At 41.7% G+C, this 72089-nt stretch overlaps 1 protein-coding gene across 1 annotated transcript; it reads right to left on the reverse strand.

Annotated features, from left to right (window-relative positions):
• Positions 1–1920: 1920 nt before the first annotated feature.
• panx2 (pannexin 2) lies at positions 1921–54253 on the reverse strand. The gene is made up of 3 exons (XM_059986874.1): positions 54028–54253; positions 18686–20122; positions 1921–2282 (listed from the first exon to the last, which is right to left on the reverse strand). The coding sequence occupies exons 1-3, from the start codon at positions 54251–54253 to the stop codon at positions 1921–1923; spliced, it is 2025 nt and encodes a 674-aa protein (XP_059842857.1).
• Positions 54254–72089: the final 17836 nt, after the last annotated feature.

The raw sequence follows: 72089 nt of genomic DNA on the forward strand, positions 1-72089 counted from the left end.
TGTGGAAAGCATCCAGCAGAGATTTACTAAAATTAATCTAGTGTCAGGGATTTTTAAAAAATATATTATATATTTTTTTCTGATATGAAAAGAGGCATTTTACCCAATATCTACCAATGTTCAGATTAGACCCACTGATTGTATTCCTCTATTTAATCCTCTGTAACCTATTCACCCATTGATTCCACCCTCCTTCTTTCCCCCACTTCTTACTTCTCTATCTGTCACCGTGTAGAGTCCTGTGGATCCCTGCAGCAGCAATGTCAGCCCTAATGAGGTAAGATAGTTCCTCAGCATTCCTCAGGATTTTACAATCCTGCACTTACATGTAGACCATAACACCATTAGACATAGGAGCAGAATTAGGGCACTCGGCCCATCGAGTCTGTACCACATTCCAACATGACTGATTTATTATCCCTCTCATCTCCGTTCTCCTGCTTTCTCCCCATAACCTTTGACACCCTGAGTAACCAAGAACCCCAACACCTCCTCTTTAAATATACTGAGTAACAAGGCATTCACAGCCATCTGTGGCAATGAATTCCACAGATTTGCCACTCTCTGGCTAAAGAAATTCCTCCTCATCTTTGTTCTAAATGGATGTTCCTCTGGTCCCAGACTCCCCCACTAAAGGAAACATTCTTTCCACATTCACTCTGTCTAGGCCTTTCAATATTCCTCCCCCCCCACCACCCATTCTTCTAAACTCCAGCGAGTACAGGCCCAGAGCCATTAAATGCTACTCACACATTAACCCGTTCATTCCCGGAATCTCCTCTGGACCATCTCTAGTGCCAGCACAGCTTTTCTTAGAGGAGGGGCCCAAATCTGCTCACAATGCTCTAAGTGCAGTACACTTAGCCAGTACACTGGGTCCAGAGCTGAAACCAATCTGCCCATCTAAGTAACTCTAAGCATTCTGTTAGAACGTTATAAAACTCTAGTTGGTAATGACATGCTAGTGCACTGTGTGTTAAATTCTGTTAAAGCTAGGCTGAATTAATTAATTGACATCAAGTGAGACTATCCTGCAACAACAATTAGACCAAAAGCACAGCTGAGATGTGGAACACTACTAGATCAATAAAGTGGAAGTACTGGCCGTGACTTGCTGGTTACATTCAGAATGGCGACTTTTGCATCCCATAGACAACATTTATTGCTATCCTTCACTTGTAGAGCAGATGTATTTGTGCTTCCTAAGAAATGGAATACAGAAATACAACACCACTCTACTGATTTGGATAAAACTTCCGTGAAATAAAAATGTAAGGCGTAAAAGTCCTTAAAAACTTAACTAAAAACTGGAGGTTTCAGCTGCTTTGTTTTGTGGTCGTCATCTCTGTTTATTGCATTTTTGTCCTATGAATTAGTTTTCTCCTCATGTAGTGATCTACTATTAAAAATGTGTAAAAATAAACTCTGTAAACATTTATTGGTTCTTTATTGGTATCTCGAACAAAGAACCAGTGAAGATTCCTTCATTCTAGTTGCTCTGACCGTCTCTTTCCAACAGCACTGGCATGTTCATGCACTCTGACAGAAAATCTCTGCCAATTATAGTTCATCAACCATTTGCCCTTCAACTCCAGTTTTTTGTCCATCACTTCTTTGTCACATCACATTGCTGACAGTTTTAGGATAGATTTTAAAACCCAAAATACAATTAATAAAGCTAAGCACCATAAAGTTTGTTGAGTCTTGAGAGCTTGTTGACTTAAATATATTTTTTCTGGGTTAGGAAGCATGCCTGTTGGTCATCTTGCATCTAATGAAACCACATTGACACATTGTGAGTACTATTTGCATTAAGCATTACCTAAACTGATGGAGAGATTATTACTTGTGCCAATGTCATCATTCAATGATGCATTATCAGCCTTATGAGAAGAATGACACTACAGCATACCTAATATGCTAATACTCTATTGTGCTAACCATTACTACAGGATCTTCAAAAGTAGTGAGTAATATCTTCTCTGGTGAACGTATGGGTAGATCCTCTGTGTTTGCGGAGGAAATTACTTTAGCGTTTAGCAAGCTGGGGGCAAATGCTTCATCTTCGTGGTCTTCATAGAGCGTCTGAATATTCTGGATGTCGATGAGTGGGAGAGTAGGGTTACGGTTGAATTGTGGTCTTGCTTCGCGGATAGCTTTTTCTGCCGTAGGCAAGTTGTTCGTGTAGTTGGTACAGTAAGGTCTACTGTCAGGTAGCGTTAGGCAGCTCTCTGATGAACATTTAATATTGCTTGTAGCACCTCCTTCAAACAGATTACTATCTATGAGAAATAACTTGTTAGAGTTCAAACAGCCATGAAAAAAACATTGAATTTTCTTTTTAATATTTGCATTTGATTCTTAACCATTATAATTACAATTAGATAAATCTGCAGATCAATATGTATAATTCAGCATATATGTCAATGTTAATTGTTACTTCAGGTTATGGGAATGTAACAATCGCTTCTGTTTTTGCACAAAAATTGAGATTATGGAAGTAACATTCTTCTTTAACATTCCTGCTCCAAGATTTAAGACCTTAAATTAAGATTTAAGATCTTAAATCTTGGTGCAGGATTACTAAAGTAAAATATAAATAGAACTCTGTAAAAATAAAGAAGAACCCTGAGTTAGACATAGAAAGTATAAAAGTACACATTTCATAAACATTAAAAACCTAATATACATTCTCTGTCATATGATGTCTCCTTAATCTTGCCATTTATGATGGACCTTCTAATTCCATCAATTTTCGTCCTTCATCAAAAACATTTCCTTATGCCTTCCAGCTCTATGTCATTATGAATTGAGATTGCAAAATAATCTCCCCCTCAGCTCACATGGAAAGCACATTGAAAATTCCTCCAGCGCAGAATTCAAATTTCTTTTTGTCAATTATATTCTTATCCATTTCTCAATATGCTTCCCAATTCCTCACCTCAACCTTTAACAACATATCCCAAGCCTAACACATTCTCTCTCCTTGGGGCCATTCCCCTTAGTATGGTCTCAGTAATAGCAGAGTGTAGATGATCCCAAACTGCTTAAACTGTAATTAGATTCATCTGTGGCCTGCAGTAAATGAATAACACAGCAGTAGATTGAACTGAAATGAGCTGAAAATGAATATCCCTGGAGTGTTTCATTGACTTTGTGGTTAGATCTTTTATCGTCTGTGTACTTTGCTCATTTTTTTTGCCATTTATGCAATTTGATTTTTCTTTACATGTGGGGGGGGTGTGATGTTTTTCTTTGAACGGGTTCCATGGTTTTCTTTGTTTCATGGCTGTAAATGGGAAGATGAATTGCAGGGTATGTGCTGCATATATTCTTTGATAATAAATGTAGTTTGAATCATTGAATCCAAATTATAAGTAGGACCATACTGTATAAACATAATTTAAGAAAATAAGGGTTTGTTTGTATCGACTGTTACAGAGCTTGCATTGTCTGAAGAAGATACATGAAGTAATTGACTTTCAGGTGATGTTGTTAACTTTGTCAATAAAGAGAATGTAATGCCCTGTTTAAGATTTCTACTGCTATGCTGTGAAGTATACTTTTATTTTAGCAATATCCTGCAAAAGCAGTGTGTAAGAGTGTTTTGGCTTCAGCCAAAGATACGGAGCCATTTTGTTGTGTCAGTCAATCAGGCTTGCCTTGGTATGTGTTGTAACTTTCTGCCCAGTGGGATGCAATGGAAGATTTGGGGGAGCTGGGCAGGATCAGATTTCTGAAGGACAGCAGCTGGTTTGGGGTCTTTTGGCAGGAGCTGTGGAGCACAAGGGAAGATGCCACAGAATGCCGCTCGAAGGAGAGACCTCATAGTAAGAAGTGCTTTGTGCAGATGAATGGTTCTAAGGAGGAAGTGCTAGTGCTCCTGAGTTAGTCAGTTCATTCAAGATGGTCTTCAAGGAATGTTCGAACTGTGGCTGGTGTCTTTCATGCGGAACGTGGGTTCAGCATGTGAGTAAAATGATACACCCGACTACTCCAGAAACGAGCTCCAATGTTTATGTGCACATTTGGAATGGCTTAACTGTAATAGGCCCTTATATTTTTCTTTTCTTTTTCTGCTAAACGTTTGTTAAAGTTGAAATATTGGTAAATATATTTCCTTTGTAATTTTATGCCGGTGTACAATCTGTTATTTTTCTGGAGAATGATAACTTTGCATGGGGCAGTATTCACACAGCATTCACTACAATTAATGTTCCTCCCTGGAACTTTCCAACTTCCCTGTTTGAATCCAAATCATACTGACTCTAGCTGTGCGTTGCTTATGGAAGGTGGCCTCCTCATTGCTGAGTCACCTGGCTGTTAGCAGAGTTAGCTAATGAGCCATGTTTATATACAAGCACTGGTGGGGGAGGGGGGGTTGCAAGAATCAAATACTATATATCTATATCTGTGGATGTCAATTCAATGAGACACCTGAATGGCAGAGCAAATCTGGGCTTGGAAAATGTAATGTGCTTCTTATTTCATCATTGATCCAATTACCCAACCAATCTGGGTTTTGCCGACATCCCAAGGGTGATTTTTTAAAAAATTTCTCCGACTTTCTAAAACGTGGGCCTTCCAGCTTAGGTAAAAGGAAAAAGGCATAAAAGACACAGAAAAGCATAAAAGACCAATGGTAGGCATGCAGTTCTGCGCTTGGTCACATTAGAAGTAGAAAGCAATATGGATATTACACCCACATAAATTCTACCATTCCACCATTGAATGAAATCATGGCTGAACTATCACATGATGACCATGTTTCTGCCTAATCCCATTTCTCCTGATAACTAGCAGACCATTCACCTTGCTCACCACAGCTGATCTGTTATTGCTGTGGTAACAGTTTCTGAATCCACAGCTCCACCTCATCGAAGGACCCTAAGATACTAGTTCCAGGGGCTTGAAATGAGCTCCCCAAAAGGTAACTGGACTTTGGCAACAAACCATCCTTGTAATGATTTCACATCCAAAATAATTTTTTAATGCGACTGCATTTCTTCTTCATTTGCTAGTTGTTGGACTGGTATGTCTGCATTTATTTAGCACCAGGAACTTAATTTTTCTTTGTCTTAGGACCTCTACTTCTGCAGTATCAGAAGGTATATTTCCCCTACAATATGGCTTGTTCTTCCATTTCACTTCCTGTAGTCATCAAAGCTTTCCTTTTGCCTTGAGTTCCTGTCTGCCCGGTAACAGATTACTTCGTCAGGTGTGCAAAAGTTCATGCTGAATAGACAGTTTTTTTTTACCTATTGCAAAAGACTAGTTTTGTTCAGAGATGGGATTCTCAAAGCAATACTTGTAGCTTTGCTTTAGGCTCTTGGTGTGCAAGCCTGTGATGAGGGTCAACAAAGTTATGTTGTTGTTTTATTGCCAAAGCAAAGTTGTGACATACGGTTTTCAGATATTTATTGATGTGCAGCGGGATCTGCTGCCAAGCTGATATACCTGAATGTCTACTGGTCCTGAGAGCGGAATTTCCCGGTGGCAAACCATTTTAATTCCTATCCTCATTCCCATTCCGACATCTCGGTCCATGGCCTCCTCTTTTGCCATGAGGTGACCATTCTCAGGTGGAGGAACAACACTTCATATTCCATTTGGGTAGCCTCCAACCTGATGGCGTGAACATCGATTTCTCCTTCTGTAAAAATTCCCCACCTTCCTCTTTCTTCTATTCCTCACTATGACTTCTTCTCTTCACCTGCCTATCACCCTCCCACACCCCAATGCCCCTCCTTCCCTTTCTTCCCTTTCTCCTTTCAGATTCCTTCTTCTCCAGCCCTTTACCTTTTCCACCCGCCTGGGTTCACCTATAACCTTCTAGCTATTCTCCTTCACCTCCCCACACCTTTTTTTATTCTGGCATCTTCCCCCTTCCTGTGCTGAAGATGCGGTAGCTGCTTTATAAACAGAGGCAATGTATTAGAGGTACTTAAAATTATGAGGGGGATAGATAGAGTTGACATGGATAGGCTTTTTCCATTGAGAGTAGGGGAAATTCAAACAATAGGACATGAGTTGAGACTTAGGGGGCAAAAGTTTAAGGGTAACATGGGGGGGGGAATTTCTTTACTCAGAGAGTGGTAGCTGTGTGGAATGAGCTTCCAGTAGAAGTGGTAGAGGCAGGTTCGGTATTGTCATTTAAAGCAAAATTGGATTGGTATACGGACAGGAAAGGAATGGAGGATTATGGGCTGAGTGCGGGTCAGTGGGATTAGGTGAGAGTAAGCATTTGGCACGGACTAGAAGGGCCGAGATGGCCTGTTTCCATGCTGTAATTGTTATATGGTTATATAATGTGTAGTGAGGATAAGCTGTTGATGGGGTAAAATTGCAGTCAATGGGATGAGTTGCAACATAAAAGGTGGACAAAATTGAGAAGGATGAATACAGGACTGAAAATGTTGTATTTGAATGCGTGCAGTATAATGAATAAGGTAGATGAACTTGCAGCACAGTTACAGATTTAGCATGTATCGTGATGTAGGCATCACTGAATCATGGCTGAAAGAAGATTATAGCTGGGAGCTTAATATCCAAAGATGCACATTGTATCAAAAGGACAGGCAGGAAGGCAGAGGTGGCAGCATTATTCTATTGGTAAAAAACGAAATCAAATCTTTAGAAAGTGGTGACATCGGGTGGGAAGATGTTGAATCATTGTGGATAGAGCTAAGGAAATGCAAGGGTAAAAAGACCCTGATGGGAGTTGTATATAAAGTTCTATGTAAGATCTACAAATTACAATGTGAGACAGAAAATGCATAGCAAAAGGTCAATGTTAAAATACGCAGCTTGATTGGGAAATCAGGTTGGTGTGGGACTCCAGGAAGAGGAATTCCTAGAATGCCTATGAGATGGCTTTTTAGAGCAGCTTGTGGTTGAGCCCACTAGAGGGTCAGATATTCTGAATTGGTTGTTGTGCAATGAACCAGAATTGATTAGAGAGTTTAAAGTAAAAGAACCCTCAGGGGAAAGTGATCATAATATGATTAAATTCACCCTGAAACTTGTGAAGGAGAAGCTAAAGTCAGATGTATCTGTATTACAGTGAAGTAAAGGGAATTACAGAGACAGGAGAGAGGAATTGGCTAGAACTGATTGGAAAAGAACATTGGCAGGGATGCCAGGAGAGCAGCAATGGCTGGAATTTCTGGAAGCAATTCGGAAAGCATAGGATATAGACATTCCAAAGAGGATGAAGTATTCTAAAGACACGATGACACAACCATAGCTAATAAGGGAAATCAAAGCCAAGGAGAGGGCATATAATAGACCAAAAATTAGTGGAAAGTTAGAGGATTGTGAAGCTTTCAAAAACCAAAGAAATCAACTAAAAAGTCACAAAGAAGGTAAAGATAGAATACAAAAATAAGCTAGCCAATAATATTAAAGAGGATACCAAAAGTTTCTTCAGATATATAAAGTGTAAAAGAGAGACAAGAGTGGATATTGGACTGCTGGATAATGATGCTGGAGAGGTAGTAATGGGGGACAATGAATCATGGATGAACTGAATAAGTATTTCAATAGATACATTTAATGTCAGAGAAATGTATACAATATACATCCTGAAATTCTTTTTCTTCACAAACATTTTGTATTATTCTTCACTGTAGAAGACACCAGCAGTATGCTGGAACTTCCAGGTGTCAGAGTGCATGAAGTGTGAGAAATTGCCTTTTTCTAGAGAGAAGGTTCTTGGGAAACTTAAAGGTGTTAAGTCACCTATACCAGTTGGTATATACCCTGGAGTTCTTGAAGAGGTGGCTGAAGAGATTGTGGAGCCATTAGTAATGATCTTTCAAGAATCACTGGATTCTGGAATGGTTCCAGAAGACAAGAGAATTGCAAATAGCACTCCAGTCTTCACGAAGTGTGAGAGGCAGAAGAAAGGAAACTGTAGGCCAGTTAATCTGAACTCAGTGGTTGAGAAGATGTCAGACTCGATTGTTAAGGATCTGGTTTCAGGGTAACTTGGAAGCACATGATAAAAGAGGTTGTAGTTGGCATGGTCTCCTCAAGGGAAAAAATTTGCCTGACAAATCTGTTGGACCTTTGCAGAAATAGCAAGCAGGATAGACAAAGGAGAATCAGTTGATGTTGTGTACTTGCATTTTCAGAAGGCCTTCGTCAAGGTGCCACAAAGAGACTGCTTAGCAAGTTATGAGCCCATGGTATTACAGGAAGGATTCTAGCATGGATAAAGCTGTGGCCGATTGACAGCTGGCAAAGAGTGGAAATAAAGGGAGTCTTTTCTGGTTGGCTGCCGGTGACTAGTGGTGTTCCACAGTGGTCTGTGTTGGGACCGATTCTTTTTACGTTATATGTCAATGATTTGGATGATGGAATTGTTGGCTTTATTGCAAAGTTTGCAGATGACATGAAGATAGGTGGAGGGACATGGAGTTTTGAGGAAGTAGAGACCCTGCAGAAGGACTTAGTCAGATTAGGAGAATGGGCAAAGAAATGGCAGATGTTTGGAAATGTATGGTCATGTGCTTTGGTAGAAGTAATGAAAGGGCTGACTATTTTCTAAATAGAGAGAAAATACAAAAAAAAAACTGAGGCACAAAGGGACTTGGGAGGATTCTCTAAATGTTAATTTGCAGGTTGAGTCAGTGGTGAGAAAAACAAATGCAATGTTCATTTCAAGAGGACCAGTATATAAAAGCAAGGATGTAATGTTGAAACTTTATAAGGCACTGGTGAGGCCTCACTTGGAGTATTGTGAGCAGCTTTGGGCCCCTTATCTGAAAACAATGTGCTGACAGAAAAGAGGGTTCAAAGAGGTACACAGAAATGATTCCAGGATTGAATGGCTTGTCATATGAAGAGTGTTTGATGGCTCTGGACCTGTATTCACCAGGATTCAGAAGAATGAGGGGTTACCTAATTGAAACCTATCAAATTGTGAAAGGCCTTGATAGAGTGGATGTGGAGAGGATGTTTCCTGTGGTGGAAGAATCGAAGATCAGAGGACACAGCCTTAGAGTAGATGGAACAGATATGAAGAGGAATTTCTTTAGTTAGAGAGTGGTGAATCTATGGAATTCTTTGCCACAGGCAGCTGTGGAGGTCAAGTCTTTGTGTATATTTAAGGCAGAGGTTGACAGATTCTTGATTGATCACTGCATGAAGAGATACGGGGAGAAGGTGGAGATTGAGTCTGAGAGGAAAGTTGGATTAGCCATGATGAAATGGTGGAGCAAACTTGAGATTCTTCTCCTATATCTTATGGTCTTCCTTTCTAGTCCTGAAGAAGGGACTGAACCCAAAATGTTGACTGTTTATTCATTTCCATAGATATTGCCTGATCTGTAGAGTCCCTCCAGCACTTTGTGTGTGTTGCTCTTAAACAGAACCATGTTTGTGCCTTCATTCACCACAATATATCCCCAACTCAAGAGCCTCCTCTCCTCAAGTATATGAGGTTACCTAGGGATGGGTAATACACATTCTGGAATGTAACCTATAACATCTTCATCATCATCATCATCATCGTCATTATTATGTGCCTGTTTTCAAATGACGTGTGCAATCATGGACTTTTCATGGCCATGATTATTCTTGGCAAATTTTTACAGCAGTGGTTTGCCATTATCTTCTTCTGAGCAGTGTCTTTACAAGATAGGGTGACCCCAGCCATTATCAACACGAGGTGTTATATCCACATAATACTTTTATTTCCTTTCTGTTCTTATCATCTGCTGAAATGAAACATGTTTCCTTTGGTGATTCCACAAACTACTTCCTCCACATCCCTATAGCTTCCTTCTTCATCCTTCTGTTTTCTGGAATACATGTTGCTGTTATGAAGTTCAAAAATCCCTCAGCTGTATTGGACTGAATCAGATTTAATATCACCGCATATGTTGTATAATTTATTGCCTTTTGGCAGGAGTACAATGCACACATAATAATAGAAAAAAGTTGAATTATAGTATATATATAAAATAGTTAAATTCAATAAGTAGTGTAAAAATGAAAATAAGAAAGTAGTGAAGTGGTGTTCCTGGATTTAAAGTCCATTCAGAAATCTGATGGCAGAGGGGAAGAAGCTGTTCCTGAATTGTTGAGTGTGTTTCTTCAGGCTCCTGTACCTTCTTCCTGGATGTTAGCAATGAGAACAAGGCATGCTCTGGGTGATGGGCATTCTTAGTGATGGATGCTGCCTTTTTGAGGATGTTCTGGATACTACAGAGCCCAGTGCCCGTGATGGAGCTGGCTAAGTTTACAACTCTGCAGCTTATTTCAATCCTGTGCAGTAGCCCCCCACCCCCACCCCCAACACCTCATACCAGACAGTGATACAGCCAGATAGAATGCTCTAAAATGTACATAGACAATAGACAATAGACAATAGGTGCAGAAGTAGACCATTCGGCCCCTCGAGTCTGCACCACTATTCTGAGATCATGGCTGATCATTCATCCGTAGAAATTTGCGAGCGTCTTTGGTGACATACCAGATCTCCTCAAACTCTTAATGAAATATAGCCGCATAGCTTCATTGATACGTTGGGTCTAGGATAGATCCTCAGAGATATTAACACTCAGAAACTTGAAATTTCTCACTCTTTCCATTTCTGATCCCCCTATGAGGACTGGCGTGTGTTCCCTCATCTTACTCTTTCTGAAGTCTACTATCAGTTAACAAATAACTGATTTAGCAGATCGTTTGGTTGGGTGGTTTCATCAACTCCTTCAGTAAAACACTTTGAACCTAAGTCTTAGATGATGGTCAACTCTCAAAATATGCCACTGTATCTTTCCATCTTCTCTTCTATTTTGGCTCTTTTGAAATGAAATCTTTTCCTTATTGTCTTCACTCTCATAATTTATTCTTTGTTCTTCTTACTGCTCTTCATTTTTGTCATCCTGTCTCATTTAAGTAAATTTCCAGACCAAAGAGGCCTGAATGTTTATTCGCACAAATGCTTGAAGGAAACACGATACATTGATAAGACTCTTTATAAATAAAGCAAACAGATTTTATAAATGAACGCATAGAGCACAGAAGTAGGGGTATGACTCATAGATTATTGCTGAATTAATTCAGAATATTGGGAAGCAAGTATTGGAAAGGATATCATGGAATTGGAGAGATTTCAATGGAGATTACTGAAATGGTATTGGGGATAAGGAACTTTAATTAGCAATCTAGGGTGTTCTATTAAGAGAGGATGAATATGTGATTTGTCAAGGGTTTTGATATTATTAAAGGGACCTCTTTTCACTCATAGCAGAGTTGGTAACAAGGGGATTTAATACAGTCAGGGCAACTGAAAAGTTTCTTTTTAACATACATGGTGATTGTCTATCATCTCCAATGATGACAGGAAACTGATGTGGGAGAGTTTTAAAATGCAAAAGCTTTTGCACTTGGACAGTTCCTCTGTCTTGACCTCGGAAGTCCAGCGATACAAACAAACATCACAAACTGGGGTCTTCCTTGGTTGCAGCAGCTGACTGTGCCTTCTGTGCCTTGTTGTGCCCTTCGTTCTCCACAGGGTGTTGCAGTACCACCTTCCTAGCACAGAGATTTGGAATATGCATATGAAATATTCATGAATGTCTCAAAAAAGGCTGGACATATCTAACAAAAACATTCCAGGACTCTCAAAAAAAAAAAGAAAATTGGAAATAGTTTCAAGATTCTTTTAAGGAACTACAACTGTACAAACTATTTTCCTTTTCAGGAGCATGGTTCTAAGATTCTTCTCAAGCCTCACATCATTTTTCTTAGTTCTTTCCATTCCACCTGTTCCATTTTCCGTATTCTGCTGCATTTCTTTCCTGTTTGTCACTGTGGCACTTGTTCCTTCCTCTGTAAAGAACCCCAATGTGGAAGTGAGTAGGTGTGTAGCAGAAGGTGGGAAAGACAGGGGAGATCTTCCCTGCACCACGAATGGAGCATTGGAAGGAAGCAAAGGCATCCTCTCACAGAGGAAGGTCTTCAAGAGTGAGGAGCATGAGACACTATGTCAAGAAATGTAGAGGAGGCTTGACTCAAAGGCAGAGCAATGGAAATGATATCTTTAATAATAAACAGCAAATAACAAGCCACCAAAGGCCACAAAACAAGAGAGAACTGATACACGACAAAACAACAAGGTAGCTGAAGGCCAGGGGGCAAGTAGTTGAGGCTGGCTAGTTCATATGAGTGAACAATGATTGTGGATGAGTGCTGGGTTTAAATAGGTTGCAGGTGATGAGTTAGAAACAAGCGGCAGGTGATTCCTGTTAGCTGGGTGGAGACTTGGGGGGTGCTTGCCTGTGCAGGCCTGACAGGACCACCTACACCCCACAGCCAGCACACGATGGTCCAGGACGATTCAGATGGGTCCAGTGGAACTCCTTGATGAGCAATGGATCCAAGATGAAACCTAAAACCAATGGCTCCCAAAACCTCTCCTCTGGGCTGTACCCTTCACAGTTGTCCAGCGGCTGCACACCCTATTCATGATGACATGAATCCATTAGCCAGCAAACCAAGCACATTAGATGTTCTTCCACCATTCTTGGTTCCGAAGGTGCAGGCCCAAGCGGTCATTGGAGAAAGAGCTTGAGGCAAGGCATGTGGAATGTAGGTATGATCTTGAAGGATAGTGGCACCTAAAGATGGTAAGTGACTGGATCAATGGGACAGATGACCTTGAAGGGAACGAAGAATGGGGGGAGAGCTTGCAAGGGCAGATTTCGGGTGGACAGCCAGGCAGGGTCCTCAGGCCGGAGCAGTCTGGCTGGACACTGCTGGCAGTTGGCCTGGTGACAGTAGGCATGGTTGACAGCTCCTTCTGACTGACCATTGGTCTGCAGATGATAGTCAGGGGACAAATGCATTGAGGTGCAGAGGAAGGAGTAAAGGTTTGCCAGAATCAGGAGATGAATTGTGGACCCTGGGCTGACACAATATCCTTGAGGAAGCTGTAGAGGTGAACTACATGGTGAAGAACCAGGTCCACTCTTTTAGTGGCAGATGGAAGTTTGGGGCATGGGCCACCTTAGAGAACTGCTCCACCACTGTCATGATCACCGTGGCTCCATTGGAAAGTGGTAAAGCTGTGATGATTCTATGGTGATTTGGGACCATTGACATTGAGGGACTAGTAGGGCTTGATGTTCCCCTTCAACCAATGACTCCATTTCTCCAAGGCCCATTTGATGGCAAGCAACTCCCTGTCTCCTACTCAATAAAAGTGTTTTATGGAGTTGTACTTGCATGAGAAGAAGGCACAAGCCTGTGTCTTCCCATCTGGTCCTTGTTGGTCGAGGATGGCCTTGGTGCCCACATCAGAAGCATCAACCTCTACCACAAAAGGACCGGAGGGGTTTGGATGGAAGAGAATAGGAGCGGTGGTGAAGTCGATGATGGCAAAGCAATTTCACTGGGTCCATGGTTATGCTTTCGGGTATAAGTTTGTAATCAGGAAGAAAATCACTGGGGTGTGAAACAGGCATTTTTCTAACTTGCAGTACAGTTGGTTTTTGAGGAGACACTAAAGGGCTGAATGGACGTGACAAATGTGGTCCTGGAGTCCTTGGAGAAGATAAAGATGTTTTCCAGGTAGACAAACACAAAACTGTGTAACATGTTTCAGGGGATCTCATGAATGGAGGCTTGGAAAACGGCTGGACTGTTAGAAAGTCTGAGAGGTATCACCAAGTACTTGCAGTGGCATCACCAGGTATTCGTAGTGGTGAATGGGTGTTATGAACGCCACCTTCCACTCATCCCTGGCAGATGCAGGTCGGATTGATGCACTCTATAGATGCAGTTTGGTGAAGATTTGGGCCCCGCAGAGTGTTTACAAATGCACTATCCACCAAAAGGAGAGAGTAGCAGCTCTGGATGGTGATTTTGTTGCGTTCACAGTAGTCAATTCAGGAGCAAAGACCCCCAACTTTCTTCTTGATGAAGAAGAATCATGTACCGGCTAGGGACTGAGATGGATGAATTAATCCATGTTGTCGCGCATCGGTGGTGTAGTCATTCATGGTTTGGGTCTCAGGAGGGGAGGGGGAGGGACAGATAACTTGGGGGATGGACAGTATCCAGGAGGAGGTGTATCTGTGTGGCTGCAGGGTGCTTACTTTCCTTTTACAGAAAGCAATGGCATGGTAGTGGTACTCCTGTGGGAGTTTGCTGAGGTCGAGGGTTTCCCCTGTCCCCACAGATTTACAGGGTGAAGTTATCTGGGGTTGCAGCCAGCTGGTCCAGCAGGTGGGTCCCCTGCAGTGAGCCAGGTGACCAGGCGGAGTGAGGGTTGTGGATGGAGAGCCAGAGGTAACCGAAGATGAGAGGAGTGTTGGGTGAGTCGGACTGGATGGATTCAGGGTGTTCTTCGATGTTCGTGCACATTGTGTGCGTGTTCTAACCAAAGGATGTCTGTCAATAACCGTGATGCAGAAAGGGTGTGAGATAGACTTGGTAGGGAGTCCAAGCTGCACAGATAGAGTCCGGTCCAGAAAGTTGTCTGCACTGGAAACCTCCAGGGCCTCTTGTGGGCATGGAGACATCAGGGTGAGGAGGAGGACAGAGAGAGTGAGACAAGCTATAATGCTGGAATAAGGGATAGGGTGGACATTACCAGATAGAAGGCTCCTTGTCTCTACTTGAAGGTGCCATCTTCCTGGATGCAGTGGGCATTTGATGTGCGGCTGATCAGTGGCTCTGCAGTAAGAACACAAGTTGCTTCTCCACCAATGCCCATGCTCTTGGGAGCTCTCCCCATCTACATGGGTTCTGGAGGATTTGCTGATGAGGGTCCTGCAGCCTGAAATGGTTCTGGGAATGAAAGTGGTGTTCTGGCTAATGAGCTGGAGGGTCATCCCATAATATGCTTGTCAACACAGAGGGCCAGAGTGATGAGGCTTTTGAGGTCAGTGGGCATCTCCTGGGCGGACAGCTTGTGTTTCAAGCTCTCTGAGAAGCTGTGATTTGTAATGAGCCAGCAGGTCTTCCACATTCCAACTGAACTCCACTGTGAGGGTCCTGAAATCCACGGTGTAATCCGGCACTGGGCGTGAGGCTTGATGCAGGTGAAGCATCTGATCCACTGCCTCCCATGCACTTATTGGATAGTTGAAAACCTGGTGCATCTCAGCGATGAATTCCTCATATTTATTCAAGATGGTGGTCTCATTGTCCCAATTAGCAGTGACTCAGGCCAGAGCTTGTGCAGTCAGGAGAGAGATAACGCAGGCAATCTTGGCTTGATCCATAGAATATGGAGACGGCTAGAGCCCGAAGTGCAAGATGCACTGGGACAGGACATTACAGCATCGTGTTGGAGATCTGTTGAATCCTTCAGCACTGGGGTGCCAAGGGAGGATGTTGGCTGGCATGGGGTTGCTGCAACGAGACGCAGAGTGGGTTGAGAGTGGTGAGTGGATGGTCAATGGTTTCTTCTGGCTTCTGGATGTGTGTGTTTGTTAAGGCGGACAACTTCCTTTCAGCAAGCAAACTCTGCTGGGTGACCCATTGTATCAGAAAATGTAAAGGAGGCTTGATCCAAACACACAGAGAGGTGGAGACGATATAGCAGTGAACAATCACTTTAATAATAAACTGCAAAGTAACAAGCCACAGGGCGCCACAAAACAGGAGAGAAAGATTTGTAACATGACAAGGCAACAAGGGAACTGGAGGCAAGGACAACTGTTTGAGGCTGGCTGTTTTAATGGGTGAACAAGGACTGTGGATGAGAACTGGGTTTAAATAGGCTGCAGGTGATGAGTTGGAAATGATTGCTAGGTGACTCCTATTAGCTGTTAGCTGGGTGAAGGCTGGGAGGTGCCTGTCTGTACAGGCCTGACATGCCAGGTGTGGCATTTGAAGCAGACTGTTTGTTTTGCAGTAAGGAGTGTGAAGAAATGTCACCAGTGATGAGAAACACCCAAATAATTACCAGAATTATGAAAATGATTCCATTCTATGCCAATTTGAGCCTTTATCACATGGTCAATAATAACACATAGAACATGAAACTGAACCGCACAGTACAGGCCTTTCAGCCCATGATGTCTTGATCTTTTAACCTTTCCTAAGGTCAATCTAACCCTTCCTTTCTACATAGCCATCTATTTCTTTCATCCATGTGGCTTAATCAGAATTTCTTAAATGTCCCTAATGTATCTGCATCTATCATCACCCCTGCACACCCTGTGTAAAAAAACCTACCTCTGGCAACCTCCTACACTTTCCTCCAAGCACCTAAAGTTAGGCCCCTCGTATCAGCCATTTTTACCCTGAGAGAAGGAGCTAGTTGTCCAGTCTATGTATGCCACTTGTCACTTTTATTTAGCAATGCAGTGCAGTGTAGGCCCTTCCAGTCCTTCCAGACACACCACCTCAGCAACCCCATAACCCCAAATAACCCTAACTTTAATCAAAGGACAATTTACAATGACCAATTAACCTACCCAGTAGGCCTTTGGAAAGTGGGTGTTAATCGGAGGACTCGGGGAAAACCCATGCTTTCCACGGGCTGGAAGGGGACTCCTTACAGAGCAGCACTGGAATTGAACTCTGAACTCTGGAACGCCCTGAGCTGAAATAGCATTGCGCTAACTGCTACAGTACCATGGCAACCAATCACCTTGTACACCTTTCTTGAAAGCACAATCCTTTACATCAGAAATTGTTCTGTGCACATTGACTTGACTTGTTTATATACAAGAAGGCTCCTAGAGATGGTGTCAGTTGATTGGATGGGGAGAGTGTAGGGAGATGTCCAGAAACTGTAAGAATGCATTAAGGCAACTTGAAGGAATGTGATGATATCTCCTGGGTTGTTAATGAAACTCCAGAATGAGTTGCCAATTATTTTATGAGCTGTGACAATGTTTATTGTCAGAAAGGTTTTTTCCTTCAGCACGTGTGGTGGGTTGGGTGTGCAACAAACTCATGAACTTATTTGAATTTAATTGAAATCATTTTCTTTTGTGAAATTTGACTGCATGTAACTGAAAAGAGATGAGATATTTCTTTGCAATGAAAACTGAACACTCTAGATCATCAATTGGAAGTTACAAGAAAAACATAGTGATGAGAATTAAATAAATTAGATTTCATCAATTATAAGACCATAGTACCGTACAATGTAGGAGCCCATTTGGCCCATCGAGTCTACTTCACCATTTCATCTTGCTGATCCATTTCCCTCTCAGCCTCGATCTCCTGCCTTCTCCCCGTCGCCCTTCATGCTCTGACTAATCAAGAATCTATCAACCTTTGCCTTACATATACCCAATGGCTTGGCCTCCACAGGCACTTGTGACAACGAAGTCTACAGATTCTCCACTCTCTAGCTAAAGAAGTACCTCCTCATCTCCATTCTAAATGGATGTCCCTCTGTTCTGAGGCTGTATCCCTTTCCAATCGGCTCCTCTCTCATGCCTCTGTAATACCCTTTACTCCACTGTAATACTGATACATCTGACTTTAGCTTCTCCCTCTCAGACTGCAGGGTGAACTCTATCATAGTATGATCGCTGATCCCCTAAGGGTTCTTTTACCTTAAACTCTCTAATCAATTCTGGTTCATTGCACAACACCCAGTCCAGAATATATAACCCCTTAGTGAGCTCAACCACAACCTGCTCTAAAAAGCCATCTTGTAGGCATTCTGCAAATTCAACATTTTGGGATCCAGCACCAACCTTATCATGAATTTATTTATTTAGCGATACTGCACCTTCTGGCTCTTCTAACTGTATCCTCCAGGAAAACCCGAGAACCCTAATTTAACCCTAACCTAGTTGGGGACAATTTACAATGACCAATTAACCTACCCAGTATGTCTCTGCACATAGGGAGGGCACCAGAGCTCCAGGAGAAAGCCCATGGGGAGGACATACAGAGACTCGTTACAGAGGGTGCCGGGATTGAACCCCAAACTCTGGGATGCCCCAAGCTATAATAGCATCGTGCTAACTGCTCCATTACTGCAGCACCCCAAAAAGTGATTTACACAGGACTCACAATTATGGTCAGAATATGAAGTATTATTATGAATAATTTGCTAGTTGAAAAAGAATTGTTCTTCTGAAAAAGTACAGGTTTCTTTGGTTAAGAACATAGGCTTTATATGTTTGGATAGTATTCTCACCAAAAAATTTGTGACAACCATTTGATGGCAGGCTCTTTGCACTGATAATGCAAAATACTCATATTACCTCTTTGGTAAGTTCTACTCCAAACTATGTCTAATTTGCAGATTTTGATTGTTTTCATCATGCAACAGAAAGGGTAATCCGATTTGGAGACTTTGTGTGGAAGAGGAGCACTCACAGTGGTCCCGGATTGAAATCCCAATGGGAATAACACCTAACCCATCACCTGAACCTCAGGCCCAGTAAACGCCATGTACCACAACCTCATAACCAGCTTCAGAGGTAAAGATCTATTTGATATGGATCTGTAATATCTAGATTATGCAATGGAAGTATATAAGGCAAGGAGTTCCCAACCTGGAGTCCACGGACCCCTCGGTTAATGATAGGGGTCCATGGCATAAAGAGGGTGAGGAACCCCTGATATAAGACATCCTGAAGAGATAGTCCAATGCATAGTTAGCAAGTAACCACAGTCAAAACATTACTCTCCAACTGCCCAAATCCTTTAAGACAATTTCTGCCATATAATATTCAGTAAACTCACACTTCACCTTTGATAGGAGATGCCACGTGTGACAGCATGTTCTCTTCTGAATGTAAGAAGTCTCCCTCTTGACTCTTAGATGTGCAACTTGCCTGATTTTCAGGCTTTGTCTTTTTGGTGTTAAGGATATAAGGATGAACATCCAAAGACAAGTGTCGACTGTGCTTCTTCTCACCATTAGCAGAGACGCTCCCTTCGCTTTTATTGGACGGTTGATCTTGGAAGTACTTTGGAGTGGAGTCCAGGAGAGGAGCTGCGAGACTGTCTGTCGCCATCTTGCGTCGCACTGGCTTGGGCTTTTCTCCTTTGTTGTTCTCAAACTTCAAGGCAGCCGAAGGCTCTTTGAAAGGCTGGTGCAGTGGGTTTGTGGTTGGAATCCATTTCATTTTCTTTCTGGGCCTCTTTATGACCAGTTGCTCGTTGCTGTCGATGTCGGCTGGGTCGACGCTGGGATCAATTGTCTGAATTCCTGCATCCCTCATTGTTGGAGTGACATCGTGGTTGGACTGGGCCAGAGCAGCCAGCAATTGCCGCACCACGTTGTCATACATTAGATCACTCTCATTTGTTATGAAGTCTAAGCGGTTCAGTGATTTGATATGGTCGCGGTTTTCATTGCAAAACATCGCTAAAATATTAATGTCGCAAAACTGTGACTTCAGCCACTGTTTTTTAGTCTTGATTCCAACCTTGTGTAGTTTATCAAAAATAAAGTTGGACTTCCGAACTATAAAAAGATGGATTAGGTTTATCAGAATGATGAGATTGATGAAGCAGAGCAGAACAATGTCTACAATGGCAATGATGCGCTGCATCTGCACTGAAGGAAGTTTGCAGTTGACACGGACGTGGAGCATCTCATTGCTGGACAAGTCTGGGGGCTCCCCCAAGGGGCAGGTGAATTCATTCTGCTTCTGATTCGCGTAGTAAGTACAGAGATACGTGATTGGGATGACACTCAAGAATACAACTGACAACTGCCTTGAGAGGTACAGTCTAGCCAAGAAATTGCTTTGCCCCCGCTGCTCCAAGTATTTCTCAAAAAGGTTTTGTTCCGGACTCTTCTCCTTCTCGGCGTTTTCAATGATCTCTCTCTTCTCTTTTTCCGTGATGCCCGCCCCTTTGGACTGGATCTGCTTCTCTATCTTCGGAGCCCGCCCCTCGGCAGCACGGTGATAGCAGTTGTCTATTTCCTGAAGCAGGAAGTTCAGTTCGGAAGTCAGCCTGGTAGACGCGAGGAATTCCCATCCCAGGACAGGGATGTACATGATCCCAGCAAAGGCGAGTAGTGCATAGGGAAGGAACTTGTGTTCAAACAAGGAAGGCCTCTGGCTGGCTTCAACCCCTGGCACAGCATCCTTCAGCTCAGTCCAACAGTAACCTCTAGCGTACAAAGCCTGGTCGCGGGTGAAATTGCTCGGCGTGTAACAGTATATTGACTCCTCTGTGTAGCAGAGAGAAAAGTCACAGTTGTACTTTAAAAAATAACTGTCAAAGGTGTTCTGTAAAAGAAATATTTTAAATAACACCATCAATTATATAACATTTTATTTCTTTATGTTGACATCTGCCCTTAGAGCCAATCGCAAATTATTATTTATTTATTGAGCTACAGTGCCAATAGACCCTTCCAGCCCTTTGAGTCCCACTGCCCAGGCCAATCACAGGATAATTTACAATGACCAATTAACCTACTAACCAGTACTGTGGGAGGAAACTGGAGCACCCAGAGGAAACCCATGCAGTCACGGGGAGAACGTACAAATTCCTCACAGCCAGTGGCAGGAATCGAACCTGAGTCGTCTGTACCATAAAGCGTTGTGCTAACCGCTACGCTACCATACTGCTCTCTATTTTATAGAGCTCTAATACTGTTATGCATGGAAGTTCATTCACTTAGGGTGCACGATAACATCTGATGTTGAAATTAGAAGAAGGATTCAGATTCTTAAGTTTGAGCACTTGAGCAAGATACTAAAGAATAACATAATCTCTATGGGTATCAAGCTCCGAGTGTTACAGTGCTTCATTCTTTTCACACTAACATATGGAAGCATAAATTGGGCAATATCAAAGCAAAATGAGGGAAGACTTGAAGCTGCAGAAATGGGATTTTTCAGAAGTAAGATGAAAATATTATGGAAGGACAAAGTAACAAATGAAGTGTTGTAAAAAGCTGGAATGAGAAGAAGGCTGATATCATTAATTAGGAAAAAGAAATAGGAATTTCTGGGACATCTAGTGAGGAAAGAGAAGCTCAAACATCTTGCAGTGATGGGGAAAACTGATGGAAGAAAAAGTTGTGGTTGACAGCACATGACGTTCATGAGTTACATCAAGGGATGGACAGGCAAAAGTTTTGAAGAGTTTATTGGAACTTCTCAGATTAAAGACAGATGGAAGAGCATGACCACCCACATCATATGACACGGCACATAATAATGATGACTGTTATGCACATTTTAAGCTACAGTCTGGCCTAAAATTACATCCTTTGGAATATGCGGCTTAATTGATTTAACAATGTAATTGCATTTAACCTTTCGTTGGGAAGGTTCCTGTTGCTAGGGATACAGATTTGTTTTATAACTTGATTGTTCTTTGATGTATGAACCTATGGAAGGAACGCTTTGTTGGGAGGGAGCTTCCATTTTTCAATTTCCATTCAATAGTTAACTTCCTCCAGAAAATCCAGAGAGTGTACGTGGATGGCATAGTGGTGGAGCTAATGGAGCTGATATCTCACACCTCTGATGAAATCTGAGCTCTGGCTTTGTCTCTGTGGGGACTACACTTTCTCCCCATGACCAGGTGCTCCAGTTTTTTCCCACATCCCAAAAACACGGGGATTGGTAGGATAATTGTCCACTGTAAATTGCCCCCCAATGTAGTGTTGAGGGTAATGAAGGAAGAATAGATTACGGGAGAATTAGTTTGGGAATGGGACTAATCTATGAGCTACCTTGGGTTCCATTGGAAAGCGACCTCCTTCTAGTTGTTGTGAAATATAGAAACCTTGGAATTGTGATGTGAAGATCAACAATAAGGAACCTACTGGAATCAATTATTAAGGAAGTGGTGACAGGGCTACTGAGAAAAGAAATCAATAGGATTGGGTAAATGAAGTGGATGTTATGTTTCTAAAATCTGTTAGAGTTTTTAGAGGTTATATTGAGCAGAAAAATCAGGGTTGGTGGGGCGGATCAATAGATGTGGGTTATTTGGATTCTCAGTGAGGCACCACAAGATTATTACACTAAGTTACAGCAGGCAGTGTTGTGGTTAACATATTGGTGTGGGTTCAGGGTAGAGGCAGATGTTCAAAGGGATCTGGATCACTGTAGATAAATCACTGAACACAGTTCATGCTGTTGGAAAGGCAAATGATATGTTGGCCTTTAAGAGGATTATTTAACAAGAGGAGTGACATCTGGCTCCAAATATTTAAAGACTTATTGTGACTGCATCTGAAATAAAGTGCACAGATCTTGTCCCCCTACCCAAGGAGGGATATAATTGCAAGAGAGGGAATGCAATGAAAGTTCACTGGATTTATTCCTGGGATGGAGGGCTTGTCATTTAAGGAGAGATTAAGCAGGCTGGGCTTATGTTTTCTTGAATGTAAAACACTGAGTGGTGTTCTCATTGAAACATACAAAATTCTTATTGGGGTTGATGGGGAAGATCTGGAGTTGATGTTTCTCATTGGTAGGCTGACCAGAACCAGAAACAAGACCCTAAGGCCGTAAGATACAAGAGCAGAATTAGGCCAATTGGCCCATTGAGTCTGCTCCACCATTTCATCATGGCTGATCCATTTTCCCTCTCAGCCCCAATATCTCCTGCCTTCTCCCCGTAACCCTTCAAGTCCTTATCAATCAAGGTTCTATCAACCTTTGCCTTAAATATATGTAAAGACTTGACCTCCACAATCACCTATGGCAATGAATTCCATAGATTCACCACTCTCTGGCTAAAGAAATTCCTCTTCACCTCCATTCTAAATGTATGCGCCTCTGTTCTGAGGCTGTGTCTTCTGGTCCTAGGCTCTCCCACCATAGGAAGAAGCCTTTCCACATCCACTCTATTGATGCCTTTCAACATTCAATAGGTTTCAATTAGGTCACCCCGCATTCTTCTGAATTCCAGTGAATACAGGCCCAGACTATCAAATGTTCTTCATATGACAAGCCATTTAATCCTGGAATTATTTTCGTGAACTTCCTTTGAATCCTTTTCAGTTTCTGCACATCATTTCTAAGATAAGGGACCCAAAGCTACTCCCAATACTCCACGTGAGGCCTCACCAGTGCTTTATATAGTCTCAACATTACTTCTTTCCTTTTATATTCTGGTCCTCTTGAAATGAATGCTAATGTTGCATTTCCCTTCCTCACCACAGATTCAACCTGCAAATTAACCTTTAGGGAATCCTGCACAAGGAGTCCCAAGTCCACTTGTGCCTCAGATTTTAGTATTTTTTCTCCATTTAGAAAATAATCAACCCTTTCATTTCTTCTACCAAAGTGCATGACCGTACACTTCCTGACATCGTATTCCATCTGCCGTGTCTTTGCGTATTCTCCTAATTTGTCTAAGTCTTGCTGTAGCTTCGCTATTTCCTCAAAACCTGCCCCTCCACCTATCATCGTAATGTCTGCAACAAAGCCATCAATTCCGTCATCCATATAACATAAAAAGAACTAGTCCCAACACAGACCCCTGTGGAACACCACTAGTCTCCGGCAGCCAACCAGAAAAGGCTCCCTTTATTGCCCACTCTTTGCCAGCTGTCAATCAGCCACTCTTTTATCCATACCAGAATCTTTCCTATAATACCATGGGCTCATAGCCTGTTAAGCAGCCTCATGTGTGGCACTTTGTCAAAGGCCTTCTGAAAATCCAAGTACACAACATCAAGCAATTCTCCTTTGTCTATCCTGCTTGTTATTTCTTCAAAGAATTCCAACAGATTTGTCAGGTAAGATTTGCCCCTGAGGAAACCATGCTGACTACGACCTATTTTATCACGTACCTCCAAATACCCCGAAACCACATCCTTAACAATTCACTCCACCATCTTCCCAACCACTGAGGTCAGACTAAGCGGCCTATAATTTCCTTTCTTCTGCCTCTCTCCCATCTTGAAGAGTGGAATGGGATATGCAGTTTTCCAGTTTTTCAGAGAATCTCATGATTCTTGAAAGATCATTACCAATGCCTCCATGATCTCTTCAGCCACCTCTTTCAGAACCCTGGGGTGTACACCATCTGGTCCAGGTGACTTATCTACCTTCAGACCTTTCAGTTTCCCAAGCACCTTCTCTCTAGTAATGGTAACTTCACACACTTCATGACCCCTGACACCTGGGCATATTTATGACAGAAATAGATAGATTTTTAGATACAGTGGGAATCAAGGGATGTGGAATTTGTGCACAAGAGTGGAACTGAGATAGAATATGACTAAGATCACGTTCTTATTGAATGACTGAATGGGTGTGAAGGGCCAAGTGGCAAATTCCCTTATTCATTTCAGACATTCTTATATTCTCAGGTTCTGAAAAATCCCAGAGAATTGCTGATATGATAAAGGAGTTATGTATAACTCCTCTGAACTTTGATAAAATGTGCAGGCTGTATTCCACATGAGGATAACAATCTTAAATGGTTTAAATTACTGTACGATGCATTATTCCCCCCCCCCCCCCAGCACTGGCTGGTGATCTAGTCTTGATATCTAAGAGGTATTGGAACTCATGACACGTCAGGCATGTGTGGCACAAATTCTTCAAAGTATATGTGTGAAGTCCAAAACATATATAAATGTGTAGTGGAAAATGTATTGACTGGCTGCATTATGGCCTGGTATGGGAACATGAATGTCTTTGAACTGAAAAGATAGTGGATTCGGCCCAGTAAGGTAAAGCTCTCCCAACCACTGACCACATCTATATGCTATGTTATTGTAGGAAAGCAGCATCCATCATCAAAAATCCTTACCACCCAGGCTGGGCTTTTTTCTCACTGCTGCCTCAGTTAGAAGGTACTGAGGAGCCTCAGGACTCACACCAGCAGGTTCAAGAACAGTTGCTACCCTTCAACCATCAGGCTCTTGACCAAAAGAGGATAAATACACTTATCCATTGAAATGTTCCCATAACCAAAGCTCTCACTTTAAGGACTCTTTGTCTTGCTATTTATCATTGCATTTCAACAGCTTGTTGTCTTCTACGCTCTTGCTCTTTCATTGGTCCTGTTTACAGTTACTATTCTATAGGTTTACAGAGTACGCCTGCAGTAGAAAGAAGCTGAGTTTTGTATATGGTGACGTGTATGCACTCTGATGGTAAGTTTTACTTTGTGAACTTTGTGACAGAAAGCCAAAGTGACTGACAGCTGTTTTCATATGGTAACATCTCCAGTATTAAAAGAATACCAGGAGTTTTCAATAATCAGGACCGTACTAACATCTACTGTATGTTAGCTGGGAAATGACAATCTTCTATCACCTTAGGCTGTGTACACAAGAATAATTTTGCAATCATAAATGGATTAATTGGCGTTAAGCCTTAAAATGTGGGAGTGTGGTGATTCATACAGGCTAACTAGGAAATCAGCTAATTATTATTGTCATCAGAAATTCTTTATTTAGGACCTTTCAATTTCTATTTAGAGATATAGTGTGGAGTAGGCTCTTCCAGACCTTTGACCCAGCAACCCACGACCAACACGATTAACCCTAACTTAACCACAGGGCTAACTAACCTACCCAGTATGTCTTTGGACTGTGGGAAGAAACCAGAGCACCTGGGAAAACCCATGCATTCCACAGGGGCAGGGGAGGGGGGACACCTATGGACTCCTGACAGAACTGTGCCAGAATTGAACTCCAAACACCGAATGATCCAAGCTGTAACACCGTTGTGCTAACCCCTACGCGACCATGGTGCTCATAAATCAAAGCTAATGCCTACGTTGGATTGTCAGCAAATATATCCACTTCGGAGACCATCTCCATGTAGGCCCTTGCAATGGTGGCAGTAAAGTCCAGTCTGTGGACATACAGTCCTTTACTACCGGGGCAGTCAGACTTGACCTCTCTCCAGACATGATAAAAAAAATCAGCCTAGTATGAATTTCTCTCCTACAAGTCCACATCTCCAAGCTAATCAACAGTCCTGATGAAAGTCGACTGTTTACTCTTTTCCATACATGCTGCCTGACCTGCTGAGCTCCTCCAGCATTTTGTGTGTGTGTTGCTTGGATTTCCAGCATCTGCAGACTTTCTCTTTTGTGGCTGGGCACCAACTTTAAGAGTTGTGAGCCTAGAACAGTCTGGAAAGGAGAGGCAAATGGATAATTTTCCAATATAATCCTGTATCTTCAATTGATCAAATAATTACAAATTATGAGAACTGAACTCCTTTGGAGCAGTTTTTGACAGCCACTTACAAAGCTTTTTTTGACGAATTACACCACAACACTTTACAGTACCAGAAACCCAGCTTCAATTCCCACCACTGCCTGTAAGGAGTTTGTACATTCTCCCTGTGACCGCGAGGGTTTCCTCTGTTTGCTCCAGTTTCCTCCCACAGTCCAAAGATATACGGGTTGGTAAATTAATTGATCATTGTGAATTGTTCCATGATTAGGCTAGGATTAAATTGGGGGTTTCTGGGTAGCATGGTTCAAATGGCTGCAGGGGTCTATTCCATGCTGTATCTCAATAAATAAGAAAATATCTCAAACTGTTTGCTATTTTGTAATTATATACAAAAATACAAATAATAATTCATCATGAAGAGCAGAATAAACTGATTTGCGTTACACAGGGTTATTTGCTATGATTTTTTTTTGAACCAGGCCATTTTGGGGATCAAATACTTCTCAACTCTCGGACAGTTTTCTCCAGCACAGGAAGAACCTTGCATGTAAAGTTCAGTTTTAAACCATTGCTTTATTTTAATAAAATAACAGGAAAGGATCTGAACCGTCTGTCTTTGTGGGTGCCACGGCAACGTAGTGGTTAGAGAGACACTATTACAGCTCAGGGTGATCCGCAGTTCAGAGTTCAATTCCGGCACTGTTCCCTAAGGATTCTATACGCCATCCCTGTGGAATGCATGGGTTTTCCCTGGGTACTCCGGTTTTATCCCACAGTCCCAAGGTGCACCGGGTAGGCAAATCGGTCATCGTAAATTGTCCCGTGATTAAGTTAGGGTTAAATTGGGGGTTACTGGGCCACCGTGGCTCATAGGACAGGAAGGGCCTACTCAGCGCGAGTTGCTAACTGGAATAAAAAGAAATAAAATAAAATAGTTACTTTGATTTGTACAAATAATTTTAACTGGAAGATACACTCCTTCCCATAGTCAATATGAATGCAATCCGTCAATAAAAATAAAAAGCAAACAGTAGAAGATGATTTGTGCATTACCATATAAATTGTCAATGTGGACCATGTTGATTGTGCAATTTGATATCTGTTTGAATTAGATCAAATCTAATCCAGTGTGTTGAAATTGGAAAGCTAATTCATGAAATGGATCATTGCTTCTGGCATATAAGTCATGATTTTTCAGTTGCAGGCAACCTTTGGAACAACGCAGTCAGATTAGATTTGGAAAAGAGGTTGGAAACTGTGGGCATCCATCTCTGACGCTGCAAGTTATTATGGGGCATAATGCAGTACGTGGCCAGACAGGGACTCATGAAGTAAGGTCTGGCATAAATGGTATCAAAAGGCAATCTTATTCTTTGGTTTAATGAATTGAATTGACTTTATTTATTACATCCTTCACATACATGAGGAGTAAAAATCTTTACGTTATGTCTCCTTCTAAATGTGCAATGATAGTAATTTGTAATAATTTATAACAAATAGAACAGTCAATGCAATATAGAAATACACTCAGATCAGCGTGAGTTAATCAGTCTGATGGCTTGGTGGAAGAAGCTGTCCCAGAGCCTGTTGGTCCTGGCTTTTATGCTGTGGATTTCCTGGATGGTAGAAGCTGGAATAGATTGTGGTTGGGGTGACTTGGGTCCCCAATGATTTCTCACACCGGTCTTTGTAAATGTCCTGAATCATGGGAAGTTCACGACTACAGATGCGCTGGGCTGTTGGCACCGCTCTCTGCAGAGTCCTGCGATTAAGAGAGGTACAGTTCCCATACCAGGCAGTGATACAGCCAGTCAGGATCAGAGAATAAATTAAAACAGAATGCAAATAAAATATAGGAGAAATGAAAGCATTAATTTCCAAAATAAGCTGCAGCAAGTTGTAAACTCAGTCAGCTCCATCATGGGCACTTGCCTCCCCAGCATCCAGGACATCTTCAAGGAGTGATACCTCAAAAAGGTGACATCCATCATTAAGGACCCCCATCACCCAGGACGTGCCCCATTCGCACATTGCTACCACCAGGAAGGAGGTACAGGAGCCTGAAGGCTCACCCTCAATGATTCAGGAACAGCTTCTTCCCCTCTGCCATCTGATTTCAGATTTCAGAATGGACATTGAGCCCATGAACACCCCCTCACTCATTTCCCCCCTTTTTTGTATTACTTATATATACTTCTTACTATAATTTACTTTTTTTTATCAGAACCAGGTTTAATATCATGACAGTGATATGTTGTGCAATTTGTTATCTTTGCGGCAGCAGTACAAAGTAATACCAAATAATAGAGAATAATTATATATATATATAATTAAATTAAATAAGTAGTGCAAAAATTATTCTGTGAAAGTAATTATTATATATTGCCTTTTGCTGCTGCTGCTGTTGCTGCATTACAACACATTTCACAAAATGTGCCGGTAATATTAAACCTGATTCTGTTCATTTACATTAAAATGAAACATTATTGACTTTGAAAGTTTATAGTTCAAAGATACGTAACTATATGACAGTAGATGTGATTAAGTAGGGATAAGAGACAAGGGTTTGCAGTATCTTCTTTCATACAAGTAACATTTTGCTTCTTTGTTTCAAAAGCCTTTGATAGTTAGCAATAAATAACATAGTGAAGCAGTTGGGGTTGTGCTTTATTGTCTAAGGAATTCTTGAACAATTATGGGATGTTGAGCAGCCTGCACGGCAATGCTCATTAATTATACAGTAGTCAACAAAAGCAAGTGAATTAGTTGTGAATTAATGTATACCAGGAGTGATATTACTGGAAGGCACATAAGTCTTCTGAGAGTTCCCAGCTACCTTCCTATTTTGTTTTAGACAAACAGCATAATTAATTCAAATAAGTGTCTGACTGCTAAACTATTGGTTTCCATTAGTTGATTTTGTAATTTGTTGTGGAGTATGGTGAAGTATATAGTACTGTGCAAAAGTTTCAGGCACAGATATATCTAGAGTGCCTAAGACTTTTGCACAGTACTGGAGTAATTTTATGTATTGCATTGTACTGCTGCCACAAAAGAACAAATTTCATGACATAAAACTGATGCCTTTGCTACTGCTCATGCATGGGGGGGAGGGTTCTGATGTTTCTGTCATTCAATCTTTGTTTCTTTTTCTGTTTCGTGGATGCCTGCGAAGAGTACGAATTTCAGGTTGTGTACTGTACACATCTCCGATATTAAATTGATTCTGATATGATCTCTATATCAGAATTGATAAGAATGGGAAGGGGGCAGGGAGAGGGGAGTCATGGTTGGGAATATATGTTGGATGTTAATGAATAAAATATAATTTAATGACTGAAAGTTATGGTTGATGTAACAATGGGAAAAAGATTTAATAGTTCCACCCTGAGTGATAACATGGTTATCTATCTACTTCTGTTTACTAATATAATTACTACAAACACCTCATTACTGACGGTAAATTCTTAAAAATATGCAAAGAAAGTATTTCCTTTGCCATTTGAGAAAGGCATTTGGAGTCATAGAAGAGTCACAGAAAAGTACAGCACAGAAAGCGGTCCTTCAGCCCATCTAGTCCATGCCAGACTATTTAAACTGGCTGGTCCCATTGATCTGCATCTGGACCAACGCCCTCCATACCCCTGCTTGGTGGCTCGTTTCAGACTCTCACAACCCTCTGAGTGAAGAAATTTCCTTCATGTTCCCCTTAAACTTTTCACCTTTCACCCTTAACCTATGACCTCTGGTTGTAGTCCCACCCAACCTCAGTGGAAAAGGCCTGCTTGCATTTATCTGATCTATATCCCTCAGAGTTTTGTATACCTCCATCAAATCTCCCCTCAATCTTCTACATTCCAAGGAATAAAGTCCTAACCCATTCAATCTTCCCAAAGACTGGCAGCCCTCTGAGATAATGAATTTTGTTTCATCTCTGTCTTAGATGGGCAGCTCCTTAGTTTTAAACAGCAACTCCTTTTTTTAGATCCTTTCGCATGGGAGCAGGTGATGGATGGTCGTATGAGCAGCTGGTGCAAATCGCAAGTCCTGGTTGTGCAACCATTGACGCCAAGCAGACTATCTCTGAGGAGTATGTATTAATAATGTCTGGTGTCACTTATCTAGTACAGGCACTGCCCAGAAGAAGGCAATGGCAAAATACTTCTGCAGAAATATTTGCCAAGAACAGTCATTGTCATAGACCATGATTGCCCTTGTCATATGACACGGCATATTACGATAATGACTGGCACCTAATTGGAAACACTTAAATATAATATACAATAATGTATTTGTCAACGTGGAGCAGAGAGCAAGTTTGTAAATCTGATGGGAGCAAAGGATGTTTGGGATTGTGAGGGTGTAGTGCCATGGGAGGGGTATCAGAGAAGGAGTGCTGGGGTGGGGTGTGGTGTGGGTACAGACACACTCAGCCCTGAGACACCAGGCAAGGTCTTTTGATTCCAAACAATTGGTTTATTGATCATTACAGAATATCTCTCTGGTGCTTCCCACTCCCTCCCCTCTCCCTTCCCCTTTTCCCAACCATGATTTCTTTTTCCCTGCCCCCTTCCCATTCACAGTCCATAATAGAGACCCAGATCAGAATCAGGCTTGTCATCACTCACTTATGTCATGAAATTTGATTTTTTTTTTGTGGTAGCAGTATAATGCAATACATAAAATTACTACAGGACCGTGCAAAAGTCTTAGGCATCCTGACCATGTATATGTGCATAAGACTTTGCACAGCACCATAAAAGGCCACTCTGGCCTGGTAGTCAGCTTTCTTCAAGGTTGAGCAAATCTCAGAAGGAGGAAGTTTGATATGCCTGGAAGTACATGTATAGTTGGTGGCAATACACATGCTCCATTATTACATCAGTATTGTACTTTGCTCTGAAATCCATTATATTGATTTCAATAGCACCAACTTTGGAAGCAGAGTACAATAGACTCATAAATATGTAGCCAATTTGGCATTACTGACCAGGCATGAAGTCTCCGCTACTCCTGTCTCCATATATGAAAAGCAGGCTCAGGGAACTGGTTAAGTATACAGGACAACAAAGATTTTGCTTCCTCAATACTTTTGGGTGTATCTTATGGATCTTGGGCTGCTGATCATGAAAACATGATGAAATTTCTCTGTCGTGCACCATTTTTTTGAAATCACCTCTATTTGTTATTTCAATTCATAGATCAAGTCCGAATAATTGATGCCAAGATTAAGGAAGGCATTTTTGTTGGTTCACAAATCAAACAGGTCATCAATGACAGGCAATTTGAAGACCAGTTAGTGGGACCGGAGAAAATCACACGGAAGGCATTCAAGCATGTTGTTGAAAATTTTCTTGGCAGTTATGGAGCACCAAACCTCATGCAGCTGGTTGACAACATGCTTCAAGCATGCAAAACCATGAAGTGCAACATATCACTAAAGTTTCATTTTTTGCTTTCCCAATCAGACTTCCCTGCAAATGTTGGCGCTATCAGTGACGAGCACAGTGACAGCTTTCACCAGGACATTGCGATCATGGAGAAACGGTATCAGGGCAACTGGAATCCATCAATGCTGGCTGATTATTGTTGGACACTTGAGCGAGAAGCCCCAGACACCGAGTACAAATGAAAATCATCAACAAAACGTTTTTAGCTTGGTTGAACTATTGCAAAGTGTTCGCACCGTTATGTAATTAATGCATATATATTCAAAAAAAGTTCATTTCTTTTTTCTCCAAATTCCTATTTGATACAACAGTCTGAAATTATATTTGTATTCAGCTTCAGGTGGTCTATCATAAAGGGTGAGGAAGGAACACTTTTGAAAAAAAATTGTTGTCCAGTGATAATTGCCTTAAGCATTCTTGAGGTGCAAACTGAACTTATTGTAAATGTTAAAATGCTCATAAAGCTTCAACCACAACTTCAGCTAAACCTTCAAGGTGCATATCTTTCAAAACATAAGCCAATGCTAGAAGAACTCTGCCAGAACATTCTCAAGCATCAGGATTACTACAGGCAACGGGAAGGCCTGGAGCAGCTCACTTTGGGTTTGGTGTCTTTTCTGAGGTTCAAGGCTGTTCTTTGAATCAGCTTGAACTTAGTAGCCAGTTTGTAAAAAATCAATTTGTCAAGTTTGTCATGGCATCCACTTGTGTTTGCTACATGAGATTACTCTGGCTGGTAAGAAAGGTCATCGTTACCAAATCTGCAAGCACGTCACATCCCAGAAAAGCCAGCAAACAAAGCCAGAGATCGCAATGAAATGCAGATGAATTCGTTTTCAGAGTATTCTCGGTTTTCAATGTGGCAAGCTGAGTTCACTTTGGGTGCAGCAGAGAAACAGAGTCAGCCAGTTGCTTTTCTCAGCCAGAGATTAAAAGAAGATGCCAATTTATTCTCACCCACTCCATAAGATGAATTTTCTCTCCTGCTACGCATGGTGGTTTGAAGAGAAGCAAATTTAATCCAGTTTACTCAGTTTAGCTGATTCAGTAAATATGTCAATGTAGGCAAAAGAAATGCAACGCTGCTGAAAAACTCCAACAAATTCTACACCCAATTTTTAACTCTGTTCCTATCTCCAAATTTGGTTAAAATTAAAAAGTAAAACATACCATTTTGCTCAGGGAAGACCAATTTTGAGAAACCTACAAACAGGTGGGGGGGGGGGGGTGGAGGTGATATAAAAAAATTAGCATTAAACTTTCGCCTAGGAGTGCAAGAAGAATTCACGGTTATTGAACAACGATAAATAAAATCAGACGCATTGAAGTCAATGGAATGTAAATTCAGGACGGTTGTAAAAAGGGGTTCAGACCAGGTATTTACCAGAGAGGTTAGCTTACAATTGACGATAATGATACTGATTTGTCACTGCCTTATTGAACGGTTTTCCAAGTGTCCTATGATTGCATTTTTATTTTAAAAGGCTATATTTGGAAAACAAAATAGCTTGAATGCTAAAGATCTGAAATAAAAATAGAAAATTTTTGGAACGCTCAGTAACATCTACAAAGAGAGACGCTGTTGAAACATTAACTTTATTCTCCCTTCACTGCTCCTGCCTCACCCTTCAGTATTTGCACTTGTTTCTACACCTTCTGCTCAAACCAATTTTAATCTTCAGATTTTGCTAAGAGCTGCATATTTTCTATTCACTTTTTGTTCTTAATAAGTGTTCCCTGTGGGGGGGGGGGCAGGTGAGAATGTTCAGGTACAAGCTAGCCAAAGGAGAATTAATTGTATTCAGTATTTAAGTACATAGTGTATACATGATTGTATAGAATAAAAATTGTTATAGCTAGGGGCTGTAGTGGAGATAAACTCCCACTTGTGATTAAATGCTTGCAATGGCGCGCGTCTCAAATAACCTCAGACAACCAAGTTCAGCTCCTGGCCTTCATGTGTGGCTTTGCTACTAAACCTCTTGAAACCATTTTTACTGACAGGAGAAGTGGCAAAGACAGGTTACTGGTGCCTTAAAACCTATCACTTTGGGCAGATGAGGCTTGTCAGCTGAACACTTTCGGCAAACTGCTTGTTGCTCTAGATTCCAGCATCTTCAGTGTCTTGTGTCTCCAGTGATATAATAACATCTTTATATTTGAGAACTAAACTTCTCTTTGATCCCATGGAAAAGAGAAGAGTCCTAGCTAGATATGGACATGTATATTCCGATAAACATCACCTGCATAGGCTTCAAGTGAAGCACAAGAATAGATAGCAATTCCTAACAGAAAAATTAAACTGACTGCTCTTAAGCATATTAATATCAGGTTGAATCATTGACCTCCAGATTATCTTTCTAACATGTACACTATTAGCTGTCACTTTTCATAGAAAGAATGTCGTCGACTGAATTGTTGTGGAAGATTGGAACATTGAGACAGCAGGCAGGGTACGCTGCTGTCAAAAGAAGGCCCATGCACTTGGGTGATCTCTCTTTCTCTCTCTCTCTCTTCCCCCTCTCCCCTTCTCCCTCCCTCTCCCTCTCCATCTCCCTCTTCATCTCTCTCCCCCTCTCTTTCCCTCTCTCCCTCTGTATCTCTTTCTCTCTTGATGGTGAATGAGATGCTGTTCCTAGCAAAATCTAAATCACAGGTAAATTCCTGAACTGTTCACCAGCCATGTGTATCCATGCAATTTGAAATTCTATCAACGTGCACTGCAGCAGTGGTATGCAACAATTACCCCTCATGAATCTAAAAGATTCATACTTACTGCAGTCATAAATCTATTCTGAAGATGAAAGAATGCTTCAAGTCCAATCGCACAGAGCAATGTAGTTGTATCATCCCGTTCAATAATTAAAACCATCTATAGTTTGTTTCTGCTGAGTGAATAGAGCTCCACAACTTAACTGGATCTAGGTCTACAAATATGCAGATTTTAACTTCCCCACCCAGTTACAATTTTCCACAGAGCACCATCCTAAGTAAAATTAATGAAAGCAAGACAAATGTAATAAAGTTGAAAAAATGCCCTGTGTTAGCACAAACAAGAGAAAATCTGCAGATACTGGAAATCCAGGCAACACACACAAGCTGGAGGAACTCAGCACTCCAGGCAGCATCAATGGAAAAGAGTACAGCTGAAGTTTTGGGCCATCAGGATCTTAGCCCGAAGTGTTGATTGCTTACTCTTTTCCGCAGGTGGTGCTGCCTGGCCTGCCGAGTTCCTCCAGCATTTTGTATGTTTTGCAAAGGAGACGTAAATTTTGTAGAAGAAGAGGATTGGGAAGTAATGTAAAACACTAGCCTAAGATCACATCTGTTAGACTTACAAATAATTGAAAGAATTGAATTATTCTCTTTATATATACACAGTAAATGACAGAAATGAGGAAAATTATAGCTAATTTACTGATTCTTTACTTCATTCTGCAACATTGATTTTGAGTAATAAAACTTCACTCGAAGCTAGGGGCTCCCAGCCTTTTTTATGCTATGGACCAATACTATTAACCAAGGGGAATGTGGACCCCAGGTTGGGAACCCCTGCTCTAGGGTTACTTTGTTTACTCTTGCTCAGTGTTTCATTTTTAAAACCTTAAGTTTCATATTTTTCTCCAGTTGTTGGTTTAAAGTGCCCAGTGCAGAAATCCAGAGCAAAAATAGTAAAACGCTGGACGCTGCTGCCCAAAATTGAAACTCATGTCGCCTTAGAAATGGAAGTTGAAACAGGACTCCAGCAAGTTGGGCACCATGGTAGCGTAGTGGTTAGCACGACGCTGTTACAGCTCAGGGCGTTCCGGAGTTCAGAGTTGGATTGCAGCGCTGCTCTGTCCCTTTCCTCCCACCCCCGTGGAATGTGCCAGTTTCCCTGGGGCGTTGCGGTTTCCGCCCACAGTCCAGAGACGTACTGAGGAGTATAATTAGTCACTGTAAGTTGTCCTATGATTAGGTTAGGGTTGATTGGGGGTGGGCATCATTATTCAAATGGCCAGAGCAGCCTAACTCCGTGCCACAGAGCTAAATAATATAAATACGTTCCCTTTGAAGATAAAGTTGCAACCACTGAGATACTGCATCTCTGAATGATGTCAATGTTTTGATCTTCTGTATTGTAGCAATTTATTGGATTCTATTTTTCTATTAAAATGCTTTTCATCTAATAGCTTTGTAAGTTCTTAAGGAAATCCAACAGACTTGTGAGGCTTGAACTATTTTTTAATGATCCGCTCTGTTCCATAATTTGAGATGAATACTAATAAAGCCCCATGGAATGTTCTGTAACTATTTAATAATGATATATGTTAGATTAAACAGTCTCAAATACTTCACTTAATGATGTGCCTTTCTTTGAAGACTGGAATCACACCATTTGTGCCAACATCGAGATACTATATTTAACCTGATCCAGGTGCTTTTTATTGACCCTTGGCTCTAAGTGTTTCTACGAAGAGAAAAAGAACATTTTTTTTTGATGTCCTTTTGAGGAATGGTTTTTGTATATAATGTTGCGAGTATAACAGAAGTTTCATTAAGGCTGCTCAAACAGCTGGAAGCTCCTTGGCTCTGGTAAATGAGCATGACTTTATGAATACTAATATTGGGAACAAAGGAGTCTTATCGAATAAAGAAACAGCCTGAATGAATTCATTGCATCACACAGAATGGGTAGTTGAGGCAGGTACTCTCACATTTAAAAAGTCTCCGGATAAATAGTAGTCTTGTGGCACATACATATGACTAGGGCACCCAGATCTTTTGCACAGTAGTGTATTTGTCACAGTAGAGTGGAGAATGAGTTTGTAAATCTGGCAGGAGCAAAAGGGTATTGGGAAAGGCAAGGGTGGAGCGACATGGGAGGGGTATGGGACAGATGGCAGAGAAAGAGTGCCAGTGCCAGTGGTGCGGGTGCAGACACACCTAGCCCTGAGATACCAGGACACCAGGCAAGGTGATCTGATTCCAAACAATTGGTTTATCGATCATTACAGAATGTCTCTCCTGTGCTTCCTGCTTCCTCTCCTCTCCCTTCCTCTTTTCCCAACCATGATTCCCCTTCTCCTTGCCCCCTTCTCACTCTCAGTCCACAATAGAGACCCATAACTGAATCAGGTTTATCATCACTTACGTATGTCATGAAATTTGTTTTTTTTTGTGGCTGCAGTACAGTGCGATGCATAAAGTTTCTACAGTAGTGTGCAAAAGTTTAAGGCACTGTAGTTATATACAGTGCCGATAAAAAGTATTCACTCCCCTTGAAAGTTTTCATGTTTTATTGTTTTACAACATTGAATCACATTGGATTTAATTTGGCTACTTTTGACACTGATCAAAAAGATTCTTCTGTCACAAAGTGAAAACAGATCTCTACAAAGTGATATAAATTAATTACAAATATAAAACACAAAATAATTGATTGCGTAAGTATTCATCCCCTTTAATGTGACACACCAAATCTTCACTGGTGCAGACAATTGGTTTTAGAAGTCACATAATTAGTTAAATTGACATTACCTGTGTGCAGTCAAGGTGTTTGAATTGTTTGTAGTAAAAATACACCTGTATCTGGATGGTCTAACTCTTGCTGAGTCAGTATCCTGGCAAAAAAGTCACCATGAAGACAAAAGAAAATTCTAAGAAACTTCGTGAAAAGGTTATTGAAAAGCGCAAGTGAGGAGCTGGATGAACAAAAAATTTCCAAGTCACTGACTATCCCTTGGAGTACAGTTAAGTTGATCGTCAAGAAATGGAAAGAATATGGCACAACTGTAAATCTGCCTGGAGCAGGTCGTCTTCAAAAACTAAATAACTGTGTGAGAAGGGGATAAGTGAGGGAGGCTATCGAGAGACCTATGACAATTCTGGAGGAGTTACAAGCCTCAGTGGCTGAGACGGGAGAGACTGCGCATACAACATTGCCGGGTGCTTCACCAGTCGCAGCTTTATGGGAGAGAGAAAGCCACTGTTGAAAAAACTCACATGAAGTCCTGACTAGAGTTTGCCAGAAGGAACGTGGGAGACTCTGAATTCAGCTGGAAGTCTGATGAAACCAAAATTGAGATTTTTGGCCATCAGACTAAATGCTACATTTGGCATAAGGCCAAATCAATCACAAACATATCATCAAAAACACACCATCCGTACCGTGAAGCATGGTGGTGGCTGTATCATGCTGTGGGGATGCTTCACTGCAGCAGGCCCTGGAAAGCTTTTGAAGGTAAGGGGGTAAAATGGATGCAACAAAATATAAGGAATTCCTGGTGGAAAACCTGATGCAAGAGAACTGCGACTTGGGAAAAGTTTTGTTTTCCATCAAGACAATGACACCAAGCATAAAGCCAAAGCTGTACGATGATGATGTTGACTCAGGCCTGAGAGCCAGAGTCGGGCATTTTCATGCCTTACAAGGCGCAGAATGCCTATGTGGCAGTACTTTTCTTTATCTTACGAGCTCAAAACTCAACCCAGCACGGATGGAAAGCGTACTCGGGAACGGCCTGACTGGATTCAAACCCGGGAACCTCTGTTCCGGAGTCCGGCGCTGATGTCACTGCGCCACCAGCTGGACAGGAATGGTTTAAAAACAACAAAGTTAATGTCCTGGAGTGGCCAGGTCAGAGTCCAGACTGCAATCCAATTCAGCATTTGTGGCTGGACTTGAAAAGGGCTGTTCACTCACGATCCCCAAGCTGATAGAGATTTCAGGCTGTAATTGCTGCCAAAGGTGCATCTACTAAGCACTGACCTGAAGGGGGTGAATACTTGTACAATCAATTATTTTGTGTTTAATAATTGTAATAAATTTAGACTAATTTGTAGAAATTGTTTTCACTTTGACATGAAAGAGTCTTTTCTGTTGATCAGTGTCAAAAAAGCCAAATTGAATCCTCTGTGATTCAATGTTGTAAAACAATAAAACCTGAAAACTTCCAAGCGGTGGTGAATACTTTTTATAAGCACTGCATATATTTGCCTAAGAATTTTGTATAGGACTGTATTTGGATCACCAGGTCAGGGAAGGCCACAGGGCAAGTATTTAGAAACAGGCTTGGAGCTTACAGTATGTGACCAAACATTGTAAAAATAAAATACTGAAGATGCTATAAATCTGAAGTAAATGGATACATTTCTGTAAATAAATGATTTCAGTAGGAGCAAACTAGAGGTCCATGAGCCAGTCTTCATCAGGGAAATCAGAGGTGGAGAGGGTCAGCAACTTTAAATTCCTCATTGCTATCATTTCAGAGGACTCGTCGTCTCGTGTTCTCGATATTTATTGCTTATTTATTTATTGTTATTTTGTTTCTTTTTCTTCTTGCGTTTGCATGGTTTGTTGTCGTTTGCACATTGGTTGTTGTCTGTCTTGTATGTGATTTTTTTCCGTTGATTCTATTGTGTTTCTTTTTGTATTTATATTGTACAGATAGAGTTGGTGGAAGGGGAAGAGTGGAGCAGTTACTTAAAGAAAAAGCAAAGGGCACTTTTCCATCCTGGTGTGGAATGGAGCATAGAAGGTCTGGACATTTATGATATGCGCTCTGTGTGGCAAAAAATGCATCAGAGGTGTCATGGATATTACTAGAAACACTCAACAAGAGGAGAGAGAACAGAGCAGAAGTAGAAAGGAGTAATTTCTGTAAACAAGAAAAGACTAAAATATTGGTTCTTTTGGGCTTGTGAATCTTGAGGATTTGGTAGAGGCAGGATTTTCATTATTGGTGAACAGTGAGACTGGAGGCCATGGAGGGATAACCTTCAGAAATGATGAGGTCTGCAATAGTTTTGGAGACAAAGGGATGATGTCCAGAGGTGGGGTCAACAGACGAAGGTTAGAGGGGGTGTCAGAGAACTTGGCAGTCAGCCTCTTTGAGGCAAAGGTCAGTTTGGCAACAACTCCTGTTCTTTGAATTCACAGATATGATCACACCCAGATCATCTCAGAGCTTAAGCTGTGACAAAAGGTTTGAAATGCAGATGTGAACATGCCCGTGGCATCAACAGTATCATCTTCAATGAGCCATTAATTGATACAATTACACTCAAAGGGATTTGGTGTGTTTATAAAAAAATCCACAGACAAAAGAACAAAGGGTGGCACAGCTTTAGAGTGCTCTCACAGTGCCTGAGGATCTGGGTTCAATCCTGTGTGATTCACACGGTCAGGTCTTGACTGTGTGAAATTTGCAATTACTCCATCTGAATTGTATGCGTTTCCTCTGGACACTTCAGTTCCCTCTCACATCCCCAAAAATGTGCAACAGTGCCAAGAATAAATTGGGCAAACAGATGAATAATAGAACTTGGCTGGGGGCTGGCAGGATGCAAGCTGATGACAAGATGGGAGTAAAGAGAGAGCTTTGGATGGGGGTGATCTAGACTTGACTCCGACACGATCCAAAGGCAAAATCACAAACAGAAGTGCTAGAAATGCAACTCTTATGACTGAGCACTGAGTGCTCAGCCCAAGGCCTTTTAAGAACAGTCTTTCTATGAAGGAATGTGGCAGTCTGAGTCTGAAAGGGACAGTGGCAGCTAACTGTACTCTGGGGATCTGGAGCGCCAAAACTTGTATGCCAGCCACTGTTCAGTTGGGATCATGACAATGGGAAGAATAAAAGCTAGGATTAGTATAAATGGGGGTTGGCTGTTGGCACACACCTGGTGAAGAGAAGGGCCAGTTTCTGTGCTGTATCCCTCCCAATGTCTCCAACCCCAGGCCTTCTCGCTATTTGTTCATCAATGCAGCATCCTCCATCGAAACAGCTTCAGCTGCTCCATTCAGTGACCTTCCCACTGACAGATTAGAGGCGGCAATGGTCACTCGCATTGTGCTCGGTTTCTGTTACAGCGACTGAGATGCTGCGCTGGTCTTGGACAGCATCTAACAAGACCTGTGGAACATTTTGGTTAAGCCTGATACTTGGTAGTTTACAGTTACACATGGCAGTAACCGGTCCATATAGACAGTGCCTTCCCTTGACATTCAATGCCGTTATCATCTTTGAATCCCTCATCATCAATATCCTGGAAACCACCATAGAACAGAATCTTAGTGGACTAGTTATACTGTGGCTTCTCGAGCCTGTTAGTTTCTGACTCCCAAGCTTTGCTACCATATGGAAGGCACAAGTCAGGGGCATGATGCAATACTCTCCACATTCCATAATGCAAAAAGTAATGGATGTGTCCCAGTTCATCACGGGTAAAGCCCTCCCCACTATTGAGCACATCTAATGCAACAGTTTTGCAGGAGAACAGCATCCATCATCAAGGATCCGCACTACTCCCACCGTGCTCTCTTCTCACTGCTGCCATCAGGAAGAAGGTACAGGAAACTCAGGTCTCACTCCACCATGTTCAGGAACAGTTATTGCCCTTAAACCATCAGCTCTTGAGCCAGAAGGGATAACTTTACTCAACTTCACTCGCCCCCTCACTGAACAGTTCCCACAACCTATGAACTCATTTTCAAGGGCTCTTCATTTTCTGTTCTTGATATTTATTGCTTACTTGTTGATGTTTTTAATTTTTTTTGTCTTTTTCACTTGCACAGTTTGTTATGTTTTGTACACAGGTAGATTCTCCATCCTCTCGCGTGAGGTCTTTCATTGATTCTATTATACTCTTGGATTTACTGAGTACGCCCACAAGAAAATGAATCTCTGGGTTGTATATATTGACATATAATACAGTGAAAAAGACTTGGGTATATGTATGTAATTAGGGTGCCTCAGACCTTTGAACTGTATTTGTCAATATGGACTGGAGACAGAGTTTGTAAATCTGGTGGGAGCAAAGGATCTTGGGAATTGCAAAGGATCTTGGGAATTGGAGTGCTGCAGGAGGGGTGTGGGACAGGTGGCACAGAAGGAGTGCCAGGGGTGGTGGGCGGGTGGCTCAGGTGCAGACACACTCAACTCTAAGACAGCAGGCAATGTAAATCGATTCCAAACAACCGGTTTATTGATCATTACAGAATGTCTCACTGGTGCCTCCCGCTCCCTCCCCTCTCCCTTCCCTTTTCTCTCTCCCTGCCCCCTTCCCACTCTCAGTCCACAAGAGAGACCCGTATCAGAATCAGGTTTATCATCACTCACATATGTCATGACATTTGTCTTTTTTTTCTTTTGCAGCAGCAGCACTACAGTGCAATACATAAAATTACTACAGTATTGTGCAAAAGTCTTTGATGCCCTAGCTATATATATATTATCTGTGCCTAAGACTTTTGCACATACTTTGATAAAAATTTAATTTGAACTTTGAACATTCCTGGATGAATTCCAGCAATACCAAAGAAGCCCAGCTTCATCCATTACTGACTGACAACCCATCCATCACATTAATTCTCCAGTGTCTGGAACATCAGTTCTGTTTAGCTCTGGTGTTTACCATTTACTGCCTTATAAATATATTAACTTTTCCTTACAGGAAGACAAGGACTGGAAGCAATGGGAGGAGCACCACTTCCAGGTCACCCAGTATCTTTATTTGGAAAGATTCTGCCATTCCTTCGTTTGCCTTGGGTGAAAACTCTGGAATATCCTGTAGCGTAGTGAGAGACCCTTCAATGTAGAGGTACCAGTTCATGGGCATCCTCAGGAATATGAGCTTGGCCCACTGCTCTGCTCTCTCTACATCCATGACTGTGTGGCTAGGCACAGCTCAAATGCAATCTATAAATTGGCTGATGACACAATAATTGTTGGCAGAATTTCAGATAGAGGTGAGAGGGCATACAGGAGGGGGATTTACCAGCTAGTTGAATGGTGTTGCAGCAACAACATTGCAAAAAAAAACAAAAAACTGATTGAGAAAGAGAAAAGATGAGGGAGGGAACATGAGCCAGTCCTTACAGAGTAATTAGAATTGGAAAGACTGACCCTGGGTTTCAATATCTCTGAGGATCTATCCTGGGCCCAACTTACGGATGCAACTACGAAGAAGGCACAACAGTGGCTATAGTTCATTAGGAGCTTGAGGAGATCAAGTTGAATAGAGCTGTAAACTTAGTCAGCTCCATCAAGAGTACCAGCTTCCGTAGTGACCAGGACATCCTCAAAAGGCAACACCTCAAAAAGGCAGCATCCATCTTTAAGGAGCCCCATCATGCAGGTCATGCCTTGTTCTCATTGCCACCATCCGGGAGGAGGCACAGAAGCATGACGATTCAGGAATAGTTTCTGCCCCTCTGCCATCTGATTTCTGAATGGACATTAAACCCATGAATACTATCTCACTACTTACTTAATAAATATGTACCGCTGCCACAAAGACTGCAGATTTCCCGACCTATGCCAGTGATATTCAACCTGATTCTGATTCCGAAAGACCAGTAATAAACCTAGAACTTCAAACTACAACCATATTTGCAAAAGAATGAATTAAAGAAAAGGAATACCAAACAGAAGGAATTCCATAATGATCTGAGCACTTTGACCCAGGCCATGCAGCTATTATGGTTACAAGAAAACCCGTTAAGCAGAACTACAGCTACTTCTGTCTCCTTTGGAAATGTTTATTGTCTGCAACAGTTTGGATCTACTTTTCCCGGCTCTTACATGCCACTTGGATTGTGTTTTTTTTACTCCTAACTTCCCATATTCATCTTTCAACCAGACAGCTTCATAAAGAGAATATCACCAGTGAAGGCAAGGCCTCACCCTATTAGTGATGTTCCCATTGTCCTTTGTATCCCTCCCACTCCATCTCTACAACTTAAAGCCACATCAGCACACAAAAAATACTGGAGGAACTCAGCAGGTCAGGCGGCATCTGTGGAAATAAATAAACTGTCAACGTTGCCTGGCCTGCTGAGTTCCTCCAGCATGTTGTGTGTGCTGCTTTGGATTTCCAACATCTGCAAAATTCCTCATGTTTGTAACTTAAAGCTAACATGGTTTCTCATTTTGGCAATTATGATGAAGGATCTTTGGCCTGAAATATTAATGGCTTCCTTTACCACCGGCCTGACCTGCTGAGGCTTCTGAGTAATTTCTATTTTCTGCATCTGTACATTTCTCTCTCCCTCATTACACATTCTTTGTTATTTATAAATGAGTCTTGAGCAGAATATTCAGGTCAGCAACAATATTGTTGTAAACGGGAGTGGGTGGTGACACCAACACAATAGGTTACTGTGGAGTTGAGAATACCATGATGTACAGTAGCCGGCCCTCTGTTGGTCATGGCTGACCATGGATGTTGCATCCCAGTTATCTATGCAAGCCAGTATATGAGCCAGGGCAGTACGATATGGAGAGCAAGCTGTTGCCCACGCAGCAGGCTCCCCTCTCCACGTGGCTGATGAATCTGGAGGCAGAGACAGTTTGGCACCAGCAGTGTCACAGGAGCTGCCATTCACTGTTCAAGTTCAACGTAGGACTGCCTTAGGGACTCCAGGTCTGGGTCTTCCCCTCGGGGTTCACTCCCGAAGCCTTCCCCATGAGTGGGTATAACCACAGAGCAGCGGAGGTTGAGATTGGAGTTTTCCTTCTGCTGGGTGAACTATCGGTCACGACTGACAAACCCATCTGCCCAAAGCGTCTGGTTTTAAGGCACCAGTAACCTGCCTTTCCCCCTCCTCCTGTCAACAGAAACTGCTTTGCTGGGCTTAGTAACAAATCCACACGTGAAGGCCAAGAGAGTTGTTGGAGGATTTCTGGGAGCTCATCCCCACTACTCCCCCGGCTATGACAACCTTAACGAACAACCGCGATCTAAGTGCTCAGAGCTTCTGCTCAAATGCATCAGAAAGGGAAAAGAAATCATGGCATAGTATGGTGTAGATCGCGGACTCACAGGGGAACCAGCAAGCAACACATTTACATCTCATCGCAAATGGAAAAAGCACACCAGCGTGTTCCATGCAGGTTATCCTTTACGCTCCCATAAGCAAGCACATGTCCCTTGTGATCAATTTAACCATCCTAACCAACATCTTGTTGACTCACTTCCTCCGTCACAAACCAGCTACACGTTCGGAGGGTGGCGACCCCTGCTGGTGAAGATGGCAGGGTTTTTCTACGGAGCACACAGGTCAATGTCGCTGCATATTGATGGATTTAGGATGGACATCGGACCATGGTCACTGGGGGCTTGCTATTACATGGTGGGGCTAATGCTGGAGTAAGAGGGGGCAAGTTGATGCTTTTGCTGTTGCTTGTGTGTGGGAGAGGGAGGGTGCTTTGGGGTTTGATTTTTTACTGTCTTTAATTCTTTGGGGTTCTTTTCCTCTGTTTCCTGTAAAGATTTTGGGTTGTATACTGGATACAGTGTCTGATATTAAACTGAACCATTGATAGCCTATGAACCACACCCCAAGCAGCAGCAACCTGCAGACTGACTTATTCTAGCGACAGCAGGCACAGCCCAGTTCAATCATAAGGTTGAGAAAATTCATGGGCCCAACTGCGGGCAGAGGCTATGTGAGCCCATTTCCTTGGTATTACCAGAATAACTCCAGCCTACCAAGAAAGCATCCTTTAGCAAGGACCCTCATCGACCAGGCCATGCTCTCTGCTCATTACTACCATCTGGCAGGAGGTACAGGTCTTCTCACACACCACCAGGTTCAGGAACAACTACTGGGTTCCTGAACTAGTGTGGATAACTTCACCCAGCTCAATGCTGAGCTGACTCCACAACCCATGGACTCACTTTTAAAGACTGCAACACAGTATTACATATTTACTATTTTATATTTGCATTATTTATTTTCTTTAGCACATTGGTTGTTTGTCAGTCATGGTCATTTATAGTTTTTCATAAAGTCTATTTCTTTATTTTCCTGAAAATCCCTGGAAGAAAATGAATCTCGAGGTAGTATTTGGTGACATACAGTATTGTGCAGCATTCTTAGGTAGATATATATATATATATAGCTAGGATGCCTAAGACTTTTGTACAGTACTGTAGTAATTTTGTGGATGAACAGAGGGACCTTGGGGTTCAAATCCATACGTCCCTCAAGGTCGCTGCACAGGTCGATAGGGTAGTTAAGAAACCTATTCTGTTCAGTTCTGGTCACCTCATTATAGGAAGGATGTGGAAGCTATGGAGAGGGTGCAGAGGAGATTTACCAGGATGTTGCCTGGATTGGAAGACGAGTCTTATGAGGCAAGGTTAGCAGAGCTGGGAATCTTCTCTTTGGAACGTGGAAAAATAAGAGGGGACTTGATAGAGGTCTACAAGATTGAGGCATAGGTAGGGTGGATACCCAAAACCTGTTTCCCAGGGCACGAATAGCAAACACCTGAGGGCATATGTACAAAGTTAAGGGAGGGAAGTTTAGGGGAGACATCAGGGGTAAGTTTTTTACACAGAGGGTTGTGGGTGCCTGGAATGACTTGCTAGGGATGGTGGTGGAGGCTAAAACATCAGGGGTGTTTAACAGCCTCTTGGACAGGCACATGGATGAAAGAAAAATGGAGGGTTATGGGGTAGTGTGGGTTTAGTACTTTTTTTTAAAAGGAATATATGGGTCGGAACTGCATCAAGGGCTGAAGGGCCTGTACTGTGCTGTAGTATTCTAGTGTCTAGTGTCTAAGGTATTGAACTGTATTGCTGCCACAAAAAAAAACAGATTTCATGATGTATGTGAGTGATGATAAACCTGATTCTGATATGAGTCTTTATTGTGGACTGAGAGTGTGAAGGGGGTAGGGAGAGGGAAATCATGGTTGGGAAAAGGAGAATGAAGAGGGGAGGGAGCAGGAAACACCAGAGAGACATTCTGTAATGATCAATAAGCCAATTGCTTGGAACTAAATTACCTTGCCTGGTGATTCAGAGCTAGATGTGTCTGCAACTGAAAAACACCCCCCCGTGGCTCTGACACCCCTTCTCTGCCCTTTGTCCCACAACCCTACCAAGGCATTCCACACTCATCATTTTCAACATCCTTTGCTCCTGCCAGATTTACAAACTTGTTCTCTGCACCATATTGACAAATACGGTATTGTGCAAAAGTCTTACACACCTTAGCTCTCTCTCTCTCTCTCTCTCTCTCTCTCTCTCTCTCTCTATATATATATATACCTGAGACCTTTGCACATTACTGCATACTGTATGTACTTTGATAATAAATTTACATTGAATGGAAAGGTGATGGTTTCACTAGTCTTTCCCGAAGCAGATATACGTTTTCTTGTGATGCGAGAGCTCCAGTGCTTTCAATATTAGTGACTGCTTGTTTCTCTCTTTCCTTGTTGCAGGTGCTTCCTTTCATTCAACACACACAAGATGCTGGAGGAGTTCAGCAGGTCAGGCAGCACCTATGGAAATGAATAAACAGTCGATGCTTTGGGCCGAGACCCTTCTTCAGGACTGGGAAGGAAGGAGGAAGGCCCTAGGATAAAAAGGTCTGAGAAGGGGAAGGAAGACTAGCTGGAAGGTGATAGGTGAATCACGTGGGTGGGAAAAGTCAAGTGCTGGAGAAGAAGGAATCGGATAGGAGAGGAGAGTGGACCATAGGAGGGGACCCAGGGTTGGTGGTAGGTTGGTGAGAAGAGCTGAAAGGTCAGAGTGGGGATTAGATGAATAGGGGAGAGGGGTCAGCATCTGCAGACTTTCTTGTGTCTTTGACTTCCTTACATCCACTTCTCCAGCTCCAATATCAGACTCAACAAACTAAAGTATTTTACAATAACGTTGCTCAAACTAAAGGCTCATTGCACTGACAGTAACAATCAGAAATTGTCATCCCTCAAAAGGCAAAGTGCTAAATCTCCTTAAAAATTACTTTCCACAACTATTTCAATCACAATAGTCAAGAAATGCCCTCCGAGTCCCCCCCCCCACCAACAGCTGAGAACAAGTAAGCAGAGAATTATCCTTCTGCAGATATCATTTTCAACAGCGTCACTACAATCTGCTTTTGCAAATATTGTCAAAAAAACCTAGGCAGGATTAAGATTTGACAGATCCATGTTTACAAATACAATGTGGAAAAAGAATACTTCATGGCCTGCATGCATGGCCTTTACTGGATATTTTAATAAGGTCAGCCTTTTGATTAGCAGCTAAAATCTTCTGCATAGACTGCTGGATGGGTTCACCACTTGACCAGTGGTGAACTTCAGCAGCCTGTGAGAGATTGCAATCAAAAATTTGTCACCCATCTCACCAGCCAATATTTGTTCAATTTATGACTACGATATGAGTAACATCATAGAGTCATAGAAAAGTACAGTACAGCACAGAAATACACCCTTCAGCTATCTAGTCCATGCTGAACCATTTGACCAGCCCAATCCCATCGATCTGCACCAGGACCATATCCCTCCATACCCCTACCATCCACGTACCTATCCAAACTGTCTTAAACGTTGAAATCGAGCTCACATGGACAGCTCGTTCCACACTCTCACCACCCACTGAGATAAGGAGGTTTCCCCTCTTTTTCCCCTTAAACTTTTCACCATTCACTCTTAACCCATGACCTCTGGTTGCAGTCCCTCCCAATATCAGCAGAAGAAGCCTGCTTGCATTTACGCTATCTATACCCCTCATAATTTTGAATACCTCTAATGAATCTCCTCACAATCCAAGACATTTTTCCAACCAATTCACTTTTTTGATTGCATAAACAAATAAAGTGAATTAAGATAGAACGCGGATACTAGGAATAAAAGTATCTGCATTTTCTATAAATAAACATTCATTGTCACGCTGTAAATCAATGTAATATGCTAAGGGTCCAAGTGAAGTGTGAGAAATATGCCTTGCAATACATCTATAAATCAATTTCTGTGTAATAACTGGGACAAAAACAGAATGACGCAAAATATCTTTATTTATTCTGCTTGACTAATGCAGGAGGAACTGGATGATTACTTGCTCCTGACACCTTTGTCTAACAAGAGCGGTAGCTGGACTTGTCCCAGTAAGGATATTGGTTGCAGATATGATGAAAGAGGTAAGTAATATTGTGTTCTCTGAAGCACAGAAGAAAAGGTTTCATCTATCTTAAAGATTAAAAATAGTCCTTGCAAGAACTTTAAACGTAAGCTCTCCCTCAAGTTAAGTTATGAGCAGGTAATTATTTTTTTCAATGATGTTCCAATTTTTGCTGCATTAGTGGACTGCAGTCATTCTCCTAGATCCACAATGCCTGCTCATAAAACTGATAACTATATCCAGAATCCAAACAGGCTAAATACAACTAGCATTTGCAGTCTACGTTCACATAAGTTTTCATTGTAGCTATAATATCGATTGACATAAATGGACTGGACTGTAGTCTTCTGGGGTCCAGCATTACCTGCAATTCAGCGATGCAGTCTTAGGTTGCAATGTTACATGTGTCCAACAGCAGCTTGTACATATTGACCTTCATGTGAAGTGAATGCACTCTTCCTCTAAGGAGTTTTTACGTCCTCTGTGCCAGTAAAGTGTTCTCATTCTGCATTCAGTTATTTTTGATGTAAGTACCACATTAACTGTGTTTGTGCTCGTTGTATGGATGTCTCTGATGAAGTTCTTTTTTTTTTTTGCAGTGTCCCAGTTGATTTAGCTCATCTGTGGAAGCAATAAAGGTAAAACGAGTCTCTCATAATTAGAAAAATTCTATAACTCTAAGTAGGACTCTGTTACATCAAACAGAAGTTGATGTAAGCATTTGATTAAAAATGATAAAGTTATTGTATTCATCTAGAAAGATGCATGTGCTTTTGATGGACACTTACCAGCATCAACAAGATGTTTCCTCCTCAAAGTTTCCAATCCATTTTAAGGTGTCGAGATTGAGTAACTCACCACCTCTTCAGCTGGTGTCAATTCCTCCTCCTGTCAGGATATTTTCTGGTTGATGAGTAAACACAGCTTTCTGTTTATCTGTTCACATCATTCGACCTTTCCACAAAACATACCACTTTGTTTTTGTTATCAAAAATTGCTCTCAGCTTCTTAGCAATTCCTTCTCAGGTTTACAAGCAAATTCCCGGATTCAGTGTTGAGGAATTCCACTTAGGTCTTGACCACTTTGATCAAGAGTCTTCTATTTACTTCAATAATGTTATCCTAAGACATGGGTGTCATTTGGTAAACAATTACACATCTGCGTTACCAGAGAATAAGTTTGTTGATCTTCACAGCTCAATTATTTCAATGCATCAATAACTATTGCAAATCGAAGACTAATCAATGTTCACAAAGAAAGATGACAGTGTATTTTTGATAAGATGTACAAGATTCTAAAAGACCAGGATATCAATTCAAAGTAGAGGACCTGAATCAATTTTCAGACAAAATGCATTTTAGGGGGTAGGTTCACAAATAAGCGGGCATTTTATTTGTAAAAATTAACAAGTGTCATCCTTATATTTTATATAACAATTGTTTCAATGAATCTTTTGATAGTGCAACTTTCCCAGCAATAATCTAAACTTGTAATCAACAAATAAATCTCATTTATGTTTTGACCATATAAATCCTTTAACTCAAAATGATTGACATATTTCACACATTAATCTCTGATCTAATTTCATTAATCAATACTATCACCAATTTGAAAATAAATAGTTCAAATTCAAGTTCAAATCCAAGTTTATTGTCATTTTAACTGTGTATATGTATACTGCCAAATGAAACAATGTTCCTCCGGACCAAGGTGCACAACACAGTACCTATACCTCACACACAACACATAAGGTAAATTACCACAAATAATTTAAAAATATTAAGGTGCATTTATGTCACAAGTTAAAAAATAAACAGTATAACGCCACTGGTACTTCATTTGTAGCGAGACCTGGGTGGGAGTGGGGAGTTCAGTAGTCTCACGTGTTTGGGGGAAGGAGCTGTTTCCTACCTAAGAGTCCTTGTCCTAATGCTACAGTACCTCCAGTCTGATGGTAGGGGGTCAAAGAGATGGCTGGATGGATTGGGAGGAATCATTGAAAATGCAATGGACCCTGCATACACAGCACTCCTAGTAAATATCTTGGATAGGTGGAAGAGAGACCCTGATGATCCTCCCAGCAGCCCTCATAATCCTTCATAGGGTCTTGCAGTCAGATGCCTTGTAATTCCTGTACCAGATGTTGATACATCAGGGCAGAACACTCTCAATAGTTCTCCTGTATTATCTATGCATTAATGCCACCAGAGGCACACAGACCATTAGTCAATAAATGTTGTGTTGGGAGACGTCCATCATTTAACCAAGTACTCAGGGGACCCCACCCCTACCATAAACTGAGGGATCAGTGGACCATAGGTTGGGAACCCCTGCAAACACTGATTAAAAACTGATGCTTCTACGTCAAATTAAGAACAAACTGATGCCTTGCATGTGATGAGATGCTACCAGGAAGTGAACTTGGCTTCCCTCCTTTTTAACTTCTACACAAATGATCAATTAATCTATCCAAATATATGTTGCTTATCTATGTCAATGAGTCAGAGTCTGTACTATTAAATGTACTCATTCTCCAGATGAGTCACTTTGGATCAAATCTAACCAAGAGAAAGATCAACCTCTTTCACTTGCCCACCCAATTTGTGCTAAACACCAATTGAAATGGATTCACTGGGTAAATTCACCTAAATCCTGAAGTGAAACAAACCTTAAACTCTCTTTCCAGACCAAGTAGAGAAGATTGGGGGGAGGTGGTGGTGGTGGTGGGGGAAACAGGGCTAATAAATAAAATAATGCCTTTCACAATGATGCAGCCTCAAAAAGGGGTTAACAGATGCCCGTAATCAGGATCTCCACATGATGTCTACATAAAGAAGACAGACACAATGCATGAAGACAGCTGGCACATCATTATCACCAACCAACTAACATCAGGAGATTGTTTATTCTTTCGGAATAGTGTTGCCAGACCTAGACATCCTTGGCAATGAGCCCAACCTGAGTATTAATTTCGCTGTGCAGATTTCTATGAGAGCACAGGGAAAAGGGACTACCAGGTAAATCCCAAAACACATTTGCACTCAGTTCAACAAATCAAGAGCCTTAGGAATACTTCTGCAGTTGTCAGGTTTGGTTGCATGTGTTCACTATAACATGAGTAAACATAATCAGCGTAGTGACTGCAGATGAAAACCGATCTTTCAGCATCTTTTTGTATTTCTACTGCTCAATGATGGCCCCTTAAAGTGCAAGATCTTCTTGAATCAAGCTATCAGCAGTGAAATATGCTTGTTACTGGGAAAATACTTAGATGAATAGAAATGAAAGAAGGAAAGACAATCTACCGGATCTTTACCAGTTGTTGGACTAATATAAAGATGCCAACAAGAGCCACAAACACATAGATCTCAAGGCTTCTAAATATACAGAGGACAACACTTATGCATCTGATTGCCAGCTTGTATCCTTGCTGACTCTACTCTGAACTTTGCTGTAATTTACAATCTTAGAATGATGAGTGATGAAATCAAATATAGTTAATTTAGTAAAATATAGAATGTTATGAAGGTTAATGGAGAGCTTTTTTTAAAAAAAATCCATGCTTCATCAATGTCCTCTCTCACATCTAGGAGTGAACCAGTACTATGGCTGAGGAAAAGCGGCATGTTTCATTAAAATATCAATGAATTAACCCATTAGGCCATCAAACTGTAAACTCAAATTTGTAATACATTACTATCAGATTACTGTGCTGTAAATGACAAGCTGTGAAAGTGTCCCAAGACACCATTACTATTTGAGATGCTTTGTTTTTTAAATATAGATTATAACTTGATAGATTTTTATATTGGGCTGTCTTTTTGAGACAGTTAGCATTTGGATTTAAGACATTAAATTACAAAATAATAACTGAGTGAAATAAACAGAATTGAAGTTCTATGTTTTATGCAATTAAGAAGAAAGCATGGCAGCACCTCTACTTCCTTAGAAATTTGCAAAGATTCAACATGGCATATAAAACTTTTCTAACTTCTATAGATTTGTGGTGGAGAGTATATTGAATGACTACATCACAGCTCGGTATGGAAACACCAATGCTCTTGAATGGAAAATTCTACAAAAAGTAATGGCTATGGCCCAGTCCATCATGGGTAAAACTCTCCCCACCATTACACAAAATATTGTTGCAGGAAAGCAGCATGCATCATCAGAGATCCCCACCACCCACGACATGCTCTCTTCTCACAGCTGCGCTCAGGGAGAAGGTACAGAAGCTTCAAGACTCGTACCACTCAGGTTCAGGAACTGTTATTACCCCTCAACCATCAGGCTCTGGAACCAAAGGGGACAACCACTCAACTTCACTTGCCCCGTCACTGAAATGTTTCTATAATCTATGGACTCATTTTCAAGAACTCATTTCACGTTCTGAATATTTATTGCTTATTTGTTTATCATTGTTCCTGCTTTCATTTTATATTTGTACAGTTTGTGTCTTTTTCTCATGATTGAACGCCCAAGCTGGGGTGGTCTTTCCTTGATTCTGTTATAGCTATTATCCTATTATGGATTTATTGAGTTTGTCCGCAAGAAAATGAATCCTGGGTTGTATATATTGACATTTCCGTACTTAGATAATACATTTACTTTGAACTTTGAACGCAACGTAAGAGTTTTTTTGTCTTTTAGGAAGAATGGACCGGGCAGTTAAAAATGACGCTTTGCACTGAGGGTTGGTTTTGATCTGTTTAATTCCTTTCCTAAATCCGTTTCGATTCAGGGAATGCGTTAGACAGGTTAAGTTTCAAGTCGTAACTACTGAATAATGCACTTTTAGTTTTCAATACAACTGATTGATCAGAAGATTTTTTTTGAGTATAGAGCTTTTTAAAGCATTAAAGAATGCTAGATTATTTTACAAACTTCAGTTGTGTATCTAATGGGATTTTAGGAAATTGTCCTTGATGTGCATGGGTATTCAAGTGAGTAATTTGGTGGCTTTGCTTTGGTCACTCCTTATTTTCATGAAAACAATGTTTTGCACCGGTTTCCAATTACAAATATTGATGGCGCGTGCACGGTTGTACATCATCCATGCACATTTAATCAAAGAAAAAAATCAATCCTCCCGCCAGTTCTTCCTGAAATAAAGACAGCCTTGGCAAATATTTTAAGAAAACTTTCCCTTTTTAAAATAAAGGGGAATCTCATACGTGAGAGAACTAAAACACTATTTAGTATTTTTGAAGGATAGTGCGTTTCTGCATCATGGTGTGAACTCATTTATTTACAATCTACAGATTAATTTTACGAGAGGGCGGGCTGATAGGACGCCTTAAACGTATAATGCAGTGGTCTCTGTACAAGTCTACTCACTAAAGAGGTATTACTGCCATTGTCAGTTCATTTTGAAGGTCAGATGTCAACAATAACAAAATGTCCCAATAAAACTCCAAAGTAAGAGGCGCGCGGCAGAGCAAAGTGTCTGGTCGGGTATAAAATGTGAGTGACGGGCTCGGCTCCAGTGGAACTTCTGTCATGCATAACCTGCGTTAATGTACAACAGAAACGCCGGGAGTTCCGCCCGATACAGTTTTTAAATAATTGTTATGATATTGGGTTGTGTAACTTCTCGATCTTCTTACCTGCAAAATTTTTAGTGAATACCAATGTGACTAATAGGATAGGGATAATGACTGTCCCGATGGACACTACTCTGTCGAATGGAAGTTCTAGCTTTAGTTGAACCATGAAGGCTGCAAAGGGCGAGCCTTTCTCATCTTGTTGCCCCGGAAGGATCAGCTCCTTGAGCTTTTCACCAGCTAATAGCGCAGTAGCCATGTCTGGATGGTGTTCTATGATGTTGTGCATTCGTCACTGAGTGCAGATATGATCCCTAAAACCGGCCTGTGTGCTCGATCTTCCCTTGCTGGAAAGCGACCGAAATCCCAAAAGATCGCTTTCTGTTAACATATTAAAACAAAAGGCATCATGTTCATATATGCAGACTATCACGCACGCTAAACAACAGGAAAAAAAAAGACCGAATTACATCCGCCAACTCGCGGAAAACAGTACATCATTGTTGCACCAAACCACATCCCAGATCGCTGAGCTAAAGTAGAACACTGCCTCCTCGCCCCCGCACCCTAGCCCGCACTGACTGAATTATAGCGAAACATTAGCTTATTGACTGCATGAACATACAAAAGTATTGGGAGCAGGCTATCCAGATACCCTCTGCACCTTCCAGCGAATGCATTGCCCAGAAAATCCCAAACCCGTACTACGTGTTATTAATTGAACTTTAAATAAACACAGCAATAGAAAATATCCTTCACTCACCGAGATGGAAAGATCAATTGTGTTGAAATCGGCTATCTCAATGCCTCAGTGAGGAGATCGGGATAAACGGGTTTTCGCCGCTCGTTGGGGTTTACCAGTTGTATACATTATTCTTCACTGCATCGCTTATTATTTTCTTGTGTAATCTCCGTTTATCTGACAACTTTCAGCAAACCGACTAGAATTAGTGGGGATTATTTTTACAAACGTCGACGGAGCAATATGAACAAATGCAACAGCAAAGGCAAGGCTTTGCCGCAGAGTAAACTGGGTTCAGCACCATGGCCAGCGCTATCGGAGGGGGAGCAGTCCATTGATCGCGGTTCGCGAGTTAGACACGTGAAATTGCGGTGAAACTGCCATTCCGCAGCTGGACGGGCAGCTGTGCACAGCACTGGGCTGCGTCCAATTCAGATCTCACACTCGATAGTAAATCATCCTCGTCTCAAGGTTCGCCCTCTTATAAATTGTTGGATCCACTCGTATTAAATGCTCGCTGAGATTTCGACTGCTGGCTTAACATATGCAGCACGTTTGTGGGAGACGCAATCAGATTGGTCTCCAGGAAACAACATGCCTGAGCCATGACGTGTCTTTTCTCTTTCATGTGATTGTGTTCGGAAATAAACTGCTGATACTCAAAAGGGTTCTCTTTTGAAACAACCAAACTAACTTATTAACGTTCAAATGTGTGATCAAGCTTTCTCGGTTCGAATAAAACGTACACCGTAATCTCAGTAGTTCAGGGAGCTTGCGGGTAGTGCTGTAAAGTCGTAACATATCACTGCCCTCGCGTAAGTTTTTAATCCTTTAAAGGCTGTGATTCCATGGGTAGCAGAAAAGAGGGATATAGAACACGGGTAATAGAATACAGAGCATAAAACATCTCCAGTGGCAATGGATTACATCTGTTATCAGAATCAGATTTAATATCAGTGGCATATGTTGTGAAATATGTTGTTATTTTGCAGAAGTACTTTGCAGTACATAATAATGAATCTGTGAATTACAGTAATTACATATATATATATGCTTACAGTAAGAATGTACAGTATATAAATTAAAACATTAAATTAATCAAGTAGTGCAAAAAATAGTGAGGTAGTGTTCATGGGTTCAATGTCAATTCAGAAATATGATGACAGAGGGGAAGAAGCTGTTCCTGAATCACTGAATGCGTGCCTTCAGGCTTCTGTACCGCCTTCCTGATGGCAGCAATGAGAAGAGAGCATGTTCTTGGTGATGGGTGTCCTTAAAGATGGACGCCACCTTTCTGAGACACTGCTCCTTGAAAATGTCTTGGATATTACAGAGGCTAGTGCCCATGCTGGAGCTGGCTAATTTTACAACTTTCTACAACACACTTTTGATCGTGTTTAGTAACCCCCCACCAATACAATACGGTGATGCAGCCAGTCAGAATTCTCTCCACGGTAGAAGTTTTGGGTCTTTAAGGTGACAAACCAAATCTCCCCAAACTCTGAATGAAGTATAGCTGCTGTCTTGCCATCTTCAGAGCTGGATCAATATGTTGTGACCAGGTTAAGTCCTCAGAGATATTGACACCTAGGAACTTGAAATTGCTCACTCTCTTCACTTCTGAGCCCTCTAGGAGGATTGGTTAGTGTCCCCCCATTCTACCCTTTTTGAAGACCACAATCAGCCCTTTGGTCTTCCTGACACTGAATGCAAAGTTATTGCTATGACACTACTCTACTAGCTGGTATATCTCGTTCCTGTACTCATGAATTCATGTATTCATGAAGAGCCCTTGAAAATGAGTCTATAGGTTGTGGCACCAGTTCAGTGATGGGGAATGAGAGAAGGGTGTATCCTGGGTGATTGAGGTCCTTAATGCTGGATGCTGCCTTTTTGAGTCATTGCTCCTTGAAGATTTCTTGGAAGTTGGGGAAACTAGTGATGATGAAGAAGCAGACTGAGTTTACAACTTTCTGCAGCTTATTTCAATCCTGTGCAGTAGCCCTCGATTACTAGACGGTGATCCAGCCAGTTAGAATGCTCTCCACAGTACATCTGTAGAAATTTGTGAGTGCCAAATCTCCTCAAACTCCTAATGAAATATAGCCGCTGTCGTGCGTTCTTTGTAACTGCATTGATGTGTTGGGCCTGGGATAGATTCTCAGAGATGTGGACACCCAGGAACTTGAAATTGCTCACTCTTTCCACTTATGACCCTGTTATCAAGTATTTATATGTTACAGGCAAGGGGAAACATTTCCTATGCATGTTACTCCACTTCACACTTCCCTGGATTTAACAATATTTGCTGCTCCTCAGCCCAGTTCTGCATTCTATCAATATCCTGTTGTAAACTATAACATCTTCCTACACAATCTACAGCACTATTACTTTTGTGTCATCTGCAGACCATACTAACCCATCCTTCCACTTCTTCCTCCAAGTCATTTATAAAAATCACAAAGTGCAGGAGTTAAAGAACAGATTCCTGCAGAAGTCCACTAGTCACCGATCTGCAGGTACCATATGCTTCCTCCACTACCGCCCTATGTCTTCTGTGGGCAAGCTAATTTTGAATCCATTCAGTCATTTTGAAACATCTAAACTCCAGAACACCCCACAGTCATTCTTGCCTTTGTGACAGCCAAGTCTGTGTGATGGCTACAATGCCATATATCTATCTACTGATCCATGATCTAGGTTTATCACCCTTGTTCCTGATTCTTCTCACATTAAAACAGACATATTTCAACCAATCCCATTGACAATAGCTATGCCTTATGCATTGCCTATCCTTCTTCACAATCTCTCTACACACTGCACCTACCGTTACATCAACTGCTCCATCCTCCATCATTATGGTTCCCATCCCCCTGCTAACCTAGTTAAAACCCTTCCCCACAGCTCTAGCAAACCTGTCTGCAAGGGTGCTGGCCTTCATCGACATCAGTGTAAACCGTCCTTTTTGTACAGGTCGACCCTTCCTCAGAAGAGATCTTAATGATTCACGAATCTGAAACCATGCCACCTGCACCAATTCTTCAGCCACACATTCATTTGCCATATCAAACTATCCTTACCCTCATTGTCACATGGCACAGGAAGTCCAGAGATTACTACCCAACCTCAGTGGAAAAAGCCTGCTTGCTTTTACCCTCTTTATACCCCTCATAATTTGGTATAATTCTATCAAATCTCCGCTCAATCTTCTATGTTCTAAGGAATAAAGTCCTAAACTATTTAATCTTTCCTTTTAACGCAGGTCCTCCAGACTCAGCAAGATCCTTGTAAATTTTCTCTGTACTCTTTCAACCTTATTTACATCTTTCCTGTAGGTAAGTGAGCAAAACTGCACACTATAATCCTCACCAATGCCTTATATGATTTCAACATAACATCCCATCCTCTGTATTCAGTATTTTGATTTATGAAGGCCAATGTGCCAAAAGCTTTCTTTACGATTGTGACACCACTTTCGGTGAATTATTCCTGTACACCCAAATCCCTTTGTTCTATCACACTCCTCAGTGCCCGACCATTCACTGTGTAAAACCTACCTGGTTGGTCCTACTGAAGTGCAGAATCTTTATAATTATTAGATTTTGTATGCTGTCTTTAAGTTTTAGCATCAATTCTGATGGTCCTTCACTCATTATGGAGGATTGCAATTTCCAGTTTGAGTTTTGCATCTCTAAAATTCATTGCTGGACTGCCAGACAGAATGTTCTGTGCAATCTACAGGGACAAAGGCTCCTCTAGCATCTCCAGCAGCTCTTCCATGAAAGCCTTTCTGCCGGTCAAACATACCATTGGTGGGAGAGTCTGGGAGGTAGCGTAGGGTGGATGGTAATGCGGTATCACGTACTGGCAGGAGTGAACCCATGTATGGAGGAATGGCAGACTCTGTCACTGTGAGCGCTGGAAAAATGACTCAACCCAAGTGCAGAGGAACGGCAGACTCTGTGCAGAGAAGGAAACAAGAGGTTTATGCGTAGGAATACCAACAGAGTGTTGGAGCCACAACTCTGCAAGGTAAATCATTCTCCACAAACAAACACTCTGCAAACAGCACTAAATGAGAGTCCACTTTAAATAATCAGAGAACGCAGAAAGCCTATGCCAGTCACAATCAACTTGACAACATTAACCAGAAAGCACAATTGCTTAACGAACAGTTAGTAAATACAGGTGCTCGAGAAACCTAACAACCCTATGCTCTACCACAAGCTGCGGAGCTTGTGACAGGTGGCTACGCTGGCGGCAGCATTTTTCATGCCATCTTACCATTTAATTTTGGATGAATGTATTTTTATTTTAGAAGTGTAAACTACTTTGAAAAGGTTTCAAAGTTTCAAAGTACATTTAATATCAGAGTAGGTATCCAGTACACAAACCTCTTTTAGCATTCATTCTCTTCACAGACATCCACAAGAAAAGAAACCCCATAGAACGAAAGAAATATCAACGCTCCAAAGCCCCCCACTTTCCCTCTCTTCTTACAAGCAGCAGCAAAAAGCATTGAATCCCCCCCGTCGTCCCCATCTGTGCTGGCAGAACCAACTCCCCCACCCTCCCCCACCACTCAAGGAACAGCAGAACCACCAAAGAGCCATTGATCCAGAGTCCATCAAACTACAGTCCACAACAGTGACTGACCTCCCACTTGGGCTGGAGATTATTAACAACACCACCAACTGAAAGTATGGTAAGTACTTCATTACAGATGGTTTGGGCACAGGCTGCAAATTCCTCACTTCTGTCCCATTTTAAACTCCACTTCAAAATACCTTTCAAAATATCAATGTCTTCTCCATGAATTTTAACATTTTCATTTGATTATTTTTACAGTTACCTTTCAATAATTTTTATGTTATAGAACTATTAAATTAATAAAAAACAATCTACAGTGAACTTGCTCTTCAGTGCAATGAATATCTAATGGTTGCGGTTGCATTAGATTAATTAGCCCTTTAACAAAAAAGTAATAAAAATATTTTAACATGGTAATCCAATTATAATTGGTATAGAATTACAATTTGAATATATTTAGCTGTGAAATTTTGAAACCTTACTTTTGGTACTTAGCTTTGCCTTAGAACTAAAAGATAATTAAGTATAAACATATATATCATCATTATTATGTGCTGTATTATATGACATCATTATGTGCTGTGTTGTATGACATGAGTGATCATAATCTTCTGACCATGATTGTTCTTGGCAAATTTTTCTACAGACGTGGTTTGTCATTGCCTTCTTCTGGGCAGTGTTTTTACGACAGGTGACCCAGCCATTTTCAATCCTCTTCAGAGATTGTCTGCCTGACATCAGTGGTGGCATAACCAGGACTTGTGATATGCACAAGTGTATGACCATCCACCAACTGCCTCCATGGCTTCATGTGATCCTGATTGGGGGTAGGGGAGGCTAAGCAGGTGCTACACCTTGCCCAAGGATGACCTGCAGGCTAGCAGAAGGAAGGAGCACCTTACAGCTCCTTTGGGAGAGACGTATCTCCACCCTGTCACCCAAAACATATACAATCAGGACAATAGAGCAGAGGCAAATATGTGGGCTGTAAGTAAAAGTAACAAATGAGGTTATGGAGGGTTAAATTGGCTTAGGGTCTCTCTACAAATGGATTCAGACTGACACAGAAATATATAAATGAAGGTGAAATGGTGGGAGTTGGGTTGAATGAGGAAATCCCTCAATTATTGTACTAGTATACCTGTTCTGGCCTCTAGAGGCACAGTTCATTCCTTTCTTAACATCACTTCCAGTGTGTAAGCTGTTTTTTACATCATTTCTTGCGTGGGTAAATTTTGATTCAATTTGCAGCACGTGGTGGAAGGACATCTATCTCCATCCTCTCTTTATTTGTAATTGAGACAGCAATATCTGTGAGTCTTAAGTATTTGTCAGTATTGGTAAACATTTAGTAGATAAATTTGAAAGGAAGTATTATGTTGATTGTTTAACATATTATTGTGCCACAAGTTTACTCTTGTTTACACGGCATAGCTGTGGAGTGTTGTGTTTATGTATAACCCTGGTTGTCACTGTTTGTGAGAATGATCAAGAGTATTGGACTATTCAAGTGCATGATGATTCTGCATTGAAATTAACACATATTTTACTTAATTTTTTGCAGTTTCACAAATAAGATATTAAAAATACTGAAGAAAGCTTCCATCACGGGTGATTTCTTTGGAAGGTGTTTAACTTGCTACATAGCTATGTACATAGGCACTGCGAGGGTAGTAGAGTAAATAGATAATTCATCTTGAAAGGCACCACCAAGGGACTAGAGATGCGCCTGAAAGCCACAGAAGATAATGTTGGTTTCCGAGCCAAGCAAAATTGATCACCGAGACCTGGAAGTCAGGTCAGAATGTGGCTCATTGGCTATGTCTTTGTGACGCTTGAATGAAAGCACAATTAGCATAGCTGCAGTCCGAGCTCACTCCAGAAACGAGGGTGACTTAAGCACAAAGTTGAGAAGCAAGTGGAGAAAGCTCGCATAGGTATGAAGAAAGCTCATATAGACATGGAAAGAGCATATGTAGAGGCTACATTAAGTGTGTTCACAGAGGAGTGTGAAGCTGAGGCTGTCTCAGCAGAGGCAAAGTGTTTGAAGCAGTAGTGGACTTAGAAAGTGATGAATCTATAACCAGTATTACTCATGTTTTGCCATTACAACAGCTGATGAATCTTACTAATGAATATGTCCAAACACGTTTTGGCTATGAAAAGACAGTGGTCCAGCTCCACCAGGAGAAGTTGTCCACAACATGTCTTTCACATAGTTTAGATATTGGCAGTCAAGGTCTACAACAGCAAAGACCCACAACACCCACGTCTGCAGTTCCACCACAGTGAAAAACCTCAGTCAAGAGTTGCTACTGAAGCCACTCCCATCTGCAAATTCATGGACAGACTCAGCTTCCATCCATCCCATGAGATACATTTGGAAAACCAGTCTCCATAATGCTCTCATTCAGGAGCCTCAGGCTCATTAGATTTGGCTCATCGAGACCTAGTCAGAGTGGGACTAAAAGTGTTCGCCAACAAGTCTGCAGTTATTGGCCCTGGAAATCAAGCTTTTAAAATTCTGTGGAAGGACTAACTCTCAAACCCAGTAAAGGGCTGACTTTCCCTGTAAGTGGCTTGGTGGGGAGTCACTGCAACATGCAAGAAGGGTAGAGCAGTTCATGTTAATAATCCAGCAACCTCTGCAACAATTCTGCTATCTACAGCCCAAAGGAAAGAGGTCTGCACTTCCTATGATGCTTCAACTAAACCTATTTCTGTTGTTGCATTCCCGAGGGCCACAGCTGCTGCTGGATATAGCGAAGTTTGAGTCATCCTGGGCAAGGCAAAATCTGCTCCCTAAGCTAGATCTCACCATACCAAGGCTTGAACTCAGTGCTGCTGAGCTACTGAGAAGGCAGAGATGATAACCGAAGAGCCAGACACAGAACTAGATGATGTCAAGTTCCTTACTGATGGCAAGGTTGTGCTCAGTTATATATTTAATGAAACGAGGAGATGCTACGTTTATATACAGTACTGCGCAAAAGTCTTAGGCACATACGTATATATAGCTAGGGCGCCTAAGACTTTAGCACAGTACTGGATTTGTCAACATGGAGTGAGGGGAGGGTTTGTAAATCTGGCAGTAGAAAATGATGCTAAGACTGGTGAGGGTGGAGTGTCATGGATGGTATGCGAGACAGGTGTCAGAGGAGTTCTAGGGGCAGGGGCGGGTGTGGATAGACACACACTCAACCCTGAGATACCAGGCAAGTTCATTTGATTCTAAACAATTGGTTTATTGATCATTACAGAATGTCTCTCTGGTGCTTCCCGCTCCACCCCCTCTCCCTCCCCCTCCCCCTCCCCCTTTTCCCAACCATGATTCCCTTCTCTCTGTCCTCTTCCCACCATCAGTCCAAAACAAAGATCCATATCAGAATCAGATTTATAATCCCTCACGTATGTCATGATAATTTTTTTATGGCAGCGGTACAGCGCATTACATGAAATTACTACAGCGCTGTGAAAAGTCTTAGGCACCCTATATGTGCCTGAGACTTTCGCACAGCACTGTATTTTACTTACAGGTACAATTTTTACAGGTAAAACCCTGGAGGAAGCTTCTGTCTTGGGTGATTTTTGGAAGGTGTTTAACTTGCTGCATAGCTGTGAGGGCAGGAGAATACCTCATCAGTGGGCAAATTGAGTGGCAGCAGTGGTATGGATATATATGAATGCAATTGAACAGTACTAAGCATTGACTATGAATGTAAAGGATGAAAAGACATTATCATTGTAAATATCTTTTGATAATTATTTTGATACTTAAAAAAAAGAATTAGAGCTGTAATGTTCAAATCTTGGTCAAGTACCCAGTTCACACTCACTGCCTACTGTAATGCATGATTAGAAGCCACTTTATGTTGGGATTTCAGAGGACAAAGAGCATATGTGCAACTGTTGCTAGCATTAGTCACTGAATTTCTATTTTTTTAAAAATCACCTTAAATTAAGATATTTTGGGTGACACGCAGAGATGAAAATTAGGCTTGGAGGAGTGAGCACTCATAATGAAACTTGCTGACTGTAATGTTAATTAAATGCAGATGTAATTAGCAGAAAATGCATTTTGCGCTCACCCACGCTTTGTTCACTCAGTTGCCTCTGATACTTGTTGCCTAAGGAGGGATGAAGCACCTTCTCTGGTTTCCTACCAAAGACAGAAGGAGGACTCTTCATGAGATTAAATAACTTATTTACTCCTAACTCCAAGTGGTGTACCTCTCTTACTAGTTGCATCAAGTCCAATTCAGCAGGGGTCTACCTGATGATCAGCTCTGATGTTATTCCGCTCTAGGTCTGTGTTTTATGTACGCACCAGTGCCCTGAAGACAGGAGCATCACCCATGGCTCTACCTGCCACACAGCTGCTGCTTTGACTCCCTTGGCACATTCACTGGGAGAGCAGACATCTGGGCACCAGTGGGGAACATAAACCTCTCTGTCTCCAACTGACTCACTGGTATCTTCAAGCTGGTAATGAAGTGTTTGTTTCTAAAGCCCCAACATAAATGTTAATGTGATATCCCTCGATAGTCCTTAGAACATTTTGCAATGTCTTTCTTCAGTGTCTCAAAGTCTGGTTGCAGTTGCATGAGGTTAGCCTGAGGCTTTGTAGTTCAAGTTTCATTGTCATCCAATCATACATGAATGCAGCTAAAGGGAACAGCGTTACTCTGGGGCCAAGGTGCAACGCGCAGTTTCGATAGTCACATACAGCACAAGGCACACAGAAGATCCCAGTAAAATACGGTCAATCACAAAAGAGTCCCTGAGCCCCCGAGTGTTGCAGCAGTCTGCAGATGAGCCCAATGCAGCCTGTCCTCCGCTGACAGCACCAGATCCAGCATGAATGACATGCCACAAGACCTCCGGCAGTCTGGTGGAGTGCCCAACTCCAACGTCACCCCCTGGGTGGCTGTAGAGGGGTGACATTGCAGTTTGAGGCCTAGCCCTGGCTATGACCATGGACACGCAGCTCCCCAGAGTCCGCCCCCGGCGTTCACCGATAAACCAATGAATCGAACTTGGAGTATTTCACGCCGCCGATATTCAACAGGGTCTTGTGATCACAAGAAAAGTGACTGAGATAATCACTCACTGTTAGCCCGTACACCTCTTTTGTGCACTGACACCTCTCTGCCACAGGCAGCATCATGGTCTGCACCAGGTCCCGCTCTTTCAGTTTCTCTGCCAATGAGCTATGTGCTGATGGGGTAGACCTGCAGTACTTTAAGCTCTGAATGTCCAGCAGGACTTTGTGATCGTAAAAAATCTGTTTAAATAAGATAATAATACCTCTGGTTGGCCCCATAGAGGCCGCCACGATCAAGCACACTGCCATATTACCGGAAGTGTGTATGTTCCCATAGGACCAACCACCCACTCCTAGACCAAATAAAAGTTCAGGACTTCCTTGCCAATTCCAGTCAGGATGCAACACTTATGATGGAATCCATGAGTATCCATGAACTGAGCCAAATTTCTCCATTTTCTCGTCTCCTCATGACCAATAATGTCGGATCTTCTGCAGCACAGCAGGGAAGGAAAGGATAAAGATACAAACCTAAGCAATACACACAAAATGCTGGAGAAACTCAGCAGGTCAGGCAGCATCCATGGAAATCAATAAACAATCTCTGGTAGAGAGGAGGGGAAAGAAGTTAGCCAGAAGGTGATAGGTGAAGCCAGGTGGATGGGAAAGGTCAAGTGCTGAAGATGAAGGAATCTGGTATGAGAGGAGAGTGGACCATAGGAGAAAAGGGAGGAGGAGGGGACCCAGGGGGAAATAATAAACAGGTGAGAAGAGGTAAAAGGTCAGAAGGGTGGGGAAGTTTGTTTACTGGAAGGAGAAATCAATATTCATGCCCTCAGGTTAGAGGCTACCTAGATGGAATAGAAGGTGTTTCTCCTCCACCCTGAGGTTGGCCTCAGAAGGACTTGTCATATTTCACTTATTGATTTATTTATTTACACCCAGCAATCTCCTGATTTAACCCTAGTCTAATCACAGGACAAAGACCAATTAACCTAACAATTGCTACGTTTTTGGAATGTGGGAGGAAACCAGAGCACTCGGAGGAAACCTGCATGGTCATGGGAGAACATATAAACACGTTACAGGCAACGGCGGAAATTGAACTCAGATCGCTGATACGGTAGAGCACTGTGCTAACAACTATGCCCTGTTCTTTCCTGTTGAACAGGATTTAATAGTTGTGATTCTTCCCGTTAAACGCCTCCTTGTTCCGTGAAAAATATCATGTCCTTTGGTGCACATGCATTGTCGATACAACCCATTATATTTTTGGATCCTTTTCAACTTTCATTAAGAATGAGTAGATATGAACATGTGAGTGCTGTCTTAGCAGCTTCTTCAAACCTTCTCTGTCTTGTACATTCCAGTGTTGGGATTACACACCCCAAGATGTTAAATAGAAGCGTGCCAACATTGTGGGAGCAAATATTAGGGCGGCATGGTAGCGTAGTGGTTAGCACGACGCTTTACAGTACAGGTGACCTGGGTTCAAGACCCACCATTGCCTGTAAGGAGCTTGTTCATTCTCTCTGTGACAATGTGGGTTTTCCTCTGGGTGCTCCAGTTTACTCCTATGGTCCAAAGACTGTAGTAGTTAGGTTAATTAGTTATTTAGTTGTCCTGTGATAAGGGTACGATTAAATCGTGGGGTGGGGGGGGGTGGCATTGCTGGGCAGCGTGGCTCAAGGGCCGGAAGGGCCTATTCCAGACTTTGGGGCGAGTGGTGCCAGGTTTGAATCCTTGCATGCCTTCCACCCAAGCTGGGTTGAGCGCTGAGCTAGCAATTCAACCTCGTAAAACAAATGCTAAAGAAGTGGCAAGATTGCTGCTGATGCGCCTCTCAAGGCGCGGCGGGGGGGGGGGGGGTATCTTCCCATATTACCTTGGTAATCTCCACTCCTCAATAGGTTAGTTGCTGTGCAAAACTAGCACATAGTCCTAATGACAGGGAAGTTGTGAAAAGGGTTTCTCTGGATGTAGCTGAATATTCACACACTCCAGTCTGCCTTTAATTATAGATGTGGCTGAAACAATAACGAGAACTGGGTTTGCAGGTGCCTGGAGATGAGATGAAGCAGCAAGATCCTTATTTCAATGGTTGACTATAGCAGTTAATGGACCATCTGCTTAAAAAGTGATTAATAGGTATTAACCTTTATTTCAGGACATCTAGCAACAATAGGTTGATGGTGTAGAGATACGTCTCTATCAAAGGAGGTGTAAGGTGCTCCTTCCCTCCACTAGCTTGTGGTCACCCTTGGCAAGGTGTAGAACCTGTTTAGCCCCGCAGATCAGGGTCACATGAAGCCATGGGGGCAGGAGGTGGATGGTAGTATGAGCAGCTGGTACATATCACAATTCCTGATTATGTGACCACTGATGCCAGGCAGACACTCTCTGGAGAGTATTGATAATGGCTGGGGTCGCCCGTCTTGTAAAGAGAAGAAGAAGGCAATGGTGAATCTCTTCCATAGAAACTTTGCCAAGACCAATCGTGGTCATGGAAAGACCGTGATCACTCACATCATATGACACGGCACGTAACGATGATGACAACAGCGGTTAAGGATCATGTTGTTCTTGGCATTGCAATTGCCTTCACAGAGCACCTCAGGGAACAGAAAGCTTGTTAATAAAAGCTCCTTGCCATTCAGTCACAACAACATGCTGGAAGATAAACTGAACTCACACAAAGAGTGTAATGTTAACATTTTGGCAACACCAAATTTGCAGTATGTACAAAAACTGTTCTTTTCAAGTGATTAAAGAAGAATTAGCTTCATTTGTCACATGTGCAGTACATTGAAACATCAAACCATACAGTGCATCAAATCAAATCAGCGAGGAATACACTAGATAGCCCATAAATGCCACCAAACCTCTGGCAGCAACTTACTGACCCTAACCATACATCTCTGGAATGATGGAGGAAACCTACCTTGCCACAGGCAGAACTTACAAGCTCCTTAGTGGCAGGGATCGAACCCCGATCCAATAGCTGGTGCTGTGAGGTGGTGTGCAAACTGCCACACTACTGTGCTGCCCCTGGCCTGTTAGGGGCTGCATGCACATAGAAGTATTTAAAGGAATGTCCTGACTTTAAGTTCACAAGCAAGTTTTGGCTATTATTGGAACAGTCATGCAGAGAAGAATTAAATGACTATTTCTCCCGCGGCCAGATGATGTAATTCAGAGAACGACTCCAGGATCAGTGTAGCACGGCTGAACCTACTAATTAAGAAAGCAGTTATCCTCTTTAGCTTTGTTCTGCTTGTCATCAACCATAAAAAACAATCAGGATAGGATCATTTCCCATTCTATTGCTATACATTATAGGATGTCAATGAAGATGAGCCACATTGCTTCAGTGCACTCAAACTTAATTCCCTAGGTGCTGGGGTAGCAATACGTCCCTACCAAAGGAGGTGTAAGGTGCCTTTCCTTCTGCTACCCTGCAAGTCATCTGTGGGCAAGGTGTAGCACCTGCTTAGACCCCCCACCCCCACACCCTGGATCAGGGTCATGGGAGCTGGTGGTGGACGGTCGTATGAGCAGCTGGTGCATATCACAAATCCTGGTTATGCGACAATCTCTAAAAAGTATTGATTTTATGGGTGGACTTACCTATCTTGTAAAGACACTGCCCAGAAGAAGGCAATGGCAAACCACTTGTGTAGAAACATTTGCCAAGAACGACCAGGGTCACAGAGATCATAAGGCAAACACAAGGAAATCTGACGAAGGGTCTTGGCCCGAAACATCGACATTGCTTCTCCCTATAGATGCTGCCTGGCCTGCTGCGTCCCACCAGCATTTTGTAAGTGTTCACGGAGACCATGATTGTCAATGTCACATGACACGGCGCATAATGATGATGATGCTACTTCACCTTCCTGGAAGTCAAAACTGAGGAGAATATCCAATAGAAAATTGACGTTGTCCTGTTTGGGAAAAAAGAAAAAGAGCAGTACCACAAAACACAACTGGTTCCTAAAGAAAAAAACAGGAAAAATTCAACATCAGTCTGAAAGCTTGGAATCATTTGAGTCTTGAAACATCAAAGTTTATTTTTTCTTATATTTAATTTAAGATTTTGCACATGAATGATTCCTACTGGGCGTAAAAGTGGAAAAGAATCATTCTCTCACCTGGTTAATTTCCTGAAATTGTGGATAAGAATTATGTGGGTGTTAAAAGTATTAAAAGATCATAGTAAGTCTCCTGAAATGTTCATTGTTAGGAGGGTCTGGCTACAAACTGCATTGAAGGAATGGTTAGATCAGTGTTTCTCAACTGTTGTCTGAACTTTGCGTGACGTGTGATAATAGCAGTGGGCAGTCAGCGAGTAGCTCAGTCACCAGTCTCATTGGAGTTCTCTCCGCCTAGTATGGCAGTGCGGAGCAGAGCCGTGTTTATTTGGTTTTATATATTTTTCATATTTTACGACACGTCTGATGGTTTTTTTGAAAAGGAGGTGAGAGATGGAAGAGGAGGATTGTAGGCCCAGGCCTACAGACAATGATGATAAGATTAATGATGAATTACAGTCTTCTGAGTCATTTCACTGTACTAGTGCAACAACAGACACAAAAAAGCTCATCTTTACCATGAAAGCTACTTATCGATGGGTTTTACACGGACTGGTGATGTAAGTTGTCCTGCTCCATTGTGCCTAATCTCTGGCAAACAACTGGCAATGACTCCAGTGAAATTGAAAAGACACTTAACTACAAATCACAGCCACTTGACACATAAAAGTACTGATTATTTTAAACGACTATTGGAATCTCATATAGAGTAAAGCTTTTATAAATAAAGTCACAGTCAGCAAAAAGATTCAGGAAGAAAGTTATTTCGTGGCAGAATTTATTGGCCAGAAAAGGAACAGTCACACAGTTGCTGAGAACCTAATAATGCCAATATGTAAAATTAAAGTGGGTAAAATGCTAGGACAAGATGCAGTACCAGAAATTGAAAAGGTTTCACTTTCAAACAGCACGATAAGTTGATATATTGATATTTTTATCTCTTTTCACACTACTTAATGAAATTAACACACATGCGCGCGCGCGCACACACACACACACACACACACACACACACACACACACACACACACACACACACACACACACATATATATATTTACTGTTTTTATTATGTATTACATTGTACTGCTGACACATAACAAAAAATTTCACAAAATACCCCAGTGATATCAAACCGATCCTGATTCTGGAACAGAGAGAGATAATGGGACCTAATGAACGTGTGGCAGAATGATATTAGTCTCCAAGTGAAATAAGTACATTTGCATTCATGCCTCACCAAAATGAATACAAATATGTGTTGAGAATGTCATTCTTTTTTATGGGGAAGTAGCTTCACAGGTTTGGTAAGTGAGAAAGAAGACACTAATTATGAATAACCACATTAACCATTTATTAACAGAAAAACAGTAAACCACTTAACCAAACATATAAATCAGACAAGTATTCATTGATGTCTCCCTAAATTACAGTGACTATGAAACCAAATGTTCAGTAACACTTCAAACTCCCCATGTTAGCCAACTACAAAACAAAACATTCAATAGATACTTTGCTAAGATTGTGCATGGGCCCTTCTATATCTGCAGTATACTTTTCCAGTGGTTCTTCAGCACTGGTCGCAACCTCAGTGTGAAGGGGAGCCCCTGGAGACAAAGGAAAACCCACCAGTGTCTCGCACGTGCTATTATTACACCTCTGAGGCACCCGGAAACAGACACCGGTGCTGTGGTGCTCAAGGTGAACAACGGGAAAGATCCGCTCCATTCTTCAAATAGGTCAATCAATGACCGGCATGGCAGACGCAGCTTTCAACAGGCAAACAGTGTAGTGGTAAGCACAATACTTCACAGTACCAGCAGCCCGGGTTCACTTCCTGCCATGGTCTGTACGGAGTCTGCATCTTCTCCCCAAGTGCACGTGGTTTTTCTCCAGGCGCTCTGGCTTTCTCTAAAGACATTCTGGATGGTAAGTTAATTTGTCATGGTAACTTGTCCCGTGATTAAGCTAGGAGTAAATAGGTGGGTTGCTGGGCAGCGTGGCTCAAAGGGCCAGAATGTTCCACACTGTATCTCAATAACTAAAATAAGTAAACTAACCCTTTACATTACACTTGTCAACTGCAGTTGATAAAATATTCGTAGAAATATTTCACAATTGGCTTAGCATCGTTTGAAGCAATGGTAGAAGGAAACAACTGTAGGGAAAATGTTCATGAGGGAAGTGAATAAATGACAGAAGGGAAACCATTTCTAGTGTCAAAGAAAAAAGACCATCACGGTCACAAGAGAGCGGGGATTCCCAACTTGGTTAATGGTAGGTGTCCATGGCATAAAAAAGGTGGGGACCCCCTGCAATAGAGTGAACAGCATCGTTCAATGCTGTGCAGTTTTATGATTCATTATTTTAGAAGCTTGTCTTCAGTTTTTTGAGCTGAACCTGCGGCATAACTAAATTAACTTGGTGCACTTGCTCTGTAATGGCAGTGAATTTTGGAGTATGAGAACTTGCATAACATTGACAATACTGTGTAATAACAACAGACACCATAGAAAAATGCACCCATTGATTCAGCTATGAATATTAAGTCCATTTCTACAAAGCTGCCAAAATAGGTTGAGTGCAAAGCTAGCAACTCGGCCTCATAAAACAGACATACGCTAAACAAACGGCAAGGTTGCTGCCTGATGCAATGAACTGACGCAGGGAGGTACTAAAATTTAAGCCAAGCATTGGACGACACTGTTTTACAGTGGTAGGTTTACAGAGACGTCTCCACCAAGGGAGGTGTAGGTACCCTTTCTGACCGCGAGCTTGCAAGTCAACCTTAGGCAAGGTGTAGCACCTGCTTAGCAACCCCCCCCCCCCCCACCTCCGCCACCTCCGGATAGGATCATATGAAGCCATGGGAGCAGGTGGTGGATGGTTGACCATTGACTTTCTGGGATTCTACGCATTAAGCAGTGCATAATTACATCCCGTGAAACTTGGTTTCTATGCGCGGTTGGGACTTAATTTTTTTTTGCAATTTACACATTGAGATGCAAAATACTTCTCATCTTTCTACATGGGTTCATTTTAATTCAAAAATAGTGTAAAATATGAAATTCTGTATGATCTTTAATTTAGAAGATTATTTTAAAAACAAAAGCTGCATAAACTGGAAATTAGTGCGAGTGATTAGTAGGCAGATATTAGTTTTTCTTCCTTTGTTATTTTAATAGAGCCTTTAAATCATTTAATTTCTAGACTTCTATTCCAAAACATGTTATGAATTTCCTGGATTACTCTTTGTCTAGTTTCTATTTTGCATTTCACTTGATCCATATTTAAATTGGTTCCACACTCAACATTCTGTCAAAGGTTTTGTATTACATGGCATCATTTCTAATTTACATTTTGCAGAAGGTGGAAATAAAATTAAACTGCGATCCTGAAAGGTAAGATGCAATTTTGCTTTGGCGTGTTATTAAAGGATGAGTGGCTTTCAGTTCTATTATGACACATTGAATTACTCAAATATTAAATGAGGGCATCTAAGCATCTTTCACCTTTATTTCTAATGTGCTATACCCCATAATTCAATAGACAATAGACAGTAGGTGCAGGAGTAGGCCATTCGGCCCTTCTATCCAGCACCACCATTCACTGTGATCATGGTTGATCATATACAATCAGTACCCCGTTCCTGCCCTCT

Source organism: Hypanus sabinus, chromosome 13 (assembly GCF_030144855.1).
Source record: "Hypanus sabinus isolate sHypSab1 chromosome 13, sHypSab1.hap1, whole genome shotgun sequence".
NCBI classification, from domain to species: Eukaryota; Metazoa; Chordata; class Chondrichthyes; order Myliobatiformes; family Dasyatidae; genus Hypanus; species Hypanus sabinus.

Coding starts and splice junctions, on each gene's coding strand:
- panx2 (XM_059986874.1), bottom strand. CDS start 54,253: ATGCACAACATCATAGAACACCATCCAGACATGGCTACTGCGCTATTA. Junction 20,123..54,027: donor ATTCACTAAAAATTTTGCAG/GTAAGAAGATCG, acceptor TCTGCTACACAG/AGGAGTCAATATACTGTTAC. Junction 2,283..18,685: donor CGTGGCATCTCCTATCAAAG/GTGAAGTGTGAG, acceptor TATTTCTCATAG/ATAGTAATCTGTTTGAAGGA.